Source organism: Globicephala melas, chromosome 21 (genome assembly GCF_963455315.2).
Source record: "Globicephala melas chromosome 21, mGloMel1.2, whole genome shotgun sequence".
NCBI lineage: Eukaryota > Metazoa > Chordata > Mammalia > Artiodactyla > Delphinidae > Globicephala > Globicephala melas.
In genome coordinates, this window is record NC_083334.1 from 3700131 (window position 1) to 3772219 (window position 72089).

General features: G+C 34.9%; 1 long non-coding RNA gene across 1 annotated transcript; it reads left to right on the forward strand.

Annotated features, from left to right (window-relative positions):
• The first annotated feature begins 5694 nt into the window (after positions 1-5694).
• LOC138842491 (uncharacterized) lies at positions 5695-40873 on the forward strand. The gene is made up of 3 exons (XR_011377129.1): positions 5695-5711; positions 12298-12374; positions 40817-40873. It is a non-coding gene; the product is annotated as an uncharacterized lncRNA (long non-coding RNA).
• The last annotated feature ends 31216 nt before the right edge of the window (positions 40874-72089 follow it).

Genomic DNA, 72089 nt, shown 5'->3' on the forward strand with positions numbered 1-72089 from the left:
GTGCAAAGAGAAGGCACTGGTGCCAGCTATCTACTAATATTTCTCTTTCACCCATGGTTTCTGAGTAATAGATTTTATAGACTAGGTGTTCTTTTCTGTAGGATGGATTTGGCTTCTGTGTGTGCCGAGGAAGTCAGTCTATGGTATGTCATAGACACAAATTCCTTTAAAATCCCTCCAAGAAGACATAAAGGAGTAGTGTTTGATCTCAGTTTGGCAAGGTTGGATGTTCAGTACAGCCCATGGCAAGAGTTAAGACCTTTTACAGAAGTTCCCCCCACCCCCGTCCCAATTTTGCAAATCCATCAGCACTTCTCTGTCAGAATAAGGATAGTTCTGTAACTGGTCCTTTTTCCCTCAGCTTGTTACATCACTAGAGGCTTTTCTCTAATTGACCGTTTCTTCCCCCTTAAACCCAGTCTTAGGCTTGAGAATTAAAATTACTTTTGGTTTAAGCATTTTATCTTACTTATGGAGACAGGTATAATAAATCAAACATTCTTCTAAGTTATGATAATCAGTATAAAATTACCTGGGCTTCATAATGTGTTTTATGCTGAAACCCACTCCCTATCTGAACTGTAAACATGCCAACTTCTTTTTGTTTTGCTTTTCAAAACACAGAACTTAAAATATTATATGTATAAAATCATTTTCATAAGATCCATATTTTCTTTAACTCTCTGGCCTGCCTGTTGGCTTCATCACGAACAAAAGGTTTTAAAAATACCTAAAAAAAATTTGCATTGAGATATTCAGCCTTGGCACTAGAGAGAGGGAAAAGAGTTTCATTCGGTGAATATTTAACTTTGATCAGCTTCTTCCTCATTTGAATCTCAAAGCAGTGTCTGAAGTAGGTATAACTATTTCTTTTTGCAGATTAGAAAATTGAAGGACTGTGTGACTCATTTGAGTCACTTATTTGAGGTACTACATCTGTTGAGTGATGGGACACAATTTCCATCCAATCCTGTTAAGCTCCAAAGCCACAGTATAACTATGGAATGACATATGAAACAATACAACATACTGATAATGAATTCTAATTCTGGGCTCAGAATACTTTAATTTATACCCTGGTACTACCACATAATTAAAAGTATCCTGGGAAAGTTACTTAATAACCTTATACATCAGTTTCTATGAAATGTGGATAATAGCAATGCCTATCTCAAATAGCTGTGAAGACTAAAAGAGATAATGCAGGTAGAATGCTTAGCACACAGCCTGCCTCAAATTTATTAATTTAATATACATTCAATTTTCAAGTCCCGTTTATTAAAACCATGCAGATTCAACTTATGTGTTTCTACAACTAAAATTCCCTTTCTAGTGGATAGCCGAAAGAGGAAACACCAACATTTTGATAATTCAATATTTTTAGAGGGTTTGTAATATATCTGGAAATTTGAAATCATATTTGAGATTTCAGGCCATTTCAAGCCAATTATGTTTTTGTAAAAAAAAAAAAATAACTAGGGAAATTAATTTGAAGAAGTCATACTAATAATCTCTATTCAAATCCAACTCCCAAACCTTTCCTCTTCACTTCATCAAGAGTTATCAAGGTTTCCTAGTTTTTGTCCTAGAAACCTGAGACTCCATCTTGATTTTTCTTCATACTGCATTTTCCACAGCCATCAGTGTATTTCACTGATTCTGCCTTCAAAGTACGTCTTAGAGCTATTCACTTTTTCCCACCTCACTATTGTTCAAGTGGACAATTTAAAAAGCTTTTTAACCATTCTTCTTACTAAATGTTTACCTGACCCTCTGCATTTCTACAAGACTATCAATTGCAAATATAAATCTGATCATATCACAACGCTTTAAATATTATTCAAGGGGCTTCCCTGGTGGCGCAGTGGTTAAGAATCCGCCTGTCAATGCAGGGGACACGGGTTCGAGCCGTGGTCCGGTAAGATCCCACATGCCGCGGAGCAACTAAGCCTGTGCGCCACAGCTACTGAGCCTGCGCTCTAGAGCCCGCGAGCCACAACTACTGAAGCCTTCGTGCCACAACTACTGAAGGCTGCGCGCCTAGAGCCCGTGCTCTGCAACAAGAGAAGCCTCCGCAATGAGAAGCCCGCGCACCGCAACGAGGAGTAGCCTCCGCTCGCTGCAACTAGAGAAAGCCTGCGTGCAGTAGCAAAGACCCACCGCTTCCAAAAATAAAAAGAAATAAAATTTTAAAAAAATATATTATTCAATATATTACCATTAGGTTGAGCATAAATCCCAAATTTTTTATCATGGTGTATTATTAGATACAAACCTGTGTGCTTTCTAGGAGTCCTTCAATATTGCTTCCCTCTCTCTCTGTTCCGCTTTCTTCTGTTAATCATTACCCTTCATTTTTCATATCATCCCTTCACTTGTGTGCTTGATGAAGCCGCAAACTATGGGGTTTCAGAGCCTGATGACAAAACCTGAAAGTGGAGGGATGTGAGTGAGATCTTTGGCTAATGGAAAACAAGAAATGGAAGGGATTTGCACAGATTAACTCTCGCCCAGACCTTTTTTCTTTTCACAAAACTATCCAAGTTTAGTTTCCTTCTTAAATCCTCTGGAGGAAGCCTCACTTTCTGAGAAAACATATTTACTGAGAGTCCAGCTGTGTCTCTTCTCAGCATTTTATAAAAAATGGGCCAACAACGTAAATTATTGCATGTAATTTCTTTGCATTTTTCTTTTCTGTTTGCTTCTGTTTATTTTTCAGCCTCCCACTGGGAGTGCAACTCACAAGTAAACTCTCAGAATTTTCATCCTTACTTCGGATTCTATGACTGTGGACAAGGGCTCGGGCATATAGTCCATAAATGCCTGAAAGATGGATTCCCGGCCTGACACTACCACATTGTCCCCTGACTGGACCTTGAAGACTAGGTGCAGGCACTCTGTTTCTCATTGGTATATGAAAATATAACAAGTTTTTTCTTGTCTCAGCCCATAGCAAAAGTCAGTCCTTTTCCTAAGATGCTCTTCCTTCACACACCTTGATTCTTGTCTTTCTTCCTTTTTCAGAAAAGCTTTGGCACAGTATACAAAGCAGATCTGGTACACCATTAATCTTTCTAACATCATTCTGTTATTCATGTATCTTTTCACATTTGAAATTATAAGTTCATTTGCTTTGAAATTATTTTTAGTTTTCACCAAACTGTAAGATCCATTAGAGTAGAAACTGTGTTCTTTTCTCTGCAGAGTCTGATCCTGACTGTGGTATTCATTAAGTTTAACTGTTTTCTAATTAAAAGGATAAATTTCTATAATTACTGGCTTGGTCTCTAATCTACCATGTATAGAGATACAGAATATATCATTCCATGTACTGAGGCAAATCGCAAATAATGCTGAGCAGAGATTTTATAAATCCACTAGTTTCAAAGCATTTTAGAAGATGCAAATGCCACAATGAGTATTGACTTCTTCTATTTGCTTCATGAATAAAAATATTGAATGGGAATAATGCTTTAGAGTCACATGCTCAATGGTACATGCTTAATAGAAGTATTTTTTTCTAAAAGTCTAAAAACCTTTGTCAAATATTTATTGTTATGACAATGTCATTTTATGGATATTCATAACTGGACTTTCTCTTACATCTAATTAAAACCAACTATTATTGATTACTTAAAATCATCAAACTTTTAGGTAAATATATAAGCAAGATTTAAGGTGATTCTTTCTCCCTTAACTCACCTCATCTCCTCAATTATACTTTTCCTGTGTCTTACCATTTGCATAACTGAAAAATTAAATGTGATGGATAAGGAAATAAGATGATATATCTAGCTTATCTATACAGTGATAAGTATACTTGGAAAATTTTGAATTGAAGAGATAAAGAAATATTCCTAAAGACTTATTAATTCAAAAAATGCGTTATCTACAAGGTAGATAAGTCAGTCTGGCCTCAGATTTAACTGCAAAATGAAATTTGAGCAGAAAATGAATTATTCTCTACTGAATACTGAAGAGAAAATACTATAAAAAAAAAGAATAAAAACCCATCAGTTGTCATTCAGTTAGGACATTTACAACATGTTAAGCCCTGAAAAAACAGCACTAAGACAACCTTGCAGGAAAAAAGCATATGCATGCATATATAAACATATATGTGTGTGTATGTCTATACCAAATAAGTTCTCAAAAAAATGAGAACCGAATAATGGGAAGTCATGGAATTAAAGAACTTAAGTTTAGCATGGAAATTACTTAACAATATTTTCCTGTTGCATTTTTCATGGCTACCTTGATAACCTAAGTGACAAAAACTTAACTGAAGCTAACCGAAGCAAAACAAAACAAAAAATGGCAAAGGGGATTGACAGATGTAACTGAGATGTTTAGAAAAGTCTTGAGGTATAAATGAAATTTAGATATATCTAAATTTCACATAAGTTTCCCTTTCCCATTCTCAGCACACAATTTATATTATTTTCAAATATACATGAGATACTTAGCAAAACTGATCATGTATTGGACCATAAAAAAGCTTCAGTAAAATTTCACAGGTGAAATCATTAAGAATTTATTACCTGAACACCGTGGAATTAAACCAAAAATCAATAACAAAAGTTAAGGTGTGATTTCAGCAAGGAGGCAGGATAAACAAGTCTTATTCAAGCTGTTCAAAAAACATTACTGATTGGATAAAATGTGGATAGAATATGTAGTACAATAAAGCAAGAAGTTTTGCTAATGAAGATTAAACAAACTTTAAACAAAATTTTTAGAACAAGATTCCTCAGAATATGTAGTACAATAAAGCAAGAAGTTTTGCTAATGAAGATTAAACAAACTTTAAACAAAACTTTTAGAACAAGATTCCTCAGAATATTTAATAGGCAAATATAAATTGTTAATTTTCAATTGTGAATAATACACAAATTTAATTATTTGGCCCCAGAGCAGAGCGCTTCTTTCCAGGAATAATTATTATCACTCTACACATTGGTGTCCAATGGAATACAACCTGGGTCATTTTGTTCTACTAAAGTTATTATTCCCAAATGTTTTCTTTGTATTTTTGCAGTGTTGTCATAGGATCTGCACATGATTGGAAGAGAGAGAATAATGGGGGGGGGGGCTTTTTAGGTGTCCCAAACCCCATGATTCTTTTGTGTTTAAGATAGACAATGTGGAAATATATTTTTTAAAGTCTCATGATAAACTTATTGACCATACTTAATTTGTTGTGGAACCCTAAGCTACGAATAATTTGTTGTGGAACCCTAAGCTATGAAGTAATGTGATTTTAGATATTGATCATTTTTATCATCTACTCAGAGTAAACAGATTGACTTGCTCCAAAATGTTTTAAACATTTTTGCAATTTAGTATATTGGCATGTGTTAAAACATGTAGTATCAATATTTACTATATGCGTGAGACACAAAGAAATGAAAAATGAAGATGGAATAAACATTTTTAAAACTTACATTTTAGCAATGTAAATAAAAATATAATAAAGAGGAATGATTGATACAATTCAAACATAGTTGTGAACTACTTACTGATCTCCTTATTGCAATAAAATAACCCTATGATCTCATACTGAAAGTAACCAAGTCAGCTGACTCTTAGCATATTTTGAAATTTCCTGGAAGCTTAGTTCATCAGAGTCATGATTTCCAAATTGCTCCTACAAGCTGACTGCTCAGACTTCATGAGGTTGAAAGGACATTTTGGCAACAGTTTGCTTTCAGGTAAATGAAACTGTATTACTTAAATCTCTGTACGGAATATGAAATGTTAAAATGAATTAAGTATGACCGAGTTACTCAAATGTCCTAATTATTTAAACAACATTTTTGGTTAGTTTAACTCTAGACGTATGCCACAGTTTTCTTCCTGTGGAAAAATTAGGTGGGAATTTACCATAAAATATTGTTTCCTCCACGTTCAGTTCAAATGTCACCTCCTCTATCATTCTACTCTTGTAGGCACGGACTTTTCTTCCTGTTGATATGTAGACTACAAAATAACTTTCCAAAAAAAATTCCCTTTCTGTTTAGGTTAACCCTAAACACATGGTAGAAGTAAAGATGGTGTGTGTGTGTGTGTGTGTGTGTGTGTGTGTGTGTGTGTGTGGTGTGTGGTGTGTCTTTGTGTGTATTCCTGGTAAAGATATGCCCATCAGTTCCTGTTCTACGAATTTGGTTTAACCAGAATATGCATGCATATTAAATGTGTCTTCCTTGTAATTCTATAAGAGACCTCTTTCTCCTGGTGAATGGTATTTTAATATGCTGCTGTTCTTTTTCTAATAATTTCTTTATCATATTTGCATTATTTTTATGAGTGAGAGTTGACTATAGTCATTTATAAGTGTTTTAGAAAGTAAAACAAAAGACAATTGCATTTTTGTATTATACAAAGTTTATTTTGCAGTGCTTTGACATTCATACAATATTTAGATTATGATTATTAGTCTGTCATTAGGGATTAGATATTTGAAGTATACACAAACTTGAACAAAAATTTTAAGATGTCTGGTTTTTTTCCTAAAAAATATTATTTATTTCTGTGTTATGTACTTCTTATCTATTTTATGTAGTTCTTACTGGTTTTATGTAGTGTCGTTCTCATATATTTTCTTTGGGTTTCAAGACAATTTTCCAGGACTAATCAATAAAGTAAAGAAGTAAGCTACTGAAATAATACAAAATACAATAACATTTTTTTCTGATTAAAATAGCACACAAGCACACCCACACATTTTGGAGGAACATCTTGAAAAATAATTTCCCATCTTTAGCATTATTTTTGGACAGTAAAGATGGTCACTGAGTATGTTTAGTGTTTATCTATTATAAAATTACTCTTTTAGTTTTGAAATGTGAAAATAAGTAAGGTATAATAATGACACGAAAAATGACATCATTATTGCGTGTGTTTATTAAGATTTAAATCCAACAGTGAGGTTGAAACATTGGAAGGTACTAAAACAAAATTGAAACAGATATTGTACTAGATTAGAGGAATTGTGGAACTTATTCTTTGTCCAGACGTTTTTAATTAGTTCTTTTTTTTAAATGTAAACATATTATCAAAAGACTTTTTGTCATGTGTTGAGCAAATTTTGAATCAAAATGTTTTTATAGAGAGTGATTTAACATGATCAGCATGTCATTGATATCGTTAAGGGACTGTTTACTTCCTTGGAGGGAGCATGTTATTTCTCTAGGAGTATTTACTAAACATCACTTGTAAAGAGGTTGGATAGACATAAAATTACTCAATATGCTCATTCAAACATATTGGATAGCAATTAATTCAATATTTTGTAGCATTTTTTGATATAAGTCCAAATATTACTACTTCAATTTGCAAATATTGATAATAAATGTGCAAAAAAATTTAAATGTGTGTTTAAAACATATTTGACCAGATCTTATCAGAACACGAAATATATTCAGTGAAAATTTTAATCAGTCTTTTGTATATTGTATCATTTTACCAATGATATACAGTTATATAATTTAACTCTTAAGAATGAACTGCAAATCTCCATGTTATTTGTCGTAGTTACTACGTTGAATTTTAATTATTTAAATTCTGTCTTGGAGGAATGTCAGCATAGTAACTTGCAAAAGGATGAACATAGCTGGGTATCATTTTTTTATGTGTAGAATATGGACCCATATGATAGATTTTTAAGGTATTGATGACTACTTATGTGAAAAAAATTATAAAACTTAGTCCACATTTGCAAGTAGGGACAAATCTTCAGATATAACTGAAAAATGTATGTATTGTCAACATTTTTAATTTTTTTTCAAAAGTGAGTGGTAAGCATTTAATTTTTTCTTGTTTATGTACTTCTCATTCCAACAATGAACTCTCAGCTAATGCTGATGGAATGAAGTCCTAAATAAGACTCCATAATAAAAAGTTTTCAAGCTCTTTTTGCTTTGCCTCATTTTCCCTTATTTTTTAAATAGTTATGTCATCTATACATGGAAAGGAAGATGAATAGTAATGATTTTCTTGCTAGATCTTCTAATTTTAATTAAAATAGCCTTGAAATATTCTGAGAAGCATCATTTGGTGTTCAGTTTGCTCAGCATTCTGGAAGCATTATATGGCATGTAACATAGTTTCTTTGTATTTGATACAGAAACTCTACTGAATTTGTCTCTTCTTTCCTAGGTATTCTAAACTTTCCTATCCAGAGAGGAGGGGTTTTTTTGTTTGTTTTTGTTTTTTTTTTCCCATTTAAGAAAACCAAAGTGAGAGAGAAAGTAAATAGTAATTAGTTAAGAGCTTCTGTGGATTCACCTCTCTTTTGGAAAATAAAAGGAAATAAACCATTGTTTAAATGTCCCTTTCATATTGCAAAAATAATAGTGCAAAATATCTACCTATTTTTTTTAACAGCTGGGCTCACTACAAACTTTGAAAGACTACAGAGAAACAGATTGAGACCTCGCGAAGCTGTACATGTCTTACTCATGCATTACACATGGTCTAGTCGTAAGGGAGTCAGACATTTTTAACCTAGGTATTTAAGAAGACTAAATTATATATAAACTTACTCCAGATTAAATTTTGAGGTTAAAATAAAACCAAAGCCCACCTGATCAAATATCCTGGTTCAGAGGATATAAAGACTTTGATAATTCAATGAAAATTTACCCCAGAATTCAAGTGCTACTGGATTTCATTCTGTGAGTTGGTCTCTATGTTTTCATATCAGTTAGTTCTTAGTAGACTGATACATATAATGTTATTGGGAGATATTCTCCACCTTTTGACACCTTTTTGTTGACTTTCTTACTTACTTTAATGTTCTAGTATTTGAACTTCCCAAGTGCATGCTTTGCAACTTTTTTTATCTCCTTTTCTACATTATTTTTAATGTCTTATGTATTATGGTTATATGTTTACTTTGTCAAAAAATTGTTATTTCCACTTTGGAAAATGTGTTAAAACTTCTAGCTATTAGAAAGTTTTATGTTTGTGTGTGTGCATGTGTGTGTGTTTTCCCAATCTCTCCTCAAATCAATCTCTTGTTCCTATTTTTCTCTATATCTAATTTATTCAGATTCTGGCAGGCTATGATGATCTGTTCTATTTCTGGTTTATGGCTGTTTTCAATACAGTAAGCTAGTAGCTTTGGATTTCTTAGAAATTAAATTGAAAACTTTGTTTCCATTGGGTTTCAACTTATTGATAAGCATATCATTAGTTTTGCTGTAAATTGCTGAAAACTTATAATAGTTTTTAGATTAACAGAACAATTTTCCAGTCAGTAATATAGTCTGGAACAGTAAGGGGTGTTGCCGGTATTGAAGTGGTTTAATGGTTGATGATATAAGATGGGACATTAAAAGTTTTCCTTGTGTAACTCATTTTATTACAGTATCAATATTTTTCTTTCATGTGTGCTGTATTTCTCCTAATGGAAGCAGGGAATTCCAATGGAAAGCACATCAGACAGAGAATGGAGTGAAGTATATTCTGTATCAGTTCTGTCACTGACTGTTTGAATGTTTAAATGTGCTTGCTATTTTGCCAATTTAAATCCTATTAAGATGAAATACTAAAAAGCATAGAGAGTTTTGAGATGATTGGGAGGAATAAAGAAAAACATTTTATTTCTTATAATTATCATCTGTGAAAGGCTGCCCATCATGATAATATGAAATTTATTTATGTGATTATTTTATCTTAAAATTATTCATAACAATCATATGAGTCTTAAATGATTTATTTCATAATAAATAATATCTATTTTCTATGTTATACTTTTATAACATCCTTAAACTCTTTTCTATCTCTAAAGTATTAACCAGTTAGGGACTTCCCTGGCGGTCCAGTGGTTAAGACTTCACCTTCCAATGCAGGTGGTACGGGTTCGATCCCTGGCTGGGGAGCTGAGATCCCACCTGCCTCACGGCCAAAAAACCAAATCATAAAAGAGGAGCAATATTGTAACAAATTCAATAAGGACTTTAAAAATGGTCCACATCAAAAAAATATGTTTTAAAATAAATAAAATGTTAACTAGTTAATGAGATATAAGCCACAAATTTGTAGCATGAAATATTAAATTCACTTTCCTTTTAATTCTATTGGCTCATAGCTATCCTTTCAAAGAGTAAGGTTGAAATAAAACTCCAGAATTATTTAAGGACGTGATCACCCTGGTCTTCTTTACATAAAAAATGCGAAAATGAAGATTGATGATTACAGTGATTGATTTTCATAAACTACTTTTTATTATAGTAATGAATATGTACCTATTCTTATATTTTTATTAATTTTTTTAAAGGAAGAAGTGTTTTTTTAAACTGTAGAGCAAGAGAATTTTTTATATTCTAATGAGTAATGCAATATAATTGTATTTTGAATTATTAACTTTTTCTTACATTAATCAGTGTTTTCCTGTGGTCAGAGCCATATGCTTGAAATTTGTATAGTGACTGTACTTAAATACAGAATGTTTATACTGTCTGTGTGGAAAGCAGAAGGTATAATTATTATATAACAATACCTCTGGGTGCTTGAAGGCACATGGCTGCATCTGGCACAGATATTCTCTTTAGGGATGTTATTAGGTCATGATAACTATTATACCCCCATGGCGTGTTATTATTTAAGCTTATTCTTACCCCTAAAATCTACTACTGAAAAGTCTATGCTATCACAAGCTATAATATCACTGATTTAATGACATATTTTTTCTTTTCTTGTTTAATTATATCAAAAGCTATCTAAAGTTGTTTTCGGAGAGTTTGTTACTAGTAAGTAAACTTGAAAATGGAATGATTAAATCTCCCGCTCTGTAGTGGATTTTTCTGTTAACTCCTTTTAGTTCTTCCGGTTTTCGTTTATGGTATATTGATGTTAGAATCTGGTAGCTTACACAGTTAGTATTGATATAGCTTCCTATAGAATTGTCTCAATCATTTTTTTTTCTTTTTTTAACATCTTTATTGGAGTATAATTGCTTTAAAATGGTGTGTCAGTTCCTGCTTTATAACAAAGTGAATCAGACATACATATACATGTCCCCATATCTCATCCCTCTTGCGTCTCCCTCCCTCCCACTCTCTCGATCCCACCCCTCTAGGTGGTCACAAAGCACCTAGCTGATCTCCCTGTGCTATGTGGCTTCTTCCCATTAGCTATCTATTTTACATTTCGTAGTGTATATATGTCCATACCGCTCTCTCACTTTGTCCCAGCTTACCCTTCCCCCTCCCCATATCCTCAAGTCCGTTCTCTAGTAGGTCTGCGTATTTATTCCCGTCTTGCCCCTAGGTTCTTCTGACCATTCTTTTTTTTTTTTTTTTAAGATTCCATATATATGTGTTAGCATACGGTATTTGTTTTTCTCTTTCTTACTTACTTCACTCTGTATGACAGTCTCTAGGTCCATCCACCTCACTACAAATAAGTCAGTTTCGTTCCTCTTTATGGCTGAGTAATATTCCATTGTATATATATATGCCACATCTTCTTTATCCATTCATCTGTTGATGGACACTTAGGTTGCTTCCATATCCTGGCTATTGTAAATAGAGCTCCAATGAACATTGTGGTACATGACTCTTTTTAAATTATAGTTTTCTCGGCGTATATGCCCAGTAGTGGGATTGCTGGGTCGTACAGTAGTTCTGTTTTTAGTTTTTTAAAGAACCTCCATACTGTTCTCCATAGTGGCTGTATTAATTTACATTCCCACCAACAGTGCAAGAGGTTCCCTTTTCTCCACACCCTCTCCAGCATTTATTGTTTGTAGATTTTTTGATGATGGCCATTCTGACTAGTGTGACGTGATACCTCATTGTGGTTTTGATTTGCATTTCTCTAATGATTAGTGATGTTAAGCATCCTTTCATGTGTTTGTTGGCAATCTGTATATCTTGTTTGGAGAAATGTCTATTTACATGTTCCACCCATTTTTGGATTGGGTTTTTTTTTAATATTGAGCTGCATGAGCTGCTTGTATATTTCGGAGATTACCCCTTTGTCAGTTGGTTTGTTTGCAAATATTTTCTCCCATTCTGAGGGTTGTCCTTTCGTCTTGTTTATGGTTTCCTTTGCTGTGCAAAAGCTTTTAAGTTTCATTAGGTCCCATTTGTTTAATGTTGTTTTTATTTCCATTACTGTAGGAGGTAGGTCAAAAAGGATCTTGCTGTGATTTATATTATAGAGTGTTCTGCCTATGTTTTCCTCTAAGTTTTATAGTGTCTGGCCTTACACTTAGGTCTTTAATCCATTTTGAGTTTATTTTTGTGTATGGTGTTAGGAAGTGTTCTAATTTCACTCTTTTACATGTAGCTGTCCAGTTTTCCCATCACCACTTATTGAAGAAGCTCTCTTTTCTCCATTGTATATTCTTGCCTCCTTCATCAAAGGTAAGGTGACCATATGTGCGTGGGTTTATCTCTGGGCTTTCTGTCCTGTTCCATTGATCTGTATTTCTGTTTTTATGCCAGTGCCATACTGTCTTGATACTGTAGCTTTGTAGTATAGTCTGAAGTCAGGGAGACTGATTCCTCCAGCTCCGTTTTTCTTTCTCAAGATTGCTTTGGCTCTTTGGGGTCTTTTGTGTTTCTATGCAAGTTGTAAAAATTTTTTTTCTAGTTCTGTGAAAAATGCCATTGGTAATTTGATAGGTATTGCACTGAATCTCTAGATTGCCTTTGGTAGGATGGTCATTTTAACAATATTGATCATTCTGATATATCAATTTAACAAATGTATCTCTCTGGAGGGGAATGTTGATAATGGAAGAGTCTATGTCTGTGAGTGTGTGTTTGTGTGGAGGGGGGCTTATAGAAAATCTCTATACATTTCACTCAATCTTTGTATGATTGTGAAAGTGATATAAAACTTCCAGTCTATTAAGAAAAAAGAGAAAAATCCACACAATCATCCCAATAAGTGCACAAAAATCATTAAAAAAAAATTCAATGAACTTTCATGATAATTGCTGTTAACAGACTAGTTATAGAAGAAAATTACCTCAAAATAAGAAATGCTGCATATGAAAAACCCACAGCTAACATCATATCCCATGATGAAAAAAATGAAAGCTTTTTCTTAATATCAGGAACAATATATTTGCTTCAGTGCAAGCCTTTCCTGGTGAATATTAATTGAACTGACTCCAGTGTGTGTGCTGTTAACCCTAAACTATATACTGCTTGAAATTTTGCTCATAAATTTTGTAATTATAGATTAATATTAACTTTTTTTGGATGTCAATTGACATATGTTTCCTCAAATACAATTTTCTTACTGATGCAAATGTCACTTTTAAAATAAATTCTGCCAAGGGAAAGCTTTTGGCAGCCCTTTAGAAGCATCTTCTCTTCTGCCAAAAAATTGCTTGTAGTTTATAAAAGGAAATAGACAAGGAAAATTAATATTTACAATGTCATTTTTAGCAGGGCATATGGGCAAAATTTCTGAGAGAATACCATTAGGAAAATATACATAAGTTCTGCATGTCTAGTAGTTCAATGGGAATGTCCTTGTATCTTTCATATAATATAATGACAAGAACAATCCTATTAAACTGTCCTGCTGTATTCACATTTATAACATGATATTGAATATAATCCGAGTGTGCTATAAATTTAATAAAACAAGTTTCATTCATTAATAACAAAATCAATTTTATATTGAGAGAGAAGGAAGAAAAATACTTATTTTTCTAACCCATGAGACCTTTTCAAAGATGGTGTGATGCTCTAAAATAAATTAGATTATTCTAATGCATGCTCCTATTAAATACCTTCTATTTTAAAAAAATTCTAGTTTTCCTACTTCCTCCTCCTAAAAAACACTATTTTAAAAGCCCAGTGATTTTCTACAGAATATTTGAAAAGTGTTACTGAATCTATCTCCTTATCCAAATACTTAGCAAAGATAAATACTTTTAATAGTTAATTTTACAGAATTTATCATTATCATAATCATCATTATTATTCACTTCCAAAAATGAAGGTTTCATTGGAAATAATTCTGGAAATTTTCAAATATTTTATTGTCAGCATTAATTTTGAAATTAGAAAACCTTCCCAAAATCATATAAGGAAATGATTTATATCTCCAAGGAATAGAATTTAATATTTTCAGATTTCTTCAGTGGGAATGTAAATGTCAGCATCTTTTCATACTTTTCCCTTAATCATTTCACATATAATCAAGATGTTTTAAAAAATGTCTAAAATAGTATTTAGACTGACATGTAATGAAATATTCTTAGATACTTGGATATGAATTCAATAGCAATTAAGGGATAGGAAGAGAATTGGAACCAACATACTATGAGGATAGTAACCTTATATGAACTTCTAGAATAAGAGTTGAAAAATTGTAAAAATGGAAAAAAATAATATAATATATAAAATATTCTCCAACCAACTTAATGAATATCTGTCTATCTATGTGTCTATCTATCTATCTCCATGAACTTCCATTTGAGAAATATAAATTTGATAAATATTTGCTTGCTAGCCAGAAATGTGGCTAAGATTATTTGGATATCAACCATCACTCTGACTGAAAAGATTTAGAATGGAATATGATAGAGACCAAAATCTATAGACATACACAGCTAATTGAGAAATAATAACTAGTTAAATTCTCAGATATGTCAAGGATGAATATAACAAAATGGCTGTGCAACAAAAGGGGACCATTAGAAGTATGTGGGAAATAAAGAAGAAAATAATTGCCCTCAGTGCTGTGAATAATGGCAAAATACTGGTGCAAAATATTTACAATAGGAAATACTAAAATAATTTTAATTAAAAGCAAAATCTAAATATGTCAATTGAAAGGGTTTATTTCTATTTTCTTCAACTTCCTGATCCTTCTAAAGTCAGTTGTAATATATGGTTTGGCATATTAATGTTATTCTTTTTATAAAACCTAGGACTTTTAAAATAATCTATTACTTGTTAATCGATTTGCAGTATCTAATTTATCACATGTAAGGTATTATATACAGTAAAGTTTGCTAGAAATTTTTAATATTTTTCTTGTTTATCCATATGTCAATAGCATCTCTGTATAACATTGTTTTAAGAGATATAAAATTTTATAGGATAAAGAACTTGAAAAAGTAATCCATAGTAGAAATATATTTTAAGAAGGTTCATCATTACATCCTTTAAATTAAATTAATTAAAAATGATCTTCTGCTTTAAACTAAAACATTGTCCATAAGCAAAATAAAACTGTAATATTTAGTGAGGCTCAGATAGGGGTCCAGTTAATCCAGGAGTTGGGAAATTTCAAACACTGCAGTCATATTTTATTTACATTGTTGACCAATAATGATCTATCCAGAATTAACAGTTTTCATAGCTTTGCCCTCTCTCATTTTATTACAAAAAGCTAGGTCTATGGAGTTAATTGGTGTTATAGACTAAGGTTTATTTTTCTTGATACAGTAACTGTGTCAGTTAGGGTTTGACCATGGGAGCAGGACTTCCATGAGTGAAGTGGTCACAGAGATTTATTATGGAATTTCACCTTGCCCAGCTACGGGAGTTGGTGAACAATCTATGGAAAGATGTTGCCTTTCATCTGGGGGTGCATCTAGAGTTACCAGTGTCATCAGGATCTGCTGTTAGTAAGAAAACTGAACCTGAAATCATGGGGTAGCCAGAACACACTGGGAAACATAAGGAGAACCTGAACCCATGAGGTTAGCCTCAGAGGTGACATGTCATCACATGCAACCTTAATCTATGGAGTCACCTGCTTGACTACTTCACCATGGGGTGAAAAGTGTAGCTCATCCAGGATGTAGAGTGGTTGAGGGAGAACATTCAGTGGGAGAAGAAGGAGCTTTGGGCCTAGAGCACTGCCCCACACCACACACACACACACACACACACCCCACACACACACCAGACACACACACACACCACACACACACCACACATGCACACACCACACACACACACCACACACACACACCACACAACAAACACACACACACAACACCACACACACACAACACCACACACACACAACACACACATACAACACACACACACGCACAACACACACACATACACAACACACACACACACGCCAGTAGCTAAGGCAGCAGATCATTGACAACATGAGCAACATGAGGGGCCCTTCTCCAACCTTCAGAATCTAGTGGACGTCACTTTCCTCTGCTGTGCCGTCTTACACCCATTTCTCTTGTGGCTGATTCTACTCCAGAACTTTACAGGGAAAGGAATTGTGGGCATGTAGTAAAAGCTTATTATTTAAGTTGACAAAGATCAAAACCACCACAGGGAAAGTAATTGCTTAACTTGTTTTCAATAATAAAATTATTGAATAATAAATAATTTTAAATAATTTTAAATTTTTAAATAATAAAATTAAATTTTAAATAATAAAATTTTTTAAATAATAAAATTTTAAATAATAAATAATAATTTTAAATAATAAAATTTAAATAATAAAATTTTAAATAAAATTTTAAATAATAAATTTTAAATAAAATAAAATTTTAAATAATAAAATTTTAAATAATAAAATAATTTTTAAATAATAAAATAAATAATAAAATTTTTTAAAATAATAAAATTTTAAATAATAATATTTAAATAATAAAAGTTTAAATAATAAAATTTTAAATAAAATATTTTAAATAATAAAATTTTTAACTAATGAAATAATATTATTTAAATATAAATAATAAAATTTAAATAATAAAATTTAAATAATAAAATTTTAAATAATAAATTTAAAGTAAATTTAAATAATAAAATTTTTAATAAAATTTAAATAATAAAATAATAAAATTTTAAATAATAAAATTTTAGATAATAAATAATAAAATTTTTAAATAATAAAATTTTTAAATAATAAAATTTTTTTACCATATACTTGTCAAGAAAAAAAGAGGATTGTATAGTTGAAGATGCAATATAATGACAATAATTAATTGAATAAAAGACAGAAAACTCTCATGATAAAAGCAGTTATAAGATATGGTGGGATGGGGAATGATTTTTATTTTCCTTTCAATATTTTTGTTTTATATCCTCCAATAAGCAAAAAGTGAAATAATGGTATTTCGCACTTTAGTGAAAAATGTTACTCAGGCCTCTAGTGCAGAAAATAAAAATAATTTTGCATAAGGATATTTCTCTACTGATATAAATGATACCATATGTGTGACCTGGTGATTATTCTTAAATGGTTCAGCTTTGACTGTTCTTGTGTTTTTCTTTTATTATCAGTTTCTGCGTTCATTCACACATCTCTTTCCAGGAAGTATGTCTGACATTGCAAGGAAAGACCTGGCCTAATTCCTTTTCTCACTCTGAAGTTTTTTTGCACTAATGCTTTTAAAACTATGGCGGCATTCATCAATGAAAGGCTCTTCATTCTCAAAACTTAGAATTTGACTTCATTTCAACCTCAGAGTTATCATCTACTAATAGTGCCCCTTCCTTTAGTGCAATCCATGGAGGTTTAGAGAAGAGACGGTCCAGTGAACACCTCCTGGGGAACATATTCAGGTGGTGACTACTCAGCGCTCCATTCTGGGGTTGTTACCTCTTTGAGTCTCCAGATCCCTACCTTGACCTGGTGGATTGTGTTCGCCAAAGCTCTAGCATCCTCACCACATTTAATGCAGACTATTTCTTTTTTCCCTGGTCTTAAGAAACCACAACGGCAAAATATTATGACCAGCCGCTCATTTCCAGAGTTCCCTGCCCGATCATGGAATCCCATGCTATAAGTTACAGCCCCACTACCAAGGCATTCTCCCTTATTCCATCATATTTTTGTCTCTACCACTTAACACTGCCCCAAATATTTCCCCACTTACTTCAAGTATTTTGGTCTTTGAACCATTTCTTTCCAGAGCTGAGTTCATACTTCCAGGCTCTGGCTGTGCTGAAAACTGACCCTGCCATTTTCCTGAAGGCAAAGAGAGAGAGTGAGTGTGGATGTCGAGGTGAAAGAGTAAAACCTTAGACAAATGCTCCATTTGTGATTGTCACAGAGTCTTCAGACAAGACTATTCTGCTTGGCCCAGTGGGATTGGGATCCTTCTGCCAGCCAGAGAGTTTCAGGGAATTTTGGTTGTTAAAGATTCCCACACCCTGAGCATAGCATTTTCTTTTTGTCTTTGCGAGACCTGCAAAGTCATGAAAACAGTCACCCACATCATAATCCTTCATAAGTGTCATAACCCTTAAATCAGCAAGTGCAACAGCTGCTTGATCTTCTGATGCCTTGACTTCTATCTATGCCCCAAACCAGTTCACAAAGTTGGAAGCTTTAATAACGGGTTATTTTATGGCATGCCATAACTGCACCACTTAAAAAAAGGTGAAGGGGTCTTGTTGCTTCCAGATAGGTGAGATATCCCATCCAAACGCCCATTATGAGTGGTTCACTTTCAGGACCATTCCTGGTACTGTCTTACTCTGGGTTCCCTAGTAAACGGAGCAAAAGAAAAATCCGTATTTGATGTCTGAATACAATCCCAGGTGAACAAAAACAGGGGAGGGAAAGAGAGTGTGTCAGGGAAAGAGGGAAAGTAAATTCAAGGAGGTGTCTGGCTAAACTGCTCATAGACTTTCAAAATATTACAGTTATTTGGATACATAGAGGGGTTTTATGGCTACTGCACGTTATAATCAGCTGTCAGGGAGAAGAAGTGTATGAGTTTAACTTCTCAATTCCGATTGTCTCCTTTCTTTCACTAACAAAGTTCACTTCATCATGCATTATTTTTCCTTCTCTTCTATGTTGAGTTATAAGGTCCTTCTGTGCAGATTCTGGGGAAAATGAGGGACTCTGTGTTCTGAGAATTTTTATGTTATTGGACCCAGGTGTTGGTAGTGCCTGGGCTCTGACCAAAGTGGGCACAAAAAAGGCTGAGCCAAAGCCATCCTTATCCCGTGGAGGAGGCTAAAATAGCCAGTAGTATTAAATAGGGAACGATATAATCAACCTTCCAAGTGCAGGCACTTCTGAGATGGAAAGGGGTTATTATTAATGACACTAAGTATAATAATTATACTAATGACATAGGCATAAACTGGGTTGGGCACACACTATGAGGCATTTACTATTATTATCCACTTTTATAGGTGAGGAAATTGGGTTACAGTATCCTGTTGTATGGGGTGGAATTTGTTGGAAGTACAATAAATATAACCCCTCCTTCTCTATCCTATTTAAAAATTGGTAGTAAAAGAATAAGTAGATGAAAAATAAGAATATAACTAATATTGATCAAAGTGATACTTGAGAATTTGGCTTAGACTTGGAATACTCTTGTATTTTAAATACTCGGTATAAAAATAGTATTCAACTGATTAGATACAAGTCCCATGGGGTAGAGCCTTTATGGCTAACTGGAAGCATGTTAGAGAGTAGTTAAAAGTGTTTTGTTTAGTTTTCCTTAGTGGTGGTCCTAAAGGAGAGTGGTAGATCAGTAAGTTGACAAATCTTGCCAACTTCTTCATCCTAAAGCCACATGAGCAGACTGGTAGAATCCAAGAGTCTTAGCTTGAAGCTCCCTCTACATGGAGGGACATGTTAGGAAAGAGATTCTCCAAGAAGAGATGTTCAAATTGTTTACCAAAATTATCACATCACAAAAAAGATGCTGTAATAGGTTTCCAGGTGTTAATTTTTTTTGCATATAACAGAAGGTGATATAGTCCTATCAGTGGAATTGTTGGACCAAAGTGTATGCATCCTTTTTAAATCTGGGTTCATAATACCAAGTGTGCTTGGTAAAAAGGTTGTGCCCATTTATACTCCTGTTCACACAAGATAGATACTAAATATATTTTACAGTTACTAGAACACGGACACTGACCAATTAGAACAGATGCTGGTAACAGTTGGAACATACGGTCACACTGCCGCATTGTACCTCAATATCGGCCCGGCACAAACAGTACATGAAAAGGACAAATTCCCCCACTCACTTGTCAAGATGGGGTAGTATCTAACTTTGATTTGTTTCCAATTCAATACAGGAAAAATGGTGTATCACTGTTATTTGATTTGCATGTCTTTAATTAGGAATAAGTATGAGAATTTTTTAAAATTTCACTCACTATGTACTTTTAAATCTACCATATTGGCTTCATTTGTCCATTTTTCCTCTCGTATGTTTCATATTTTTTAAATTAATTTATGAGTTTCTGGCAAGCTAAAGAGCTTAGACTGATATCCTTTATATATGTTACAAATTCTCTTCATACAAATATATTAGTTTTCATGATACTTTTGCTCTACCGGATTTTCAAAAAAAAAGTTTATTTTACTTAGTCATATCTTTAGTGCATTCTTTATTGCTTCTTGGTTTTCTTTTTTTTTTTGAAATCTCTTTTCAACCTGATGATTAAAAACCCAAATAGTTTTCTTAGTACTTATGTAAAAACATTAGCTAATCCATATAGAAATCATTTTGGTGTAAAGATTAAATTAGTGATCCAACACTTTCTGAAAAGAGCATGCAAGCTACATGCCCCATTACCATTTATTGTATAACTCATCTCTTTTATCACTAATTTAAAGTAGGTCTTTATCATTTACTAAATAAAAATAGCTCTCAGTGTGGACTCATACTTTATTTCTACTCTAACAAATCCCTACGGTCGTAATCATGATTCCGAACAATGTCAATGCATTCACTCATTTGATCTATACTACAGAAATGAAAGTGGTTTAATTTCTATACCAATACAACTACTCACAACAAATATACTAAGTAAACTTCAAGATTCCTTTGTAGTTATTTTGTCCTAATAATAAATATCCCATTGAGAGTGAACATAGTGTTGTGTTTTAAAGTTAACTAAAGTAGTTCTTCATATGTGTGGTTATGTTTTGAATTTGATACAGGTTTTCTTTTTTTGCTGTTTTAAAGGTTCATTATAAAGTTTTTACCCTGATTTTAAATTTATTTTACATTTCAGAAAATGTATCTTTTGAACATGGACATCATTAACATGTTAGGTCAAAATTATCTTCTATCCAATTTTACCCACCTTCTTAATAAGCATTTATACTGATTTCTGATTTGTAAATGCTTTCTGTCTCTTGTATTTTTTTGCAAAAGTAAACGGATACATTTCAATATGTTTAATTGCTTTTAGTATTCTGCACATTGCTGTTTTTCACTCTCCCTTAGCCGATTCTGCTGATGTAGATCCTTCTTATTATTTCTACTGCTGCACAGAACCTCATTGTGTGGATGTGAACCAAGTCTTCTATACATGGGTGTCTGGGTGTTTTCCAGTATATTGCTATTACAGATTCTGCTACAATATTTTTTTTCAAAAATTTCAAGGTATATCCTTAGATTTACGCCTAGAAGTGGGATATCTGGGTCCAAGGGTGTGTGTGTGTGTAGCTTCATTGGATGCGCTAAATTTCCCTCTCTAGGCGGTCCATGTTGCATTCCTGCAAGCAGTGCGTGGGCGAACCACATTCCCCACAGCTGTGCCTCCTTAGTTTGCTCTGAAGCCTTAAGCATTTCTATAATCTACTAGGAGAACAATTTTTATCCTTGGGTACTAGTTTTACTTTGCATTTTTTTTATGTGTGAAAGACCATTTGAGTGAAGCGACTGTTCATGTTCTTTACCAATTTTCTGCATTTTTCTCCTTGACTCTGAAAACATATTCTATACGTTAGGATGTTTGGTTTGGTTTTTGATTTCTCATATCTGGTGCTGCTATTGACCAGTCTGATGATGTTGGAATCAGGTAGCTTTTTGGATGGCTGTTCTTTTCTCTGGAAGCTTTACAAATGTGTTAATTTTCTTAAATTTAACTAAAAGTTGTCTGCTTCTGTAATTGTCCTTATCTCTTCTTTGGCATTTTTTGAGCCTTTTAAATGGAAATTTAGTCTTTATTTAATTCTGGAAAATTTATCACCATGTTTCTTCGAGTACCTTTCCATCTACATTTGTGATATTTTTCCTTCAAAACTCCTACCCTCTGGTTGCATTTATTTTATATTATGTTTTTCTTTATCTTCTCGAACTGCCTTCCAAAGTATTCCTCTCTCTCATCCTTCTGTTTATTAATTTCTTTGCTGCAAAATTCATTCCAATGTTTTTCTCAACGATTTTGTCCTTTACTTCAACAAATAAATTTTCTTGTTAATATTTCCATAAGTCTTCTTTATTTTCTTGTTTTTTAGTCATATTGCTAATAAATCTCCTCATTTGCTAGGTATTTTTTTTCTGCCTATTTAAAATTCTTGGTGTACATGTTTCACTAATTCTGCTTTCAGTGGTGTACCTGGTTCCAATCTGCTTTCTATCTTTTGAGGGGCTGTACTTTTCAGCCAGTGGTCTGCTTATAGCCCGTAAGCTCTTGCTCTGCTAGACACGGCAGCTCTCTTTTGTGAGAAAGTACCCGGGAAGATTTGAAGCCAGGGTTACCATTTATATTCAGTTTAAAGATAAGGGTGTGTTGAAGAAGAAAGATGAGAAGAAGCCCCACAGAACAATTTCCCAGGCCCCGGAGACGATTGCTAATCTCTCCCTTTTACAGCCATCCCGTTTGCTTCCTCTGGTCCCAAAGGTTTACCTCAGGGAGAGCAGCTGCCTCAGAAAGGGTAGGGGGATGCCTGCCCCAGTGCCTCTCTTCAGCCCCTCCCTGTTTTCCTCAACTCCTGGCCCTGACGTGGGTTGTGTTACACCCCTGTCTGTGGAACATTAGCCCCATTACCTGACCTGAACTGGCCACATACTTCTGCCACAGTGGAAAAACCAAGAGCGGAACTTAGACAAATTTCTCTTGTGTGTCTTTCCACCACTTCCTCAAGCACGTGCTGCCCACTCCACACACTGCCCCCAAGGCGATACCACTTCCAGTGTCACTGGGTGTTTCTCATTTCTTGGTTTGCTTTCGGAATTCTAGTCTCCCTTGTGTTTTGTCACTTCTTTAGACTGACTTTGGAGTAAAAGGACAGTAGCTCGTACTGGTTTATCTTCTTAAAGAAATAGAAGCCACTTCTTATATTTTTGTTTGCTGACTAGTTCGCCCGACTTCTGCTAGCCACCTAAACCCTATCTGATTACTGATACACTTAGGGACGCAGACCCTCGGATACTAACCCCAGAAGCGTCCAGTCAGCATCTCTGGGGCTGTGGTTCAGAGCCTGTGCATTTAAAACTCCCCAGGTCCTCCTGATGACCAGCTCCACTTGGCAACCAGTTGTCTAGACTGTAGGATCGAGCAGTTAATTTATTACTCTTCATAAATACATATCTTTTCTTCTTATTGTAAACTAAGTTATCAATTTGACAGACAAGACTGTGAGACACACAGACACATACAACACACACACAACATGGATAATTTAACACTAATGTGCTGAAAATTATTAATGCCATAGGTCAAGTCTAATACAGAATTCTCTGCTTTGTTCCCCTTTTTTTCAACCCTAAACATTCAGTTGTGGGTTTTGTTGATACATGACTATAGTCCGAATTCCACACTCTTTATTTCTTTCATTTAGTCTACAAATATTTACCACTTACTATATGCCAAACATTGTTTTAGGTGCTAGGATACAGTAGTGAACAAGATAAAGGCATTACTGTCGTGGCACATTCTGCAAGGAAAGGGAGATATGCAATAAACAAACAAACAGACTTAGACTACATCAGGTAGTGGTAAGAGCTATGAAGAAACAAAATAGCTAGAGAGTATGAGGTGTGCTATTTTAGACAGGAATGTTAAGGGCGGCCATCATAAGGAAGTGATGTTTTGTATAGAACCTCGAAGTGAGGGCTCCACTCACGCATGCAGGTGGGGAGAGCAGCAAGAGTGAGCACTCGCACAGCTTCTCTTCTCTGCCCCCGACTTCTTTCACACGAGGACCCCTGTGGAGAAGGTGGTACACTAGGATAACAGCTCGTGGCCCAACTGTCCCGGGGTCCATCCTGACCTTTGAGAACCGTGCGGGGAGGGTCAATATCTGAGTATTTGTTAGAGCAGTTCCTGACACCAGGCTGGGAAGCTCTGTTCTGGGTCCTTGTAAAGGTACATGTAAAGGTATAGGAGTTTGTTCTGAACAGGGGGAAAATACTGGATGCCTTTGTGTTTAGGACTTTAGCTGACAATTTCTCACCAAGATTACCAAGAATCTCATGGAGCCAGAGTGTTTTTTCAGATCCTGTCTTTTTTCACTTCTCCACATTTCATACTCCTCCTGTCCAACTTTTTTTTTTGAAAGCTTTGTTCTCCTGTGGAACCACCCTCTCTTATTCCTCCTCTCTATGCCCATGACTTTTGACCACTATTTGTTACTAACTTTTTTTGCTACCCCTTCATTTTGATGCTCCCCCGGGCTCTGTCTTTAGAGTTCGCTTCTCTTAATACATCATATCCAAATATATGAGTTTGAATACGTGGATACGCTAAGGACTTTTCTGATTTTTGTCTCTAATTCAGATCTCTCTCCCGAGTTAAAAAAATTCTGCATCGACACTTAAAAATAACATATTCACCTTAAGATCATTAGGTTCAGGCTAAAACTAACAATTCCTTGAAGCAAGGAAAGTACTCCTCTCTGTGTGTTTCTATCTTTTGGAATAGGACCTTTGACTCAGAACTGTCCCAGGTCACAAACATGTACGACTATCACCTCTCGTATGCTTCGTACAAATCAGTGACTGTGCTTTCTTGTCTATTCTTTCTCTAAAATATTGCTTGTGAACCCCCAACATTTTCTCCATTGTTAGATCCATATTGGAGTCATGATCCTTTCCATAAAACTCTTTAAAAACAATGGATTCATATACGATGAACATTAAGCGTATTAAACTTCATATGTGACAAGAGAAGGAGGGATTGTTGGGGAGGGCGGCAAAGAGAAGGAGTGAAGCACATGGCAGTCATGCCTCCATTTCAGTGGTGAGCATGAAACAGGATTTGGAGTCTGTTTTTTTCATTCTTAGGTCCCAAATGCCTCCCCTTATGTATGTAGTTTTCATACGGTAGGGACCCGAACCGTAAGCTAGCGACTTACATCTGGCACTAAGCAAAACAACAACAGCAAAATAAAACGAATAAAGCCCCTCTCTCTACTAGCACAGGAAGACAACTTAGCTATTGTTAACTAATTCAACTATTCAACCGATATTTACTAAGTATGCGATAGTGCCAGCCATCATTACAGGCTCTAGAAATGTGGTAGTGAACAACATAGGTAAAATCCCAGCTAGCAAAAGCTTTATTTTGCATTTACAGAGAGATGATACTTTGGTTTTGAGTATGTCATATGTCTAAATTTTCTGGGATGTATTGACTGTGTGTTATTCCTACCTTAGGTTGTAAATTTAGAATCAAACCCTTTTGTGTAAATGACTCCATTGTAACCTACTTATGATTCTCCCTGCCTCAGCTTCTAATTGGCTTCACTCTTTCAATCTATTAATGTCTCAAATAAATGTCAGTGAGCTATCTTTAACAAATCAAATATTGCGTTCCTCATTTTCCCGGGACTCCTCGTTTATTCTAAAAACAAAATCCATACTCCTTATTGCTTTCAGCCTTGCTTATGTTCCCAACCTTATTTCTCAATGATCTCCCTTTTGAAGTTCAAGCTCTAGAGTCTCTGATGTGCCCTTAACCCCTGACCTCAGGTGATCTTTCAGGATCTGGTATTTTCACGTCCTTGCCTGTGATACTCTACACTGAGAGTCTTCCTGACAAAATACTACTCAGATTTTCACTCAAATATCTTCTTCTTTTCTCTGCTGCCTACTTGTACCCTCCTCCTCTAGGAAGATGGAGGGGCTCCTCCTCTTGTATTCCCAAACTGTTAGCACACCCCTCTACTATAATATATAGTTTATACTGTAATTCTTAGAATGTTTTTCTCCTCTATAGTCTATTAGTTTTCCTTTAAAAAAAGACTTTATTTTTTTCTAGCAATTTTAAGTTCTCAGGAAAATGGAAGGGCAGGTACAGAGGTTTCCCCTGCCTCCACACATGGGTAGCCTCCTGCCATATCAACATCCTCTACCAGAGTAGTGCATTTGTTACAAACTAATGGAACTACATTGACACATTATTACCACCCAGAGTCCATAGGTTCCCTAGGGTTCACTCTTGGTGGTGTGCATTCTGTAAATTGGGACGAATGTGTAATGACATGAACCCACCATTGTTCACTGCTCTAAAAATCCTCTGTGCTCTACTATTCAGCCTTCCTCCCTCAACCCCTGGCAGCCACGGGTCTTTCCAGTCTATATAGTTTTGTGATGGTTTTATTTTGATGACAAATACTTATCTCTTCATATCCTTGTATTTCTGTCATCAAGCTCAATGCCTGGTGTGTGTATGTGTGTATATATATATATATATATATATATATATATATATGTGTGTGTGTGTGTGTGTATATATATATCCACAGATATTGATATTTGGGAAAGAACACAGTTTCTCCTGTGATAAGTTGAGTACAAAATTTGCACCTAACCTATGCTTGAATGTGTGATTAGTCAAACAGCTCATAAGAAAGCAGGTACAAGAAAAGAATATGTTTTTAAAGAAACTGTGAAGGGAGTAGAAACAGGATACAGAGAGAAAAAAAGATAGTAGAGTTAGAAGGAAAGAGAAAGAGAGAATACAGACAGAGAAAATAGCTTGCGTCGGTCAAGGATAAAGCTGGATAATTTTACATCTCAACAACCACCATACCACCACCACTTCCCCAAAAGAGGACGCCTCTGCCTTCTGAAAGCTTTATAGACTGATAGGTTCCCATTGTAATAGATTTATTTTACAGGCATGGTGAATAACAAAAATATAGAATGCATTTATTTCTTCATGAGGACATTAAATATTTTAATACTCTGTAAGCAAATAGTCTTTTGATTTGTGATATTATTTGGGGAATTATGCATAATTCAGCTCATGTTGATATAAACAATAATAATTGATGCTTTATAACGTATTATATAGTCTAAAAAACACTTCAGTATATACTCTGTACATTAGTCCTAGTAAAATCGTTAAGAGTCTGTCTTTTCCAGACAAAGAAATGGGCACAGGAGAAGCTGACTGACTGATCAGCAGAAACGCCACACCTAGATCAGGTCAACACTTCCCAGGTCAATTCCATGGCATCGCCTCTTGCCATAAAATCATCTCATTCAAACATCTTCACCAGCTGGTTCAAATAAAGTTGGCATATATGTAACTCATTTCTTATTCAGAATTCCCCAACACCTGTAACCTGAGAGTGGGTTCTCAGAAGAAGTCATTGCATGAATTTGTTGTGTAAAAGCTAATACTTTAAATTGAGAGTATATGTGTTGCCACTTTTAATTGGCAAATTGACCACCTCCAAGAAGATTGCATTCAAGTTCATAGTGTCAGTTATTATCTCTGTGAGAACAAACACTTAAAGCCAGTGAAAATTTTCAATTTCTGATATTTATAATTTATTTTCATGTGATTCAGTGTTATTTTGAAATACCAGTTTGCCTGAAACAATTTTATGAAAGATAGGAATGCTTTTCTGAAATAATACTTTGATAAACTTTTGCTACAGAAAGTTAATTTTTCTAAAGTTCTAAATTTTAATACATATATGTTAGTTTAAATTAAATATGAAAGTAAACACTTATAATTGGCTAACTTCGCTGACTTTGTAAGGAACATTTAGGGAAATATATTTTGTATTACTTTCAATTGTTTAGTAGCAGCATGAGGTCACTGCACTTATAGTAGGTAATTAGATAGAAGGTTCAAAAACATATTATCCAAATATCACATTTTCCATTTTAATTAAATTATACTTGCAGACACGGCAGGTATAGGTACCCAAATTAAGTTAAATTGTCCTATAATTTTGTAATCATCTTGGCTCTAATCCTTCATGGCAGAAAAAAACAAAAACAAAAGCTTTGTCTACAATAGTATATTTGTATGTATATAAATATATTTTCTTTCTCTTTTGCTCCCTCTCTACTGCAAAGAAAATATTCCAAACGAGGGAAGTAGAAGGTGCTAAAATGTATGGCATTATTTAAACTCAAAATCTCTCCTTAGTGTGTCCCAGAGTACAGCACTGGGGTCATTTGCATCAAAATCATGTGGAAGGGCTTCCCTGGTGGCGCAGTGGTTGAGAGTCCGCCTGCCAATGCAGGGGACACGGGTTCGTGCCCTGGTCTGGGAAGATCCCACATGCCGTGGAGCGGCTGGGCCCGTGAACCATGGCCGCTGAGCCTGCGTGTCCGGAGCCTGTGCTCCGCAATGGGAGAGGCCACAACAGTGAGAGGCCCGTGTACCGCAAACAAACAAAAAATATCATGTGTGGAATTTGTTATAATTTCAGACTTCTTGACCCTACCACAAATTTGAATCATAATCTCTAGGTATGGAATCCAAGTATTTATATTTTTAGCAAAATGTTATGTAAAACTTGACAACCAGTGCTATAGCATATTAATTTAATATCAAGCAATTTATCTCCAATACTTTCTGTCTCACCTAGAGAAGGTACAGTAGCTATAAACGTAGCTGGACAGCTGGAGAGGTAAATAGGGATAAATCGATACTCTTTTACTTAGCAGAGCAAGACGTGGAAGACTGGGAATTTCTGGTTTCTCTTTATACAAAGCGCATGTTGAAATTGCATAAGTAAGTAATGCTTATGTGAGAAGGACACTGCTAGGAGAACTCAGGCCACTAGAAAAGGGTGGGTTTTGTGAAACCAAAGTAGAACATGAGTGAAGCAAGTGGCTTCTTCACCACTCTGAGCTTGTTCTGTCATCTTTAGAAGAGCCGTGGGGGTGGTGTCTCGGCTCCACAGACTTGAGAAGTGAGACGACGTGACTGGAAGTGCCCGATACAGAGTATACAGTCCCTCTTCCGCTCGCTGTCTCTCGCTCCCTCGCTGTCTCTGTCACTCCTCTCCCACCCCCCGTATGAGTGTATGTGCTCTATAATATGGTGCATGTACATTAACATTTGTAACATTAATTTCAGTAGGTGTCAAACAATAGTCCCCATACTTTTGGGGGGTGTAAAAGATAAGCATTTGTACGTCAGTTTATTAAAGAAAGAAATCTATTTTTTCATTAACACAATGTAATAGTTAACACTAAGCATTATTCTATCGTTTCCTTATTTATTTGTAGTCATTTGTCTTAACTTTAAGAAAATAACTCACTAGCATGCACAACAGTATCTGATTTTGCTGTTAAACGTTTGAATATTAAAACTTTCGATGAAAGTTTCTTTTGGCTTCTTATCTCACGGACATTTTAAGCTTATTCATTGTTAAATGTGTTTTGTCACATTACATCTCTTGACATGGTTTTTCTTCAAACAAGATGTTTCAAAATTAAACTGAGTCAGAGAACATCATTGTGACACAAGAAATATTTCTCAGCCAACTTAAACTGGAGACCATGTTTTTTGCCATGGCGTTGTCCTCTCTTGGTTTCAGATACATGAGGAATTATGTGTGAGGAAGGACCTGCTGTTCTCCCCTCCTCACTGATATTTTCTTTCTCAGATGAGACAAGTGACATGGGCAAATACCTGCCAGAACAGTCATGTACTGCTTTTCCCCCATCTGTCTGATACGGCTATTAGGACGCCACATCACACAGTTAATATCAGATGGTGCGAAGAACAGAGCACCTTCATTGAATCTGGCATCTAAAATGAGAAGTGAAGTCTTGGGTTACCCAAGGAAGCTGAACGTTGCCATTAAATGCTGGAAGTATTCAATTCTCCGTCTTACAGACTCTTTACTTTTCTAGTCTCTGTTCTCTTCAGTTAGACCTGATGAAAGCCCGACCTTTATGGTCCATTACCTGTATGTAGTAGAAATCAAAGAAGTTGAATATAGGCACCCTAATTTGCTTTTTATTGAAAGTTTAATTAAACGGGATTGCTTGGTTGGAGAGAGAGGGGAGCATTGTTTGACCTCATTAAATGAAAACTTCAGAAATCTTTATGTGTTGTTACCTTTCCCCAAAGTCCCACCTCATCTTCATGATTTCATAACTAGTGACGGCTTCTCTTCCATCATTGTTGTTTCTTTCTCATCCTGCATCAAAAAAGACTGCTAAGAAAGAAAGGCCACTTCAGGTTCAGAACCTTCCTCCTAGTAAAAGGTCACCATAAAACTGAAATATGGGGAAAAAAGACTACTCATTAGCCTCAAAAAAAGGACAGGGAGAGACGATAAACTCATCTGTTATATCTTTCATTCTCTTAACATCGAGAATAATGTCTTGCTTTTTTCATCTCAGTGTTTTTTTTTTTTTTTCATTTTCATCTATTCCTATGTCTGTGTCTTTGTCTGTGTCTATGCCTCTGTCTCTCTATCTATCTATCTATCTGTCCATCCATCCATCTTGGAGAGAGTTCTTCAGGAACCTCTGGGCTAAATTGTTTTCATCCACAGACGCCAAAGAATATCTGAATTTATTTTATTTTACTTTTATTTAGTCCTATTTTATTGTTTTTTTTACATCTTTATTGGAGTATAATTGCTTTACAATGGTTGTGTTAGTTTCTGCTTTATAACAAAGTGAATCAGTTATACATATACATATGTTCCCATATCTCTTCCTTCTTGCGTCTCCCTCCCTCCCACCCTCCCTATCCCACCCCTCTAGGTGGTCACAAACCACTGAGCTATTTTATTGTTTTTGATGCTACTGTAAATTGGTTTGTTTTTTTTTTCAGATAGACTAGATTTTATTTTTTAAATTAAAAAAATGTATACAATTTTTAAAGGTTACTTTCCATTTACAGTTAATACAAAGTATTGGCTATATTCCCTGTGTGGTACAATACATCCTTGAGCTGATCTTACACCCAGTAGTTTGTGCCTCCCTCCCCTGCCCCTTGTTCCAGGTGCCCCACTTTTAAGATCTGTGAACTCTGTTCGGCCCTTCAGCCATCTCCTCCAGAACCAGCGAACCACCCTAAGTAAAAGTCTGTTCCTAAATTAAGCTTGTATCCCAGCTCATCACTCTATTTTAACTTAGTAATTTCTAACTATTTTCTAGCTCTTTCATGCAGATGGATTTTATACTTGTCCAGATTTTTTGCTTTCTTTCAGCTGGAAGGTAGGTCTGGATAATTTAGTTAACAATAAGCAGAGGTTTCAAAATGGTCTTTTTTCTCTCAACTTCTTTGCAGAAGTAATTTTTTTTATTGGATTCATGATGCTTCCTTCTTACTCATGCTAATTATGGGTGGTACTACTAAATGCATCTAAATTTTCAAACCTGATAGAGTGCATTATCTATCCTGACTCCTACTGTAGGTGAAGTTCACATTTTAGTCCAATAAAAATATAAAGATTCTGTCTCCCCCTGGCACTATCAATGGTTAGGAAAATTCTCCCTAAAATGGAAGGGAATGTGTCTGTCTCCAAATTTATATGCTTTTAACCTTTGCGTTTTTACCAAAACACAAGGGCTAATGACTGATTAACAGCTTGTAGTAAATTGGAATCTTTAACAGAAAGAAGCGCACAAAATTATTTTACAGGATAGGATACATTTTCCTAGTTAGAAGTGTCCTAGTTTTATTCGAAGGGAAACAGTTTTTTTTTTTTTTTAATATCAGGTACATTTATAGTGTTGGACTAACCACTGAACACAATTAAAATGCCACCATTTCTTGTGATGAGATGAGAGCTTGTTAAATCATGGAGCCCTGTTGATGTATTGTCATCAGCAGTGTACAGGTAAATGTATCATTTCAAAAAGAGAATTTGGGACCAGAATTTTTTTTTAGAAACAAGTGTTATTTTGTAGATATGTTGTGTGCATGTAAAAATAGATGTACATGATTATTTTATACTATTTTTTATAATGTTAGATTAAAAGTGGCATTTATGTTTAAAGGTAGTTAAAGCATAAACATTGAAAGATGGCATTAGAGGGAACCAATGAATAATTATGCTCTGTTCTGTGCTCAGATATAGGCAGGATTGAGAGATGACACAGGAATCAGGCAGGTATAAACTCATACTTGTTTTATGGCTGGCTACAGTCTAGACTTGTCCACTTACTTTATCATGGTATACCTTGAATTTAACTTATACACCCCTCATGGTCACAGACAGTATGAAGATAGTGAATAACTACAGCCCTCCACTGTAGAGCCTGCCCACGTATACGTACTGCAGAGAGCAGCGTGCTGTTTCAGGTAGAAGATCCTCCTAAAGGGAGAGAGTGGGACCTAATCAACCATGCTCGGTGCTTCTGCCAGACTCACCAGCCGTATATGTCACTGCCTGCACCAGGGGGAGAATTAGGAGGCTGAGGCAACAGGGAAGATTATTGTACTAGGGGACCTCCCTGTAATTTTTATTATATTTTATCATAGTTATTATGCACAATTAATTGTTATAATTACCTTATATTATCATTGTACATACGGCAACATGTAACTAGTGAAAAGATGCTCCCAACCAGGAACATTCTTCCCTTTCCACTAATCCTACTGCACTTAATCCCACGTCCAACAGCTTTTGCCTAAAAAGTTCCACTGAACTTTCTCTTCCAAACCATACCAGTTCCTTCTTCAAAAGCTTTTAAGACAAAATACCCTTGTGATTACTTCATAGCCACCAGTATCCGTTCCCTCTCAAACTCTACTTTATTCTCTTTCCTTGTTTGCATGCTGTTTTCTTTGGCTGCATTTCATTATCCTGCACTCCCTAAGGATATAGACTGAATCTTCTGTGTCTTCTGTTCTTCCTAATTGTGCTGAGTACAAGAGTGGATATTCAATATTTTTTAAGTTAAGGTGAAATATAAGGAATGTCTCCTAGTAAATATTCTGGAGCATATAACTAACTTTAAGAGAGTAAGAGCCTATCTCTCCACTGTTGCTCCTCAGAAATTATGTAATTGTTGTCCGGTAAGAGTAACCATGTAATACTTTTTTATTATTAGTGGTGAGTCTCCCGGCCTCTGCGAAGAGGTGCGGATCGATTTTCAGCTTATGTTAATCGACACCATGAACCTTATAAAGAAAGCTGCTCATTGTTACCAAGAGCAGACAGAACCCAGAGGGTGTTCAACAGTCTGTCAGCGACAAATGAAACTAAGCCAAAGTCACAAATTACACAGAAACGTGCTCTTTGTAAAGGAGTGTGACTGTACATGTAGGTGTGGCTGTCTGCATGTATATATTCAAACAAATTTTGGTAAGCTTTGGACTGTGTACTGAATTCTTATTTGACTGTAACATGGCTCAGCAAAAATATTTATTGATATTTCAGAAAAATACATTTAAAACACCTTGTAAAGAAGTTATCCTGGGAGAAAATTATACTCAAATCAAACCATAATAATTTAGTGTTTTGGGCTTGGAAGGATAATATTTGTGATAGGTGAATAGGGCATTTATTATTTTTCCAAAGTTGAACTATATTTTAAGAAATGTAATTACTCCATACATAAGAATTCAGAATACAACATCAACAGAGGGAAAAAAAGAAGTAGAAAAGTGTACTTATTCTACACTATAGCAAACTTACCAAGGCTTTAAACGAATATATATTTATAAAATTGCTTCTGACAACTCACATGATCTGATTATGTGGCAGGATACTCTGACGAAGGATTTGATTACATGGTGCATTGAGCTGTGGCTGGTAAATAATAGCCTTCCCTGTTCATGCTTCTACTTATTGTTGGGAAAGAGACAGAATCTTGAGAATTAGTTTAGATCATAAACAAATCAATTACTGATTCAAGACCTAGGATGGCATGACATTTATGTTATGCCACTGAATTTTGTGAATGGATAATAAATTTTTCTAAAGAGGATGTTAATTTTGATTAGGTCAACTGTGCTTATAGTAAGCGGTCCATGTCAAAGATTTCTTCCATCTGTGCTGAACGATTGCATAGGCCTGTAAAGACGTTTCTTAGGTAGAGGTGAAAAAGTCATTAATCACGCTTTTCTGGGGCAAGAATTGCCTAAGACTCTGTATTCAAGTTCTGTGTAAGAGTTAAAATAAGTGATAATTTACATATTAGGGGAAAATTTAAATATTAGGGGAAGAGTTTGAATTTGGGAGAGAAGAATTTCAGGAAAGCGTACAGTTTAAGCTATAAAAATCATAATTAATTTTAATATAATTATTAAAAAACTAGTTGTCTTTATATTGCATTTCCTGTTAAGTAAATGTGCTTGGCACAAAAACAGATGCCATGGCAAACCCCACTGAACTCAATTGTAGGATTTATATTATAAATAAGTGTATACCTGTATGTGTGTGTTTATGTATATTTACAGATGATATGAGGAAAAATTTTATATATATATATACATATATATCCCAAAGAATCAAAAATATTGCTGTAGCAAGTAATTCATCTCAGAAATGCAAAGTACTCACAATGGGAATAGTGATGTTAGTGAATGTGAATTATGCATGTAAATTGTGAAGGTTGTATGCATTATAAAACAGATTGGGTAAAGTTTAAATTTACTTGGCTTTATTCAGTTTATTTTTTGACTCGAAGTTTGTGATGTGTAGATATTTTATTTACATATGGCATAGTGTCTTACACCAGTAAAGGTGTTCAATAAATATTATTTGATTTTAACTATGAAATTTATAAATAATTCCACATCTTCTGACACAGATAAAAACTAATGATTTATGTGACTTTTAATAATGAAGATTAATATGATTTCCAACAGTATCTTTACTGTATGATTTTTACTGTTCTTATTGCATAGACGGATCACGGTAGAAATGTTGGATCAGCCAGTTGATCCAGTCTCATTATCATCTGGAACTGCAGGGAAGATATAGACAGCATTTCCTAGACCATCTTTAAGCTAGGAGTCCTGATATAGTGGGTGAATCACTGTTCCCACGTGGCAGCTGCCGCGTGGCTCTGGAGACAAGTGGTCTGGAGCACACTTCCTGGTTCCCAAATTGAAGCCAAGTTATTGTGTTCCTGAAGCCAGAATTTTACGAAGTTATTTTTTATCCCGAGTGTGGATAAAAAGTAGTCTTGTGTCCAGCATTGACACAATGGCTTTCTGAACACAGTAGTTCCTTCTCATCTGAAGTTTCAGTTACCTGTGGTCAACTGCAGTCTGAAAATATTAAATGGAAAATTCCAAGAAGAAACCACTTGTACGTTTTAAACTGTGCACCATTCTGAGTAGCGTGATGAAATCTTGTGCCATCCTGCTTAGTCCTGCCTGGGAACTGTCATCCCTTTGCTCAGCATATCCCACTCATTAGTCACTTAATAGCCGTCTCAGTTGTAAGATGACTGTGGAAGTATAGCAGTGCTTGTGTTCCAGTGGCCCTTATTCTAATAATGTCCCCAAAGTGCAAGAGTAGTGATGCTGGCAATTCGGATATGCCACAGAGGAGCCATAAAATGCTTCTTTTAAGTGAAAAGTTAAAAGTTCTCCACTTAATAAGGAAAGAAAAAAGTTGTGTGCTGAGGTTGCTAAGATCTACAGTAAGAGCAAATCTTCTCTTTGTGAAATTGTGAAGGAGAAAGGAAATTCGTGTTATTTTTGGTGTCACTCTTCAAAATACAAAAGTTATGGCCAGTGTGTGGGAAGTGCTGGGTGAAGATGGAAAAGGCATGGTTTGTACAATAAGATATTTTGAGAGAGAGAGAGAGAGAGACCACACTCACATAACTTTTACTATAATATATTGTAATTGTTCTATTTTATTAGTAGTAGTTGTTGTTAATCTCTTCCTGTGCCTGATTTATAAATGAAGCTTCATCATAGGTATTTATGTATAGGAAAAACAGTGTACATAGGGTTTGGTACTGTCGATGGTTTCGGGCATCCACTAGGGGTCTTGGAACGTGTCCACGGCAGCTAAGTGGGGACCACACTGCAGCAGAGGCAGCAGCTCTCCTGATGGGCAGGCTGTATGGTGATGCATGGGAAGGCGTTTACCAAGCCAAAACTAGCCCCTACGTCTACAGCCTTCTCAACAATCTTGTAAGCACCTAAATTCCTAAATTTAATCGGTTAATGCTTGTAATACCTAAAGTTATTTCTATCAATATTACCTACATACAAATCTTAATTGTTACACAGATTAAGTTACTGATAAAACCTCGTGTCATTTCCCTAATTTTATTATATATTATGTTGCTTAAGTTGAGCAGACTGGGATTTTGGAATAGTTTCTAAAAATTTAAATGCTAGGATACCTATTTTGGAGGTTTTGATGAAATAACAAGAAGAATATATTTTATCTTTCAACCAATATATATTTATTCAGTGTGGGTCCCATGACACCCACGGGGATAGATGCTGGGGATTTAACTGTAAACTATACAGAGTTCCTACTCTCTAAAATAGCAGTGTATATTACGGGGAAAAGATAGGTAAATACAGAAATTAATATGCAGTTTAGTAATACAACAGCGAAAATCATGCGTGAAATTTTTTTTAAAAAATGTGTTTTTTCTGACATATCAGGCAAACTTCTATAAAATAGACACTTGGCAAGAGTTAACCGGTCAAGTCCTGTGGGGAGTGGAAGAAGGGCTCCCACAGCACTCCTGGCTCTAAGAATCATTAAGCTGTTTTCCTGCAACAATAAACCATTTCGTGTTGCTCGACCGTAAAATACAAAGGGATGAGAGGTTAAGTAGAGACTTAGTAGTCCAGCAGACCCCATCATGAATGACATTTTGTGGCTTTATAGCAATTTTCAACAAGACCCAGGAGAAAGGGTCAACACTGGCATGATTCAGACCAGGAAAAGATGACCTTATGTTAATGTGGATAATATTTTTTCAGCGTTTGTGAGGAGGCTATGTCAAGGGTATGAGATAACAACTAAACAGGTGTCGAAATAGAGTAGGCCAAGAAAGTGAGAGGCGTTTGAAGGTAATTTCCAACTCCATGCCGACTGGAGCAGGAGCTAAAAGGAAAGAAGGTGTCTAAGTGGGTTATCAAGTTCTGGCCCGAGTGGATAGATGTATGTTGACAATACTAAGATTAAAAACAAAGTAAAGAAAATATAGATAAAAAGTAGATTGGGACTGCATATGATTGATGTTTCATATTTTACATATTTGTATATTAACTTGGGTTGTAGCCCAGTTTTACCTGACAATCATCTTTTCTCTTCATTATGTTATTTTACGTATCTTTCAACGGGTATTTTGTTGTTGTTGATCTTATACGTCTGAGGAGGAAGCCGTTAATTCCCATGTAGATCACTAGAATGTGGCTATGTAGGCATATTGATTCTTTCCTTCTTTGTAAACCTAATATTATACTCTGTAAAGGCATAGTATATTATACATGTCCATTCTTTTTGCTGACCTGTATGTTGCTGGAATGATTGTTTAAAAAAAGACAATGTAAAGTTGCTGGCATATCAATACTCTTTCTCATTAAATATGTTCATATTTATTTTCCAAAAACGATCCCATTTTGGAGATATTTGAGATTAAAAATGTTATAATCACACAGTGTGTGTGTGTGTGTGTGTGTGTCTGTGTCTGTGTCTCGCAGGTATCTCAAACTTTTCAAAGAGTTCTATATTCTAGCACATACGCAAGCCAGTCCATGTCCACACATGTCCACACACACACACACATTTGTAGGCTCTGTATACTTTCAACCTCAATGCAGACTTGACTAGATTGCTAAGTGGAACTTTTAGAGAAGGCTAAGGAATGAGAACTGTGAAATTTTCTTTGTAGTAGCCTTTTATACTTTAAAATATTCATAACTATTGAGACAGTACCACTTCACAAGATTTATTATATGGAAACTATTATAAGTTGAAAAACATTTCTGTGTTATGTGGTTTCTGTATCACCATAATATGAAAAGTAGAAGCTACATTTAGGTTCATCAGAGGGAAATGGTTAAAAAAAAAAAAGTAAACTTTCATATAATAGAATATTACACAGTTCCTAAAACTAAGATCGTCGAGTAACTAATAATGTATTTATGATATGAATAATATGACATAGTAAAAATAAGTATTATAGAAAAATCACCTTTATAATACATTAACTTTTAAATTTCTTATTAATGAAGTTATAGGCAGTTTTACTTCTATATATTTTCAAAATAAAAATAAAATAATTGTATAAAAACAAAGTGGAATTCTAGAAATTGTTCTTGAATTCACTAACTTTTATATAAGTCTCATCTCTTTCATTGTATTTTATTATTATAATTAAACACAAACAAGCAAATAAATAATACTGGCAAAATTACCTTGCTCCACCTTTTACTTGATGTGTCAAATCAAAATACATACTGAAAAAGCCTTTTGAAATGTAGCACATTATTATTAGTTGGCAGAATTAGAAGCATCGGTGTCATTTATATATCACTGCAACGGTGAACCATATCATAGAAAGAACATATAAATTCTTCATATAAATTTTTCATGTAAAGAATCCTGAACTAGTGGTAGATAAACTTGGTTTCAACACAATATCACCTTGTTCATAAGAACTGTAGCCTTGAAACTTTAAAATATGACAGACTAATGTTTTCATGAGTAAATTTAATGTACTGAAAATAAAAATTAAGAAAAAAAAGAATTATAGCCTTGAGCCAAGAACTTCATGTTGGTGGGAAAACATCAGTTTCCATATGTATAAATTGAAGAAAAAAAGTTAGTGCTTATTAATAAAGAAATATAAGTGTTTCTTAGAGGGAATATAATATCTGATCCTATACATTTTGCCTTGGGAAATATTCTTCTCATTTGCAGTGAAAGATGAAAGAGTCCTATCAAACATTTAGTGTTAGCTGAAGAGACCAATCATTTTTTCTAAGTGATTTCTTCATCAAATTGGAAAATAAAGAACAAATAATAATTTTTGAGATAATAGAAGTATAGCTGTATTTAATAATATGTATTTTATCTCCTAGTATGTTTATGCATACCATGGTATAATGATATAAAATAAAATTAGAGTTATTCCAAATTGTTAATTAATTACAGAACAATACTTCTCTCTTTGGAATGGGTGACCAGGGCTGCCATTCATGGTGTTGCAGAATGGGCAGTGCATAGCCAGCCCTGCTCTATGCAGAGGAAATGGAGACATAGAATAACAAGGGCAAATTTAAAAATCACCAGGATAATTTTGGCAATAAAACAAAATATGTACTTTTTTTTTTTTTTTTTTTTGCTTAATCATCTAAGTATTTCACAGATAAAATCTGGGGCTATTCTACTTCTTGATTGTTTTAATAATCCATTTCACTTTTGACTGCTCTATGTAACTTGTAAATTTAATTCTTGAAAACAGGCTTGAAGTACAGAACAAAGATTATAATGGTTTGCTTTTGGAGATTATCAGTCTTGCTCCTGGATGCACATGTGAAATAATTCTCATGATCTACTGGCTAGTAGTTTTTGCTACACTAAACTTTCTCTCTCATTAAGTTTTTATATATACATATATGTACATTTTAATACTATATATTTTTATCTCATTAAGTTTTAACATAGACAGATAACAAGTCGTGTGTGTGTGTGTGTGTACCATCTAAAACCTTAACTGTTAAGACAAAAAATGGGTGTTTTGAAATAAGGTATATTGGTGTTATATAAAAAAAAATGTACGGAACACAAAAATAATGTAAGACCTAAGGCAGGTTAATGGGAAAAAGTTTAAGAATCAGCTAGAAGAGTGTCCTTTTCTCAGGAGGGCTCTGCTAGTGAGATTGCTCTAGTATGATCTTATGTTTCCCTGGTAGGATATGTTATCACTTAACAACCAGTTGAGAATCCTGGTACTAAGATATTGTAGATGAACTCAGATAAGGGAGTGCTTTTCCTCCTGCCATGTTACTGTATTAATTTCTTAAGCTCAGTTGTTCTTTCTGTAACTTATCTTAGGTCTCTTGTGTGCCACTGCTTCTTACTTTAAGTATATAACAAGTATCGTGTTGACACCTATAAACGAATGTCTTATATATTGTATAACTTAAAAACCAAAGGAAGTCACAGATATTACAATATACTTTAATATTTTATCAAGGAACCTTTGTGATTCCTTCTACTGGATACATATAAAATAAGTGCTTCTTCATCACATTCCTAAATAAAAAGAAAAAATTAAATAACTGTTCAGAAATATTACTTCTAGATATTATTAGTTATATGGAAGATATAGATTACTAGTCTCATTATCTTTTGGAATTTATTATTATAATCATTATTATTATTGAGAATGGAGAAATACTATATACTGATTACACAGCATGACAGATAAAAATGTATTTATATATTACATGACTACCATTCCTAACAAGAAGAATCTCCAACAGATGTATAAAATTTTCAGATTTGATCTCTATTTTATGAAAATTATTCAGTGGAAATTATATTAAGGAGGAAATAATAATTATTTTGAAGGAAATGTTTCATACAAATAATTATCTTAAAATTACAAATGTGCAAATATTTGCAGAAAAATTAATTTACATGTTTTCCAGCTAAAATTCACAGAACGGACTACTGTATTCTAGCACATTTATAAATAACAAAATCAAAAACTAAATAATATCCAAATGCTATGGGAATGAATTATTATTGAATGCAAAGAGTATTTTATATCTGTTTTCTTTTTTGGTAAATAAATTATGTAATATTCTTCATAAACAAAATTAGATTTATTTAGGATAAGAGTTCCATATGGGAGGAAAAAACACTATTTTCAAATTTGATTTTGGCTTTTATCCCAAAACAGGAATCAGGATTCATTCCATTGAAGGCTACAAAACAGAACCAAGAAAATCACTGAATGATTGGTTTTCCTATATTCCAGGTTTTTGATGCATCTTCTGTGCAAAATGTGATTCCTCTCAGCAGTATTGATCAAGCAGCAAGGAGCCAGCCATAAGCAGCTTAGAGGTAAGTGGAGGGAATGCAAATTTAAAGCAAACAAAAGAACATAATAAAATATCATAATGGTTGCAACAGAATAAATCCTGAGTGTTACTCTAAACAAGAGATCTGAGAAAATGAGCAGATAAATGCCAAAGGACAGAAACGCTGTTGGGGAATTTAAACAGGGTTATCTCAGAACGAACTTTGCAGGAAGAGACAAAGCACATGAACAAAGGCCTGGAAGAGTGTGAGAAGGTGACATCACAGGAACCTGCAAGTGTTTTAGTATGTTACCCTGGAACCGGGAGGAAGCAATAATGAGTGATAATGGAAAAGGAAACATAGGTCAGATCATGAAGATGTGCACCACACTGAAGCATTTTGTCTTTTGCTGAGAGAAATTGGGTTCCATTGAATAGTTTTAAGCAAGGGAATGTGTGTTTCAAGTTTAGAACAGAGGTTGGTCAATTTTTAAAAAAGGACCAGATGGTAAAAAAATTTGTCTTTGCTTTGCAATACTGTTGCTGTTAGAAACTACTCAATTCTAATACTGTAGCTCAAATGGAGCTGTGAACAAAATATGTGAGGGCATGTAATTTACAAAACAGCAGTGTTGGATTTGACTCATGGGCTGTGGTTTGCCAACCCCTGGGTTGGAAAGATCAATTTAGGAAGATCAATCTGGGCTCAGTGAGGATAATGGCTGCTCCTGGGGACACAAACCAAGTCACTGTAGGCCACAGAACGAAGCCTTTGGGAATGAAGAATTACAAAGTTATTTAGGTTATAAAATATAAAGAACACAGCACCAAATTAGGTGTGAGGGTTATGGGAGAGACTAAATGGGGGACGGCTCCCAAATTGTTGGCACTGACGAGCAGCTGCATGGTGGCAATGCTGTTGGGTGTGAACAAGAGTAGATTCAGGAGTGTGAGGGTGGATAGAAGTTAAACTCGTGTGTGTTGGGTCTTGGATGCCACTAGATATCCAGGGAAAACTTTCAAGGAAGCAGTGAAATGTGCATCTATCTAGAGAGAAAGATCTAATCTGGGCTTTAGCATGTAGGGGCTACCTGATGACATAAAAGCAAATAAAGTTACTCAGTGATAACATGTAGTGTGGGATGAGCTTAGGGCTTAGGACAATATCTTAGAAATGCTCACATTAATGTTATTAGCCAAGAAGACTGAATATGCAAAGGAAATGTAGGAGAAATAGCCAGAGAAATAAGGCAGGTAAACAATTGTGTATTGAAAGTTAGAGATATTCCAGCTCCCAGGTTGGAGAGAGCTCAAAGAAGCATCAGTCCTACTCCAACAACAACAAAAAAGCTTACCAAACTTCTAGATCATGTATGTATTCAGATATAGAGAAACCCAAAAGTTTAAATTCTAAAGCAATACAGGGCACGTGGTGCCTTCAGGTAGAGAGGACAGGGGAGCAGACACTCATCTGAAGTCGATGCAACTGGATATGGATAAAAAGAGTTCTTCCTGAGAAATTGACAAGTGAGTACTGAGTGCTGAGTGGAAGGACAGTGTGAAAACCATGGGAACTGCAGGACTGGGGGAACCTTGCAGGTCTTTGTGAATCCCACTGGGCACTCACTCCCAGAAAATAATGGAAAAAGTACTAAGAAGTGCCCGCTGGGGATGCTGCTGGAAAGGAGAGCAGCAGCTTGTGAGAAAAACATGAACCTCTACCTAGGTCCTTCCCTCCTTTTTCTACTGTGGGGGAAAAGCCTTGATCTGTGAAGGAGAGGGCAACAGACATTGTTGTTTTTATTACAGTGGTAAAAACGTAAGGCAGCTGCAGGGAGAGCACAGGGAAGAAAAATATTTCTCTGAGCTCACAGCCACATGGAGGGGGGAGGGGTCAGGAAATCCCAGGAGGCCAGACCCCCACGACCTAGGAACATTATACCTGTCTGAGACTAAGGTGACTTTTCAAAACAAAGAGACATACCCCGCACAACCCCTCATCAACAAGCCAGTAAGATTGAATAATAAGACAGTGGACAATTCGTTGGGAAGGGACAGAGGAGGAGAAAGAGGACACAAAGATATCCTCTTTGATGCACAGCACAAAAATCTCAAAGTCAAAATTGAGCGGACAGGCTCTGGGAAATCAACTCTCATCTGAATTTCAAGGTGTCTCTATAAGAATTTAAGTCTGAAGGGCAAATATGTATAAAGACAGCAATCATATATCTCGGCCCCAGCCCAAATCTGTATAGATTAGCTCAACCCCCGACACTGAAGGTCTAGCAGGAAAAAAAGGTGTGATCAACTTCCTGATACAAATATTTATCCCAGATACAAATATTTATATAAATATGAATATTTATATACAAGATATATATTGTAAAACTTATTTAGATAAACCACTATTTTTAAAAGAAGGTATAACTAATACATCAATACAGGAGATAAAATGGAATCAGAGAGAAGACAGCTAGTCTTCTTGGTAAGAGTTGGTAAATTATAATCTAGCGTATCACCTTCAATGGGAATAATTTTACACCCCAGTTAAAGGAGACTGCCAGATTGAATAAAATAGTACATCCAAATATATGTTGCCTACAAGAAAATCACTTTAAATATAAAGAAAATATTATCCAATCACATTTATGACATATGACTTGAATTCAGATTTTATAAAGAACTTTTAAAACAATAAAGAAACAAATTTTAAAAAGTGACCAAAAATGAAAAGCAATTGGAACTCTCCTATAGCACTGATAAGAATAAGAGCAGTTTTGGAAATCAGTTGACAAATTTCTTATCTATTCATTAATGCTCCTAATATATGGCCAAGCAATCTATCTGCTATCCTACTGCTAGGTATCAATGCAAGAGATAAGAAAACTTTATAGTTACACAGAATCTTAATGTGAATGTTTTATTCTATTCATAATTATAAAATAATGTGCATGTCCTTCGACTGGAATATTAATAAGCAACTATGATATACCAGTAAAAAGGAATGTTAGTACTTAGTGAATGAAAGGAATAAATTGTTGATTCTTGCAAAAACATTAGTGAAACTTAAGTGCAGTTTTCTAAGGGAAAGAATCCAGTACCCAAAGGTTACATATTGCATGATTCCATTTATGTTATCATCTGCAAAGAAATTAGATCAGTGGCTGCTAAAGGGGTGGGGTGCATTTATATATACAGGTGTAGCCTGAGGGTGTATTTGTGCTGATGAAACCGTTCTGTATGAAATTGTGATGGTGGACACATGACTCCACATATTCACAAAACTGCACACAAGAAAGTAAATGTTATAACCACCTTCCGAGCTCACCCAAAATTTGGTTTAGATGTGCAGACAGATGACTCCACGTGTACATACCAAGAGGGTTTGGAAAGGTTTATTACTTGCATATTCGAAGTCTCTAGGGAGAGCAGGGAAGTCCTCTCAAGGAGCTTTGAAATGCCTTGAGACAACAAGGAAAACAATCAAGGCTGGGATTTTATTGGAGACGGCTCATTCTCCTCCCCAAGGGATAATTAGAAAAGAATAAACTGGTCATTAATTATTTTAAAAAAGGAAAATAAACACTTGCAATCAGGGAATCAAAGGTTTTTGCAGTAAAACATTTGGAAATATAAAGGAGGAAATATCTAAGAAACATTCAGCACACTCATGCATTCCCCTATTCAGATGACACATCCAGTGAGGAACTGAGTTGAAATATATGTAAAATAAAAATTTCTGGTCATATGTCACCATGGGTAGACTAATAATATAGCTCTAGTATTTGGGTTGGTTAAAGGAAAACATTTTTTTCACCAGCAAAATTACTCTGAATCTCTGGGACCATAGCTAGAAGCAGGGATCTGGAAGAGATACTCAATGGCTTCCAGACAGGTAATTAAAAAGAAAAAAAGTACTAGTACACTTTTCAAAGGAAAATTAGAATGCCTTTTGTATGCATTTTATCTGGAACAAATTTAAATGAATTTAACATTATCTCCTTGAGAATAAATAGAGTTACAAAGTGTTTTCAGTTAAATCTAGGAAAGTGATTGACAGATGGATTCAGCAGCCATTTATACAGATTTAACCTACGTAAGTTGCCACTGTATTCTAAGATGCTTCTGAGCTGCGCTTAGTCACGTGTGCTCACGGCAGTTCTCCCTAGTCCATCTTCGTGATTCAAGTGAATTGTGTACTTTTTTACGCCCGGGACTAAAAAGGAAAAGGTAGTAGCTGATGAGTACATGAACACATTGGAAAAGATAAGCTTGGAGCCAAGCCTGCCTACCTCCAGGACAGAATACTTTGCCCCATACGTTCGTGTTTCTCATTAAGAGAGAGGTGGCTTTGAGATAAAAGAACATTAGTAGCTCTATGTTTTAGTAGATAAAGTTAGTAGTTCTATTGAATCTAGATTCAGCTATATGAGTCACTCCTTGCTTTTCCAATTCTAAAGAGGCCTAGCAGAGAAGATTGGAGCCTATGGTATTGTCCTAACAGGATGGAAGTAACTCCAACTGATATAGCTTCATTCTGTGATCAGAGATGACACACTTCATAGTGCCATCCCCACCACACGTACACACGTGAGTTCACGCCTGCACACTGGAGAAAATTCAGTTTCGATTCAGCTTCTCATTCGGCTCTGTAGGAGCAGATGGCATCTGAGAAGGGCAGCGGGGACGGGAAGGCTGCTACTCCATAGATTGCCTCTGAAAAATACAAGCAAAGGACAGTGGAATCTAACTTTCACTGGAGTAATAATTTATCTTATTTAGGGACACAGTTTTAATAAATCATATTACGCGGCTGGGCCATTTACCAAACAAAAAGGTTTATTTGATTCAGAATATATTTCAATGTTTACCCATTATTTAAACTAAACCTTATGTGGCATGGATTTTCTCTTTTTCAAAGGGCAAAAAATTATCTGCAGGAAAAGATTCTAACAAACAGCCTAAACGTGTTTTAATTTTTAATCCAAAAGCCCAAGGTAGCTAATCACCAAAATAGTTGGGAGATTTTTCTCTATAAAACATATTTGATATTTATTTCAGTGTATCTAAAAATCATTATAAAGGCTCTCAAGGATCCTTATCAAACCTAACCCTCCTCCCCACACCCGCTCCCCCAAACCTAACTGTCTGTACTTAGGGAAAAAGTAATATGAAGTCTTTATTGTAGAAAGATTATGGGAAAGATTCATTATCTAAATATTATGTCATACAAGCATGCTCTGAAAATACAAGATGACAAGAAGTTCAGATTTATCCTCAATATAAGAGAATTACCTGTGTAATTCTGGCAGAAAAATAATTTCTAAACTATTACATCTAAAACAGCAATGTACAAGTAAATGAGGGATCTCCTCACACCTGATTTCCTCTGGAGCCTCATTGCTGCTCACAGACTAGTATGTGACTTTCAGAATTAAGGAAAAACAGAGTCTCACTCTGTTTGCAAACACTGTTTATTTATTCACATAACAGAACTGGTGCCTGCCAGCTTGAAATTGTGCGATCTTTTTTTAGTTGGATCAACTGATTCACTCTGACTGAAGGACGTTTCCCCCTGATGCTGAGTAAATTGTTCTTGGTTTCACTGGGGTCTGTATTGTGGCTATCTCACATCAACAGCTTTATCCACGGCCATTTTTTAAAAAACCGTAGCCATGGCTTCTTGGGTTCAAGAGACAGACCTCATGACTGGAAGAAACTTAGGATATTTCATGGGTCACAAGTCACTCAGCATTCTCTGTGCCATGCTCAGTTTATATCCTGGCTCAAAGAAGGAGAATGTCATATAAAATTTATAGGCTCCAGTATTACAGTATTTCCTACTTGTTCTCCAGTTACAACAGAGGCACCAGGAGAGTTTTCTGCTGCGATTTTATCCGTGGGATTTGTTCTCATCTTTTCATATCCTAAGACTTACAACTCTATCAATATACTCAGCATTAACCATCCAGATATCCGCACTGACATTTTATGTGTCGATGAGGATTCAGAGTTCCCATGAGAGGAATTTGAAAATAAAGTTTTTTAAATTAGTGAATTGTGTTAAAACAGACACACACAACCTAAGACTAAGAACAATTGAAAAATCTTTAGGCAAAATCATCTCCATTTGAGGGTGTTCTGTTTTGAGGAGATGTCAGATTTCTAGCAGAGAATGAGGGAAGTAGAGGATTATAATTTTATTTGAATTACGAGCACCTCTATGATTAATATTAATGCCAATAACCTCTGCAACTAAAACAGATAAATACCCCTAAACACCTACAAGGTGGCAAAGTTAGGCAGGGACTATAAGGCACTCTTCCTACTCTGCCTTCTCTTCTGTTAAAACATTTTAATGCATTGCCCCAGTGCCTTTCCGTTTGAAATGTTTCCTCTGGCGCTCCACCCAGATGCCCTGCCTTGGCTGACCCAACGGGCTCATGTTTTGGTTGTGATTCTCAGAACACCAGGCCCTACTAAAATATCTCACTCTAGATCTGCCCTGCTTCATTCTAGCTATGCTGGATTCTTCAATTCTGTGATCTCTATACTTCTATTATTCAGCTTCAGTCTTAAAGAAAATTTGGTATTTCATTTTCTCAGAATCTTCTAATCCCAAATTTCTTTTTCAGCTGTGAGTGGAGTCTACCCCAAGATATTCTCCCTAGGTTTTCTTAAAACTCTAAGGAGGCATGTGAAGGGAGAACTCCTAGAAAAAGCAAGAGGTTTTATGGAAATGTCTAAGTGACGGTTCTCTTTACTTTACCTAGCAAATAAAAGATACACATACATACCTTTGATTACCTAATAAGGAAAACCTTTGTATAATTAGAAGTTTCCTAGGAAGCCAACCAAAAAAAGCAATTTATTCCACAATAACTAAATTTTATTTGCATATATTGACATGTTGGTTCAAAATACCAAAAGTGATATTTCCTTGTTACCTTTAACAAAAGAGAGAAAAGGAGCACAGAGAGGCGTACACAATAAAACGAACTGCAAATAACACATTCAAGCGAGACTATTTTATAGGTTTGTTACTGTAGTCAGTATATATGATGGTACCTTGTATATTTTAATTTAAATGTAACTTTATGATATCAAAATTAAAGTTAGAGTCACCTTGTTTCTGTAATTTCAATAATTCATTTTATATTAATTTCAGTGAGGAATACATTTCCAATATTCATCAGATTTCTGTTTGCATTATTCATTAAATAATAAAATGACAACCTTTATAGATGCAAACTCGCCTTCATCCAGTGGGTGCTGAGAGAGCAAAAGGAAAATGAAAGAGCTCCAAAAATGGTGCAGATGTTGGCTTGACTAGAATGTTAATACGTTAGTGCTTCCAAATGCTACTTTGTCTGAAAGAAGAAAATGGTGCTTGTGTTTCAAGAGGCTGAAACATAATATGCCATACACAGCTGGCTGAAGGGAGAAAGGGAGTGAAAAATTATGATTAGGAGAGTTTAGCTAGGAATACAAATGGCCCACTATGGAGAGATATTGCAGTTCCTCTGGTATTTGGTTTTCAGTTGGGATGCTTCGGGAATGAATACCTAAGGTCATTTTGGATAGTCTCCAGAATATCTCCACAGTAACAAAACCAGGTAACATTTATCATCGACTGCTGTCATCCGTTAGCAATAGAAAACTACACATCACTCTTTATTTCTGACTGACATATTAGAAACACAGCTAAGCACAGAATAGTTTAATCCAGATGAAGAAGACCATGGAAGGTTTCACCATGTCCAACTGAGTTGAGTTCATCATTCTTCCAGTGTGTCCTCTGTAGCTGTGATCCTGGGAATAGACTCCAAAATTATGTATGCCAGAAGAAATCCTGAATTTTCCACTCAATAAATAAATGATATTTATTGATTTAACAAATTCTATTTAGTCTTTCTTCTAAATAATTATAATATAACCTTTCCTGTTTTTATTCTGTCTTTGTTCAATTCCATTTCCTGTAGTCTCCTGTCCCTTCTCACTTAATCACCCCTCCCCATTCATATCAGTCTGTTCTGTTTCTTATAATTTCCCTTCATATCATGTTGTTGCTTCACAGTCTGTCTCCATCTGTCTGTCTGTCTGTCTCTTTCTCTCACACACACACGTAGAGTATCGAAATTTGAATAAACAACAAGGATCCAGGTTTTGTTTACAAGATACAAACCACTTCCTCATACCTTTCTAAATATTTAACTTTTACTTTAATTCCTTTTTAAAATTCAGATTTACTTTCATACTATAAAATCCATATTTCAGTTTACAGTTTAAGGGGGCTTTGGAGACGCATACAGTGATTTAATCACCGCCACAATCAAGATACAGAGTTTTTGCATCTGAAGGATTTTAGCAATATTTTGAAAGAGCCACTTCAAAGTTATATGATTAAACCAAGTTTAATCACAAGTGACATGTCCCAGGCCATTTCTGAACTCCTGTAGCTTGTGACCCTGGATGTTTTCCTAGCCTTCTTTATGTTTCATGATTATCTGTTGAAATAGTTGCATCTACTTCACTAGAAATGTGTTAGTATATGTACAAAGTTTAGACATTGACTGGCACAATTAATGCTAAATGAATCAAAGTAATTATTATCAATATCGTTATCACCATTATGACAGCCTTTACTCTAGGAAGTCCTCACTTAAGGACAGACTGCTTGCTTTTGTGGGGGGAATGGAGAGTAGTAGTAATGACCGGTGACAGTGCTTGAACTCAGAAATATCTGCTCTGATACAAAGCTGCTGCCTATTTTCTGCTCTCCCTTTGAAGCAACAAGGGTATCATTCTGCTTTGCTTTCTGTTCTATTCGAAGGTGTTTTCCTACTACTGGGATTGTTGTGGAGCCCTCATGACAAGCAAATAAAGCTCAGGTCCAGTAGTGATTTTGTGGATAACTGGACCAAGCACGGGTGAGTAACAAAAGTAAGACATCTTCAAAAGTTTATGATGTTAGTATATAACCTCAGCATAGCTATTAAAATAATAAGTAGCAAATATTGGAAATTTCAGTAATTCACGTATATTCCTGATGCTAATATTCACCAGACTCCCTGCATTACCCTCAAGATTGCCCTTTGCATAGACAAATGTCACATTCCTGTTAGATAACTTGTGATTCTAACCCCTGTCTTTATTCAAATCAACTGGATAAAATATTGTGTCCTTTGCCCAAATAAGCTAATCTACATTTATGAAATACTACAGATCAGTGATACCCTAGTCTGGGTATTTAATGGAAATTGTTTCTTGTAATTGACCAGTTCCTTTCAGTGAGCCTTACATATGGGATTGTCACACTATTTGGCATCAACAGGTCACAGAAGGTCAGAAGGCATCTTGTAAAAATCATGCGAATAGGAGACATTCTGGGGAGAAGAGGCGGGATTTCTGACTTTGGCATGCACCTAGTTGATATTTTCAATCTAAGTTTTTGTCCAACTGTTAGAGGATAGTATTCATTCCATCTTATATGAAATGTCTAATAGAATACTCATTTTATGGAAAAGGAAATCAATTGAAGTGTTATCGCCTTGCTCTTATCTAGATCATTCTGTGAACAGCTTTGAAACTCATTTATGTTCCTAAAGGCCTCAGGCATTTTCTATGGCAATCACTGATGGATTTTCAATCAGAGGAAAATAAGAGGCAAATAAGTTTACACATGTATTTTTTCATTGAATTTTCACAATGTGTTGTACCAAAAGATGTGTATGGAGGAGAGAAGAAATAGGAACAGGTAAATAAATGTCAGAAAAATTCGGCATAAAACAAATGAGAAGCAACGTATGGAGAAAGATTAGTAATTGTAGTTTTGACTTTGCAAGGGCATTTTTACACAGAAAATCATATATGTGTGTATATCCATATACGTAGTATAATTTACATATGTGAAATATAATTTCATGGGTCAATATATTTTTTTATATTTTTCTTAAAGTACTCAGTGCTAAATTTTATCATTCACATCTTTGCATCTACATAGCCAAGTAGGGAGCCAATGACGCAGTTTTCCTTTTGTCCTGTATTACAGGCAAACATGCTTTTAGGATTACTTTTTTCCTTTTCTTTCAAGTTCTATAGAAACTTCTACAGAAAAAAAAAAAAAAAAGGACCTTAGTTACCAGTGAGCCTCAACCCCGCCTGCATTACATTTAGTGTCTTCTCCACTCTGTAGAGCAGCCATTCAGAAGTAAAAAAAAAAAAAAAAAAAAAGTTTTTTAGCCTGTTACCAATTATTAGTTAGAAATATTTACTTCATATCTACCTACTCATAAACTACTTTGAAAGAGGATGCTTTGTGTCTTAAAACAGAAGTGCTGAATAATAATTTGTGACATCAAATACACCTTTGAATGATCATCCCTGTCTTTTATATCCCAAGAGCACCTAAAAACTATTACATTGGTTATTGTGGTTCAGCCACTGTTCTACTTAATGTTAAGTGAGAGCTGAACTTCAATTTCTTTCCTGCAGCCTCTTATAATTTTACCAGTAATTTGAGCTCTTTAAAAACGAGAGAGGTTAAAAGAGTTAGTCCTAATGGAAAAAAGAATGCAGTTAATATTTTCAGCATATTTATAGGTAGCATATAATGTCAACTTGAAGCTGACATTAAAATTCTACATCAAGGCCTTCATAAAAGTTTTTCAGTATATATTTAATGATAAGTCTACAATGTGGGTTTAAAAGTATTTATCCACAAGAAAATCTTTTAGTAAAAGTACCTGCATTTAGCGTAATAAGGCACTTAGTCTCTCCTCTACTGTTACTCTTACCTTGTCACTCCAGTGCCCTCACAGTGCATTTTGCCTACTTTTCTTCTAAGAATTATTTTAAGGTATGCAAATCATATAATTCAGAGTACAGCTAGACATTAGGACCAAAGAGAGGTGTAAGTATGGTGACAACACTTTCTGTTTATTTATTTAGAACAATGTAAAATTAATACATTATATCTACACAAATTTTTTAATATTAAAATTGTTCTAAAATATGGAATATAAAAATATACATGAAAAATGTATAGATCTTATTCATCTTGACTTCAGGGGATGTATATAGATCTTATTGTCATGAGAAAAAATAAATGAAAACAACTATTATTTGTGTATACACACAGGAAAAGCACCTGTTTTTAACTCTAGTGAAAGGAATACTTAGCACAGATCACACAATGTAGCAATTGAATACATAATAGAAATTAACACTGATTCAGCATCCATAAAAACAACACCTCCTTAAATTTTCTAAAAATTAGAGCAAAATAGTGTGTTAAAATCTTACTTGTAAAGAGTCTATAAATTTCCTGATCAAATGTCCAGTAAATGCATATAATATAAAATGTGCAAAAATTGTAAAATAATGTGATTTAAAATTTTCAGAATTCTATGTCATACCCATTTCTAAAGGGGGCACTTTATTTTTGACAAAATTATACCATGAAGAGAAGAAAGTGTTCCTCTATCATTTAAGTGCATTTTATAAATGGTTAACAAAGAGTACTAGGAATGTTAAAATGTGCTAATCAAATATGGTCATGTTTATTTGTGATGTTAAACTATATCTAAAATATGGATGACACTTCCTCTATCTTTTTCTCCCTCTCTCTAAATATATGCATATATGTATATATGTGTGTGTGTGTGTGTGTGTGTGTGTGTGTAATACAGGCACACACATATGCATTCTGATTTTGTGGGAAAATAACTTTAAAATGCTTAGAAAAGTTTCATATCTGTTGGACAGTTAATTAATGTAAAGAAAGTACTGGAATGTAGGCTTCATACCTGTGATATTGTGATTTATAATAAGAAATATGTGTTTGGTCTTTGTCCTCATTTCTGACTCAGTTCCTAAAACGCTTGAGTTTCCTAAGTGTTGAGAGCAACAAAGATGTCTTTTGTTATATTAATGAGCCGACCTGTGGAACTCACCGAAGTAGACTGCAGGTTGCCAGTGGAGCCAACCACAGGTGACTAGAGGGTTGGAACTTTCAGTCCCGCCCTCAGATCTCTGGGGAGAGGGGGGAGAGGGACTGGAGACTGAGTTCAATCACCAGTGGCCAATGATTTAATCAACCATGCCTATCTAATAAGGCCTCCATAAAACCCCAAAAGAACAGGATTCTGAGAGCTTCCAGGTTGAGGAACAAGAACGTTTCCACCCATGCACAACGGTGCCGGACCCCAAACTCCACAAGAATAGAAGCTCCTTTGTTCAGGACCTCACCCTACGTATCTCTTCATCTGGCTCTTGATTCCTATCCTTTAAGATATTTGGTAATAAGATCTAGTGAGTAAACAGCTTTTTGAGTTCTGTGAGCTGTTGTAGCAAATTAATTGAAGCCAAGGAGTGGGTCATGGCAATCTCTGATTTATAGACAGTCAATCAGATGTCTCGGTAACAACCCGGACTTGTGATTGGTGTCTGAAGTGGGGTGGATGGAGAGCAGTCTTGTATCCTTAGTCTGTGGGATCGGACATCACCTCCGGGTAGATAGGGTCAGAACTGAGTGGAATTGTACGACACCCAGCTGGCCTCGGAGAATTGCTTTTTGGTGGATGGGAACACCCCTCCACACAATGAAATTGGGTCCAGGAACCCAAAAGAATACCTCTCCTGGCAAAGAAGGTCATAAATTGAGCTAAAGCTGAACTATAAATATAGAGTTTCAAGGAAGGATTTTGTTTGATTGTTTTAAGATGGGAGAATTGTAAACATACATAGAATCTTACTGGAAAGATCCAAGATTGAAATAAAGATTAAATACAAATCAGAGACCAGGTATAATAAACTCTCAGGAAGTAGAAGGTGATGGAATTCATCATACCGAGTGATTACCTTAAATGAGACTAGGGACACACATACATACATTCACATGCACAGAGGGGAAAAAAATATATGTGTGGATAAATGTTGTTCTGTAGATTTTATGATAGGAAATCACTACCCCCAACAGTTCAATTTCAATCATCCAGTCCCCACGTATTTTTCTATTGTTCCAGCTTACTTACCCTATTTAGGAAATAAGACTGTTGTAATAATTGTGTGTCTCATTGGAGCCCTTTTTCGACACAAAACAGTTGTTTCTAACCATCCCAAAATCTTTGTAGATTTAGCAATTCTTCCTTTCCTAACTACCTTCTCTAATATATTGCCTTTCCCATAGTCATTCTCACTATCGAGTACAATTTATGTTTTGCTATGTTATTTACAATAATCTTTACTAGTTGAAAATATGTCATATCTTTGCTTGTTCAGTGCTGACTCAGTTACTAGAATGCAAGCTCTCTGAACACAGAGAATTTTTCTCTCATTTCCTATTCCACCCCCAGGTTTGGCAAAGAGTAGGCAGTAGTAAATATCTGTCTAAAAAATAAGTGGATGAATGAACTGATTATCATTTCCACTCTACTGAATATATTTAAATATGGATGGTAGCCTACATTTATACCTCAGTTATACTTAGAGTCAAATCATGCATTACCATTTCAATTGTGGGTTAGATCATTACAAATACATAATTATTTTGGAACAATAGAGAAAACTATATAATTTATTTTGTTCTTAAAGTTGCTATTTTGTAATAATGGTTTTCTTAATTAGTATTTATCGAAAACACTGCTCATGTAAGCTTAAAGAGAAGCCAGTGTTTAAACACTATTCTTTGAAATTGTGTCATATTCTCTTTAAATTGTGAAAGCTCAAATTATGCACTCTGAAAAAATTGTTTAAATTAATTTTGTCAGGCTAGGTAAAAGACTAATATATGTAGTAGGTAGCATCCATTTTCATGATCTCACTGCTTATCATGCTGTATACATTTATATATACATTTCTTTGCCAGGTTATACATGCAGAACTATGTAGGGTGAACTTAATGGGTGATTCAGGTGATTCTTTATTTTTTTGTCGTTTTTTACTATAAGTGAATTTCACTTAATACATAGGTTTCCTGTAAAATCTAACTTCTACCTAGATGCAATTCCGTTTCTCCTGAATTATGACAATTATAAGGCTAAAAATTTGGCAAAGCTTAAAGAAAGATTGCTATATATTGGCCTTAAAAATGCAGATTTCCTTGAAAAAAATGTGCTTGTTTTAGATGAAAAATAAAGACACAGAATGTATGAGATATTTGGAATAGATAATGCTGTACAAATGGAAAATATTAAGTAGTAACACTTCGAGTTACATATGTATTAATGTTATACCTAAGTAAAACTATTTTAGCAAGGTTCCTCATGTAGAGGGTGTTATTCCATTTCACATTCTTCTTATATTGTACAACAGGCAGTGACTATAATTAATAGATGATACCATCCACTGAAATATTACTCATAGTTCTCATCATTTTCTTTGGCTCACTCTACTTATCATCATATTTTTTGTCCTCTAATCCTTTCTACACCCTTTAATTCCTGTAACCTGAAAACAATTCCAACTCATCTACTTTCATAGTAAGAACAAATTCATTGTCTTTTTTCTCTATTCCTCCAATTCAAGCCCATCTTCTATGGAATACCATATTTCATAATCAAATACTTAAGGAAATAAATATAATCAAGAAAAAATTTTAATTTCTAAATGAATTCAACCAGCCTCCTGAGTAATCTTCTTCCATTATTCAAAAACTATAGTAATACGCTGCAGTGATAAATAGTAAAGTAGAAAATGTAACATCAGTAGCAATAATTACAGTAAAATTCATTCAAATTTCTTGTATTGCTGGATTTGTCCCAGGTATGCTGTTTCTATTAACTCACTTAATCCTCACACTTATTATTGGTTAAAATGTAATTCCAACTCTGTAGAAAGTACATTCACAGGGGGAGTCTAGCTCCATGCCTCTTCTCTTAGCGCTGTGCTACACTGCCTTTTCCATGTAGTGTACCTGCTCTTGTTTTAGTGGTGCATGGGCATTGAGTTGGGGATGATGCAATATGATTGTGTCTTTAATGGGAGGAGAAATGAGAAAAGAGTAAGACTAAGAAATAAGACACAGAATGCAAATAGGGAATTCAGTAGGCAGTATTTAGATAATGAAATTATCTGGGCTTAATGTTTCCCTTTTAATATTTGACTTAAACATATGTTAACTATTTGTAAACTATTTGGAGAAGTAACTATACCTTTTATAATTCATATAGCATCAATCTTTAAAAATCATAGCATATATTATTAAATAAAATATACATCTAATAGAGTAACATTGGTCCATAAATAATGTTCGTTATAGGAATTATAGTATGAAAAAATACTCTATCAGAAATGAATTAGTTTCCTCGGCAAGTACTTTATTTTCAATCAGGAGCCCAAAACATAAACTTTCATTCTGCACTAGTGCTCTTTTCTACCATATTTGTTCCTTCCCTACAGGCAGGGCATCCATCTTTCCTTACTGCAGATTCACACACACACACACACAAACAGAACCCAAAGTGCAGTTTATTAGGGGCTGTTCACTTCTCTCTCTGTCCTGAAAGAATTCTAGCCACACGAAAGCTTTTAGTTATAGGCCTACCTTGAAGATGTTGTGCATTTGGTTCCAGACCACTACAGTAAAGCAAATATAACAGTAAACTGAATCACATGAGAATTTTTTTTATTTCCTAGTGCATATAAAAGTTATGTGTACACTATACTGTAGCCTATTAAGTGTGCAAAAGCATCATGCCTAAAAATGTACGTACCGTAACTAAAACATACTTTATTGCTAAAAAATGCTAACCATCATCTGACAATGCAGGTTTGCCACAAATCTTCAATTTGCAAAAGACACAGTTTATGCAAAGTGCAATAAAGTGAACCATAAAATTTGTCTTTATACTATATGGAATACCTATAGGGAATATAGGTATTTTGGGGCTGAAAAAATCTAATTCTCATAGCTGTCTTTTCATAAATCTTCTATACCCTTGTCACATTGTTTGTAACAGGCCTGTTGACATGTAAGTCTCCCACACTTGATTGATTAAAAGAGAGGATTGATAAAATAAAACTTACAAATAGTCAAATTAATGTTATATATAGAATGAAAATAGTGCATTTTACTTTCTTCTGTAATTTATTAGCTCATCTAATTTTAACTTTATGTAGTTTCCTGAATTAAGAACCAGCCATCCTAGTTATAGCCAATATACCGTATTCCAGTGTTTTAGCTAAAAACTTTCACTAGAATATGACCTTAGTTGAGAGCTCAGGTGGGAGATATGCCAGTCCTCAAGAATCCTGTTCTATGAATCTCTTGAGACGTAAAGACTTCATAGTGAATTTTCCAGAGATGCTCATAGACACCTTCTCAGAGAGACCTGGTGTCTGTTGTTTCTGGTTAGGACCCTTAAGGAGGCCTGACAAACACAAATCCTCAACAGGCTCTTCTCTCATTCATTGCAACCTGGCACGTGGCGCTGCCGTAGGAAAAGATGTCAGCCGTCTTAATGATGACATGTGTCTCGTTCAGTAAGCACAGATCAAGTGTCTGGGATTGTGATAGTTTGCCCCTTTCACACACACACACACACACACACACACACACACACACACACAATGTTACATGTAATCTCACAGCTTGTGAAATAAAATTGCAGTGAGCCGTAGTTCTCTTGTTCACTGTCTGCTGGTTTTACATTCATTGTTTTGAGGTTAAGCACAACTGGAGACTAGATAGCTTTCTTTAGGAGAATATGACTGAGGTATTATAATTTTTAAATATATAAATAAAATGACTTCTCACAGGTTGCAAATTTTCACAAAATAATATTTTACACAGAAGTGCACAGTTGAGGCTTTTTGCTCACAAAGGATCAAAAATCCAAATTTGTCTTCATTATCAACCCTCAAAAGAAATAAATGAGTCATAAATGTAATTAATAGTAAAAGTTATCCTATCCTGATTTTTAAATGAAATCAGAACATATGTGAAGTCTAACCCCCCATTTTCCTACTATATATTTAAAATGTGTGTATATTGAAATAGTTATCTATGAAATGTTTTAATCATTGTCACTGCATCATATTTATTTCAAATAATAGTTGTTGGAGGAAAGCAGTTAATGTACATTAAGAGAATCTAGAGTTTCAAGTCTTAATTTTGAAAATCTCACAGATGATAAATAATAGTTTATAGACGTGTTGAGAGACATTAAAAGTTAAGGAATTAAAACATAAATGGGAAAAATGATATAGACTCAAAATATTAATTTCTGTGTAAATACATTAAAATTAAAAGACATAAATATAATGAAATATTTATTTTAAGTGACATTATTTTATTTTCACAAAATATGATTGTCCTCTATTGAAATGCTATTGATTATAGATTTTCATAATTTGGCAATATTATATATTTAGTGTGCATAGTTCCACAATTCAGGGTGCTTTTTAAAATTATTTTTTCATCACTTTCTCTTGCAAAACCATAAGAAATATATACGAAAAACAATTCAATGCTAATGTAACAACAAGGTTAGAAATCTAAACATACAGGTCAGAGCAGAAAAGTTACACTTCTCCTGGTAACATTATATTATCAACATTATACAGCGTGCACACGAAAATATGTACTTAGAAACCTAACTGGTAATTTAAAGTAGCACATGTTATATATATTAAATGAGGATAAGTTAACATCCCTAGGAGAACCTTAACTTACCTAGTTTTGTATTAATATGTCTTAAATTAATAGCATTTTACTATTAGAAATTTCCAGCATACAGCTGTAGTCACCCTGTGCTTGAATTCTTTTGCCCTTTCTCTTCGTGCATGGATTTGTTATAAAACTGAGTACAAAGGGTTGGAAATGTGTGGAGATGGTATGTTTTATACATTACATTATTAGCCTCAGCAATTTTTTCTAGGATAATGCTCTGCTATTACCATATTTTATGATAATATGATAACTCTACATCTGATAGGAAAACAAATTAGATGGAAGCCATACCATTAGAGTGTCCAGATGCAAAGCTTCCATTCTTGAATTCTGAGTAAAATATTTATGATCTTATTTAAATAATAATGAGATAGAATACACACAGTGCCATTGTTTAAGAATTATGCCACATATGTAATACTAGAGGGACTCCTCATCATAGGAAACGTAGGTTTCAAGCTAAGAGCCAGATTCTCAGTCACACAGTTCCAACCTGGTTTCAGCTGCAGTAACACATTGAAATAGACCCTGATAACTTCTGATCTGTAAAAGTATTTATTACACAAAACCTTTTCATGTGGCACCTTACATGAAAATGTGTATATAAATATATACAGATATATCATTAATATTTCAATACTTTGGTGATTCTCATAATTCCAATCATATTAAAATTAATTTATAATGCCATTTCTAACATACAGGGTATATGTTTATAAGCTCTCTCCCACATAAACCTGAAAATGTAAACTCAATTTTTTTTTGATGTGGACCAATTTTAAAGTCTTCATTGAATATGTTACAGTATTGCTTCTGTTTTATGTTTCTGCGTTTTTTCTTTGGCCCCGAGGCATGTGGGATCTTAGCTCCCTGACCAGGGATCGAACCCGCACCCCCTGCGTTGGAAGCCAAAGTCTTAGCCACTGGACTGCCAGGGAAGTCCCAAAATGTAAACTAAATTAAGTTTATAGAGAAATATGTATCTTTGGACAACTTTTAATTAGACGATGGTTTGATTTTTAGGTCCTAAAGGTATTTTGAGAGCTCAGTGAGGTGCATGAAGTTGAAAGATAATAAAAGTCACGTTTTATTTTTCAGTAGAATTAAGATTGAAGCACTGACATATTTTATTTTCTGGCCAACTCCAGTTGAATTGGACATAAATATGCCTGCCATTTTGTGTTCTTTTTTTTTTCTTCTTCTCCACACTAAATGATCAGGGTCATAAAAGTTTTTATATATTCACTTTTTCAATAGAGTGCATAACCATTTGATTGAAGAAAGCCAAAAGGTACGATACTCTCTTTCATATGTCTCAGTTGCATTTACTGGAAATACCCGAGTATTCAAAAGCATTAATTAAATAGTATTGCTGTTTTTGCACATCGTTCATGATTCTGAGTGAGGTTAGAAACAATCAATCCAATCCTTAATTTATATTCTACTTGAAAATTAAATGGTATAATTTACTGATAGAAACTTGAGTACGTAAGCAAAAAGCAAACTGGCCCCTTCTTCATAAAAAGAGAAAAACAAATCAGAAGAATAAACATCCCAGTATCCGGTGACATCTTGGTTTAGAGTTGTTCCCAGTGAAATGTTACTGTCTTGTCGGAGAAGGAATTCAGAGACAAGACAGGAAGGTTAAGAAAGCAAAGTGAGGATTTAATTAAGCAACAGTTGGCTCTCGAGATGAGAGGGGGCAGTTTCAGGTGATTAGCTGCCCGGAGTTTCTTTGTCAAGCCAGTTAAGTGGGGTGTACAAATGAAGGGGTGGAATATTCATTGGGGAGGGAGGGGTTTGGGAGCTGTATTCCATGATTTTCATCCCAGCACTGCCTTCCCGCGGGGAGGAGGGATTTTTGTCCCTATTTAGCTTTGATCGCAAGTGTCAAGGTGTAGGTGCATGATGGGAGCTTCTTGTCTGCAAGGCTAATTTTATTGTAATGAGGGTATAATGAGCAACAGGTTACATTCTGACGCTGGAGATTCCTGCCTTTTCCCACCTTCTTTGTCTGCCTCCAGGACATATATCACCCCAAAATGTGTGGTTTCCTGTCAGTCTGGAGGCTCCTGCCTTTCTTTGTCTGCCCATGGACCTCTGCTGTTTATAAGATGCAAGGTTTCCTGCCGCCTGGCCTGTGCCCACTCTTTCTACTCATGTCAAGCTATCTGCCTGCTATAACAGAGTCAGTAGCTTGTAAGCTGCTTAAAAGGTGATTTGTGTCTTGTTTAAAATAATACTTTGCAGTAGTGAAGTACCTGGTCGGTGCTCAGTAAATGCTGTTGTATGCCATATAAATGCATGGACTATTATTATATAAAATATCCTGGACAGTGCTCTTCAAAAATCTAGTAAAGAAATTTAACTAGATTCTGTATGTATCACCAGACTACAACCTCTCACCTACCCCAGACTCCTTTATTTTAGAGATCATGGTTGATTCTCATAATTACCCTTTAGGCCTCAAGCCAGCAGTAGAGAATTTCTGGAGTGTCAGATCTCCCAGGGCCTAATATCTCTTTCAGCAGAAAGAACCCAGGTCCTTCTAAGGGCTGAACTGATTCGGTCTGTCCACTTAGGATAATCTCCCTTTTGCAAAGTCAACTGTGACATAACATAACCATTATCACCCTTGATGTTCAAGATATTTTTAGACAATGAGCCTTTTCCAAGTGGTGGAGGAAATTTTGCTGACCATCAAAGAAAAATATACCACTTTAGAAATAGTGATCAGAAAAATAACATCTTCATTTATATCAAATTTCAGAAATCTCAGTTTGAGTACATTGAATTTTTTGACAGAATTTCTACATGGTTCATAATACCTTATCACTTAAAGATTTTTGTAATTATACCATCTTATCTTTTTCAAGTGTGTATGTCTAATCCAAGCACATCCTCTTACTTATTTTTTTTGCCAGCTTCCTCATGTATAAACAAGAATGCTGAACTGTGCATCATAAATACACATGCATACCGATAACCAGATAAGATAATGTTCGTGCACAAAACATAAGAGCCTTGTGTTGCTCTTCAGACACTTGTGAATGTCTTGCTGTGAAATGACACAATACATATCTCCTCTGAATATAAGCTGCTACATTTCTTCAGCCCCCTTTATCTATCATCAAGGGCATAATTTTCTGGTTACAATTAAAATGTAGATGTCATTGGAAACACAGTGGAGAATATCCAGTTCACTCTGTGTAATGTGTCACCGATTGGAAAACTATGTCAAGCAGTATAATTTCCAAACCATGATTGCAAAACTATATTATTGAAGTCTAGGAACAAGTGGAATCTAGTTTCTTTAAGATGTATGGGAATTATAATTATAAATGTTAATACATCCTCAAACTGATTTGAGAACCTGTAAATGAAACACAGGGCTGTTTAGGGAAATCGACGGTGTAATGTTGTCATTTACATATTTTTGTTGTTAACATTAAAAATATAGATATCTTGACAGGCCTGATAAGCTGTAATGTAAGACAGGGACTCTGATGGAAATGGGAGGGAATTGTCTTTCTTGTATGCTTTCACTGGAATGTTGTTTAAAATCATATCTATTTTGCCAACTGCCAGTTCTGTGTCTCTAATACTTAGAAAAGCCACATTTTATTAAATATCAGCCGTCTTATGTGATTGTAGTCTTTAAACGCTTCCTTTTCTTGGGTCATATGGGCACTTTTGGTTAACATTTTAGATTTCGATATAGCTTTATTTTGTCATTTAGCTTGGTTCAAAAATTGTGCAGGTGTCAAAACAATGAATTTCTGGAGGCTACTTTTTTCCTTTTCTCTTTTAAGAGCTTGGGTATTGTTAATATCAACAGGAAAAAGAATTACAGTGACACATAAAGTAGAAGTGCAGTTTTTGTTCTTTATAGGGAGCTGGCAGTGGCTCTCTTAATTTACCTATGTAATAAAACAGAAATGACAATGCTTTTTCTAAAAGGGGAAAACATATTTTCTAATACGTGGAGAGGCCAAAGCGGTAATATTTTTAATCACAAGTCCCACTTAAACAGCATGATCCCAGATAAGTGTATCGGAGTATGTTACTATGTGAGTTATTGTCTAGGCTCTCAGTAGCCTACTGTAGTGAGAGCAGGTGGTTTGAGCTCATATCTTTTGTGCTTCTCAGTTATTGATGTGGATTATATGAGAAGATAATTGGCAGGGTTTTGTACATAATTGATATAAAATGCTGTTTAGGATCTTCTCTGATTTGTCAAGTTTCTGGAACATCTGGGACAACAGTCTCCTGGATTACATATGAAAGAGATATAACTTTCAATCATCTGTATGCTAGCAGCAAACTGCTATAATGCTTTATAATTTTTCTGTGCATTTGAAAAAATTAAAATAGGTTTACTCTTAGGAAAATTGCTTGATTCAGAACTGAGAAACCACTAATTTAAAAAATATTTCTCTTTCCTTTATTTTTCCCTACACAGGATGGTAGGAAAATAGGTAAAAAGACAAACCCAATTTAAAAGGAAGAAAAGGGGAGTAGAATATATTAAAGCTATGTTTGTGGCACTCTGCTATTTCTCCTTAAATACTTTTCTTCAACACAAGATATTATAATGATTTTACATGTATCATCATCTGTCTGGAGACTTGAAAAACACTGGGAGAGATTTGAATAATGATAATGTTTATAACAACAATCAGATTGCCTAGCAGCACCTATTTAAGTAGGTGGAATTTGTATCTGGTATCTCCTCTTTTCTGTAATGCCCACTATTCCCCTCAATTAATCAACCCAAGTGTTTTCCTCAGGTAACACATTATTATACTATCTTACAAATCCCTGATGCCAACTGGAAATTTTGCCTCTCTTATCTGTCTTCCTATTTTCAAATACCATGTTAAATTTAGTAATAGCAGATAAGTAGGATGTTGACCACAGACAGATTTTTGACAGATTTTAAATGTGCAGATTTCAGGAAATTCAAACACACACACACACGGATAGGTAAATAGATTAATGGGTGGATATCTTGATCTCAATAACAATATTTCTTAAACGGAATATATTGGTTTAAGTTTGAGAGGCTGGAAATAAATTCAGAAAGAATAATGAGTCAATAATTATGTTCACTAAACTAGTCATGCTAGACTGGCAACTTTCAGGTACTATGATTACTATGATAGTGTAGGTCAGTTTTAGTCGAATTTTAAAAATGCTCTATAATGTCATTATAGATAATATTGGAAACATACGATACATATAGGCTCTAGCCCAGTATACTTATAATTTTACATTAACCACACTCAAAATGTGATGATTATCAGTGTGTCATTTGGGGAAAACATAGTTCTGCCCTTGAAGCTGTGCTACCAAAATGTAAATTACTTACTTGTATTCTTGTTGCAGATATTTTTCTGGCTTTCCCCAAAGCATAATTATTCTCCACTTTCCTCTACTTTCAATGTCTGTTCCTTCTAGATTTTTCCTGTAGTCAAGCCTTGTTTAAACTAAATAACTAATTACATTTCAAAAATCGTACTATCTTCAGGTAACATGCTATATCTCCTCAATCCATTAGGTTTTAAAGGTTTCTTAAGAATATTCTACATGTTCTCTGTCCAATTATTGTTTTACAGTTCAAAGCTCTTCAACCCTTTGCAGTCTGCCTCCAGCCAGACTCTATACGATGTGATATTCCTAATACCTAAGACTCAATCAATAACCAATAGACATACAAATAAATGGGAAAATGTGATCCAAAGACGAGAAAACACGTAGTCAGGAGAAGAAAAATACTGAACGACTCTGATGATAGTTTTAGCAGAAGAGAACTTTCTCCCATGCGTAGGTCTAATAAAATAGTAACACAACATAAATGTACATTTCTCACTCTCGTGGGTGCTCGTGATTAGACAGCTCTACTGAGCAACTCTCCTCAAGGAGGACATTCAGTGATCCAAGGCCCTTCCACTTCTTTGCTATGGCATCTTCCCAGAAATGAGAAAAGTGGAGGTGTGGGGACCATATATGAAAGTCATCTACTGACTTCTTTCATTTCCATAAAACTCCATTGCCCAGAAACCAGTAACATGACCAACTATAACTACAGAGAGTTTGGAAAATGTATTTTAGTAGAGCGTCCGGGAAGAATTAGTTAAGCTTGCTGAGAATCTAGCTAATTCCTCCCACACTCTCCACCTGCTGCCTTGGTTCCTTTTCCTTTCATTAAACATAAAGTAAACATTTTTCCTTAAGTCATATTCTAAGACTTCTTTTCTTCTCCCTTTACACTCTTTCTCAGAAAGATCATCCCAATCTATGTCTCTAAATGACATGCCTATACATTATACACTGGATAATTTTGAACAGACCCAGAAGAATGGAGAGTAGTATAATACACATTGAAGTAGGACAAAATAAATGAGCAATTCACTTTGTGCAGATAACTTAAAATTTGTATGCATGGATGGGCAAAATTTCTCCCAAATCCGAGATTTCATTATTCTCTTATGTCTACTTGTGAGTTTCTGTCCTATCTTTTCTCCATTTTTTGTCTGACATTTTCTTTAATTGTTTGCTCCACCTCTTCACCTGGAAATCTCTCTTGCAACTCATGCCCATTGTGTTCAGAACTAAACTCAACTCTCCCACAAGTCTGTTCTTTGCCCTTTGCACCATAAATAAGATAATGTCAAATTTCTCTAATTCAAACTCAAAAATGTAGACTTAAATGCATTCTCCTTTTTGTCTCCATTATTAGGCTAAAATTAGAGTCACTATAATGCCAAATTTAAAATGATATTTTATGGTTTCATTATAATTCAAACTTATGCATATTTCAGAACATTGATGCTTATAAATCACTTGCAAAAATTTAGACTCTGGATTTCTTTGTGAAATCCTAACTGCTTAAATATACATTGGAAACAATAAGTTAACTGTAATTTATATAATACACTTTGATATGGAGATTTTAGTCGATCACAAGTTAGTTTTAATTGAAGGAGGCTGTATGATTGCTAATTCGAAGTATAGTGTCATTCTCAAATAAGGTAATAGTCACATTGAACTTCGTACTTCCTAAATGTTATGAAAAGGGAAGTTGACAGTCTGAAGTAGGGCCATAAAAGGGTTCCCAGAAGACTGAAGGGCTGGAAAATGAAGTAACGTAAGGAGGACCAGAAGTAGCCCATGTTATTTAATATGGTTAGTAGGAGACGTAGGCATCTGTGATAGTTCCCTTCAGATATCTGAAAACTGTGCTCTGCCAAAGAGAATACATCTTTTATTTGTGCTGGAAAGCAGAACTGGAATACACAGCTATGAAACACCAAGAAGTTATTTTTTTTTTTGTCTGCTCTAAGAAAGAATTTTCCAAAAGAGCTTCCATCAATGGAATGGCAGTTTTATAGACAGTCTTCATCCACCATTGAAATTATTCCTGGTGTGGGGAATGAATTAGAATATTTCATTTAAAAGGTCCCCTCTAAACTAGAGTTTTATCATTGTATGCATGTGTATCAATTTAATAATGGATAAAATGTATAAAGAAATATGTTAAAATAAAGGAAAATACCATTTTGTATCCTAAGAACTCACATTTTTATGTGCTTAGAAAGCAACTCTATCTCCAGTGGAGGGAGGATAGAGCAATTAGTATGTATCAGAGAGATCCAGAACATTGGCCTATGTGTTCTAACACTCAGTAGGAGACACTGAAGTAATAATATGGGCAACTAATATATAGGCTCTTAAGAAAAGAGTTCAAATTGTGGTTCAAATCTAGTGCTGATTTAAGGAAATAAGGTCTGTAAAAGGACATTTACCCTCTTTGAAAATATAGTCAAGTGATCTTTACAGGGAAAACTGCCTTAATGGAGTAGGCCTTTATTTGAAATACATGTTATTCTCTGTGTGTTTTGTAAATGAGACTTTACACGAGGAAGACATACTATTTCACATTTTTACCATGTGTAAGAGCGTAGCTTTGGCCATATTTAGCTACAGACTTCAATGCATTCTGCATAAGACTCAGTTTAAAGGATGTCTGCTGATGAAAATATTAATGTGGCCATTTTAAGTAACTTCTTCCAGATAATTGTTACATTAATTGCATAAAATTATCCTAGCACATAGTCTATACTGGTTGAACCAGGTAAACTAAAACCTAACGTATATTTTTGAAATTTTTTAAATTAACGCTCTAAAGATTTGAGGAATATATCCAAATTAGATATAAACCTAATGTTAGATATAAATTAGTATAACTGCTGTAAACTTATTTTTATGACTAGTAAATTCATTAAGTCTTTATATATAAATTCACTACTATTTATATGCAATTTGGAGATATTCTACCTTACGTATTAGTCAATCATAGATGACAATGTCTTACAAAATTCATTTTCAGTATCTCAGATACAAATACTCTTGGATGAGTACAAGTTACCTTAACCAGAGATTAATGGTTAAGTGATATAATTGATATTCCCAGAATAGTGCTTGAATAGTTCCTGAAAAGAGAAAATGAGTTACCCAAATAACTTCAATTGAAAATTTTCTTTTTTGTGAGGTACGGTTGATTTACAATATTATATTAGTTTCAGGTGTACACCATAGTGATTCAGTATTAATTATTGGTTATCACATTCAATGAGTCATACATATTACATTCATATCATACATTTTACATTCAAAAGAGTTTACTCTAGATTTTCTTAAAATATCTTATATTTTATCAGTTTTTTATTGTTTGTATATCTTTAAAAATCATATCACAAGCTGTATACAAACACAGTTCACGTGAATACATATAACTATGTATTATATATACATACGCATACACACTCACATAAAACAAATTTAAAGATAGTTATTTAAATGAGGGAAAAATCCACAGCCAGGTAACTGTAATGTTAATACTAGCATTTTCCCCCAGGATATTGTCATCTCCTCAGGGCTCCAGAGTTACTTAAGAGCTTAAGACATTCAAAAGTATATCAATTCATCTCAGTCAGTGTAGAAAATGACATAGCAAAGCCTGACTTTTGTACTCTGTTTCCTACACTGACAGACTTACTATTAAAAGTTAAACAAAACATTGTATACTTTATCTTTCCTCTCTGATAATGTACATTTTCAAAATCTTTGTTGTTCTCGTCATAAATATTTTTCCAGTCTTTTCTATCCAATACTCCTTTTCAGCTATCCCACACTAGTAGCTATTACAGTAAATTGAACTTTGGGATATTCATACCCACACCACCCTCAAACGCAGCACACCCTTCCGTGCTCGTGTCCTTTTCTGAGTCCTATGGCAAGTCTGTCAAACGACTGCTACCATCTCCTGTAGCTTTCTCGGCTGCAACTTGAATCCAAACTCTTCCACTCCCCAAAGTCCTGGCTGTCTACATTTTATCTTTCAGGCTTCCCCTGTCTCACATTTACTTTTCAGTTCCTTACAGAGGACAAGAGTGGCTGCTGGCATTGTCACAGGGTTAGGAGGATGGCTGAGGGAGCATCTCTCAGAAATAAAGCTGAAACTAGTGCTGAAATCATGTTAAGGTACAGAGCCAAGCGCTCAGGAAGGTGATCGAGTTTGTAAGCTAGAGAATGAGGTGCAACCTGGCTTTTCCCTGCAGCCTCTCATCTCTTTGAGAAAGGCAATACTTTCATTAAGGTACAGCTTAAACGTTTTATCTGTATACCAAGAGGACTCTTCTAACTGCCCATACCAGGTTTGGTTTCTCTTTTACATGTGGCAGTAGAACACTGGCTTGTTCATAATATAAGAGTGTCTGTATACAATTTATTTTGATTACTCACATGGTAGGTTATGAACTCCATTTGAATAGGAACCCTATCTCTTATGTACAGCTATATCACCAGCCCTTAATGTAATGGCTGACGAATAGAAAAAGTTCAGTGAATATTTGTTGAACAAATATATAACTAAATAAATGCATAAAGAACAGGACCTCGAGTATATATAAAGAGCTGAAATACTGTACAAAGAAACTAAAACCCAGGGGGGTAAAATCGTAAAGCATAAATGGAATTTGTAGGTTGAAGTGGGTTCTGGGTGAATACCTCTGGGTGGCACTGTTGTTCCAGATTGGCTTTTATACACTGTGTATAGCATGACTTGTAGAAAAGCTATGTTCGTAAGTCAAAACATGGTACATCCATTCAAAGAACATTCATTGAGTATGTATCATGTGGCAAGATACCGTGTGCAAGGAACAGCATGGAACAAGATACAGAGATCTTGGAAAGGAGACAGTCAATAGTCAAGAAATAAAAACCATAACTTGAAATTGTGATAAAATCAAACAGAATTATAATATTCCTGAACCTAGACTGTTTAAAACAGGGCCTAGAGCAGATTAGGGCCTCAATACTTACGTATTCAATGACAAAATAATAGGGTAAAAGGGACATTGTACTACTCCAAAGGAGTAGCATTTTAGCTTAGATCTAAATGGAAGGGGAAAAAAAGAATAGAAAAGGGAAACATTGGAGAAATCAAGCTCAAAGATGCTGACATTAAGAAATAGCTCAATAATCTTAACTCCAGAAAGCAGGCCATGAATACATTCCATGTTCCCCAAAAAATTCCAGTGTTCCCCAAAAAATAGAACACTGATGGACATTAAGCAAGGTGGAAAATAATTTATTTGCATTTTCAAAAAGGTGTTTGTAGCTGTTTTGAATAAACGATTGTAGAGCAGGTAAGATTGAAAAGTATAAAACCCAGATCGGAAGCCACTGGCAATTTTAAGAAATGAAACCATCATGATTTGCTCATGGGGTAGAAATGAAGGTGAGAAAAAGAAAGACATAAAAACATCATGACTCCTACGTATCTTTGGCTGAGCAACTGTGAGGCTTAGGTTAGTGGAGAAACATACTTTATTGGGGGTGTGTGTGTGTGTGTGTGTGTGTGTGTGTTAGGATATGGAATTGTTTGAAAAGCCTGTGATACTTATGTAATATCCAAGAAGAACTAGCATTATAGGAATTATTTCAATTAGTAGTTTGTGGTTTTCAATGCTTAGCACCAACTTCTTATATGAAAGTTCTTCCACTCTTAAACTTTTAATTTTGAACTCTAAAATTTACTTTTAGATTACTCAGATTATAATTTCCATAATATTTTTCAAGGGTAATACATGGAAGATATAATTCTGGAGGGCTTGGATATCTGAAAATTTCTTTCTGCATATTTCAGACGTGTGAGATGACTTAGATAGAAATAGTATTATTGAGAAATATCATTCTCCCCTCAAAACCCAGTTCCATTGAACTCTTTATATTTTCAAATATATTTTATTTGAATATATGTTTAAATGACAAAAGTAATATGCACTTATTTTAGCAAATTCAAATGGACAAAACTGAAAAGAAAAATGACTGTGCTCCTTCCTCCCACCCCTTCTCTCCAGAGGTGTCCACTGTTAAGTCTTTTTCTATCCAATATTATCTAGACTATAAACTATACTTTTGATTAATTTAATACATTGTTGTTTCACACTAAAGGTGAGATTTTTTTTTGTGGAAAACCCTCCACTGAGAAAAAGAGGGTCAGATAAGAGAGTCACAAAAGTAGGCCACTGTATTACTTGTTTATTTGGAAGCTCCTTAAAATGATGCTTGGGGTGCTTGAGCTCTTGTACCTGCTCTGTCACTAACTGTGTGTGAGAATTTCGACGTCACCTCACAGCTCTGGGTCTGTCTTCCTAGCATGAAATTCTTACTGTATTTATGCAACCAGCCGTGAGCCTATTCGAAACACATACGAATATTTTGAAATTCATTTTTGAATGAATCTTTGAAATAGAATATTTGAAATTCATTTTTGAATATTTTGAAAAAATATTTGAAACCATATCAGTCTCAGCTCTCTGATCTTGGATCATATCTGTTAAGTGACTGGACTAGAGGCTCTAAGCTCCTTTCTGTATCAGGAGGTCTGAGCTTGCCCTTCCTTCCTTCCCTCCTTCCCTCCCTCCTTTTCTCCCTCCCTCCCTCTTTCCTTCCTTCCTTCCTTCTCTCTTTCTTTCTCTCCCCCTCCCTCCTCCCTCCTCCCTCTCTCTCTCTCTCTCTCTTTCTTTCAACAGCTTTATTAAGATATAATTCATATACCATACAACTCACACATTTACAGTGTATAACACAATGGTTTTTAGTATAGCGTCATGTATGTGGAACCATTACGTCAATTTTAGAACATTTTCATCTTGAAAAGAAGTCCATACCCTTTAGCTATCACCCACCTACTTCCCTATCCCATCCAGCCCGAAGCAACCACTAATCTAATTTCTGTTTCTCTAAATTCGCCTATTCTAAACATTTTATATAAATGGAATAATATGGTGTCTTTTGAGTGGCTTCTTTACCTTATGTACACATTTCATTTTGATATAGAAGTCAAAGGCAGCCCTTTCCAACAGGTACACAACCATTTGGAGTCAGTAGACATATTCTGAGAAACGCAAGGATTAATATTCTACTTTTTCCTTCCACTTTGGGAATCGTCTATTTCATGAGAGGAAACCTGACGGAAACTCCAGAGAGGTTACTCTTAATTTTATTTGATGGGAAGTTAGCAGAGATTTCCATGGGGTCTTAGATAATTTGTTTCTCCAAAGGTCATAGAGTTTAGCTCTTTAAAGATTGTCAACATATTTCGTTATTTTCATTTTATAATTATTATAGTTGGAAATTTGAGAAAGTTATGTCGGGCAGTGCTAGCCAGATGCCACAGGAGGCCTAAACAAACATTTTTCGGTAACTGCAATCAAGGCACATTCTCATCTTCTGTGTTTATACCACATTTGCAGTTAAAAAGTAGAAACCTAATGAGCCAAAAGCAGTTTCAACCAGGCCTGTTGCTATTAGGAGACATTTGAAAAGAATAACAAAGGAAGTAATTGTAGTTTAAAGGTCATTGCAAGATTTGAAGAGACACTTTCTGCAGAACTCTGATCAGAAGTTTTTCTTTTCCTTCAAATGTCAGAAAAATTGATTAAACTCCTCCCAGTGCAGCAGTTCAGTGGGAGAGAAGGGCCTTTTCAAAGCAGTCGCTTTGCCTGTTAGAGAACGACTTCATATCTTCATGTTCCTGCATTCCTAGGGATCCGCGCGCCGATAAATAAAAACAGAAACAATGACACTGAAGCCGTTCAGCTGATGTGCTCTGTTCCTTAAAAGTCTCAACTTTCAAAAAAAGAGCAGGCTAAGACAGATGCTTCTCTGCAATTAGTATCAATCAGTCCTGACACAGAAAGTGACCCATCCGACGTAGAAGTTGTTTGGATCGATCAGCACATCTTTTACTGAGGTGGGACACAGAAAAAGAACAGAACACGAATAGAAAAATACTGCATGAAAAGAGGATTCTGAAAAGGCCAGGACAAAAGTGTTTCTCGTGACTACATTTAGTTAAACATCTTCATTCTTTCTTTGGAAAGAAAATCTGATAACACATAAAATATGCTCTAAGCTTATAGTTTGATCTGGGTGCACAAAAGTTAAGTAATTTTTATCGTATGTACTTGATTCCCCAGTTTGGGTTC